This window comes from Monodon monoceros, unplaced genomic scaffold (genome assembly GCF_005190385.1).
Source record: "Monodon monoceros isolate NGI ecotype Baffin Bay Population unplaced genomic scaffold, NGI_Narwhal_1 Super_Scaffold_10, whole genome shotgun sequence".
NCBI lineage: Eukaryota > Metazoa > Chordata > Mammalia > Artiodactyla > Monodontidae > Monodon > Monodon monoceros.
In genome coordinates, this window is record NW_021703766.1 from 4519662 (window position 1) to 4576870 (window position 57209).

At 51.3% G+C, this 57209-nt stretch overlaps 2 protein-coding genes across 2 annotated transcripts; one reads left to right on the forward strand and one right to left on the reverse strand.

The window, feature by feature from the left end:
* Nucleotides 1-29078: 29078 nt before the first annotated feature.
* Nucleotides 29079-41441, forward strand: KCNG4 (potassium voltage-gated channel modifier subfamily G member 4). The gene is made up of 2 exons (XM_029213479.1): nucleotides 29079-29918; nucleotides 40671-41441. The coding sequence occupies exons 1-2, from the start codon at nucleotides 29079-29081 to the stop codon at nucleotides 41439-41441; spliced, it is 1611 nt and encodes a 536-aa protein (XP_029069312.1).
* A 9497-nt stretch (nucleotides 41442-50938) lies between these two features.
* ADAD2 (adenosine deaminase domain containing 2) lies at nucleotides 50939-56924 on the reverse strand. Its single transcript, XM_029205062.1, has 10 exons — nucleotides 56465-56924; nucleotides 53285-53425; nucleotides 52904-52951; nucleotides 52691-52816; nucleotides 52458-52608; nucleotides 52213-52380; nucleotides 51939-52165; nucleotides 51567-51810; nucleotides 51196-51316; nucleotides 50939-51111 (listed from the first exon to the last, which is right to left on the reverse strand). Exons 1-10 carry the CDS (start codon nucleotides 56922-56924, stop codon nucleotides 51007-51009), a joined length of 1791 nt encoding a protein of 596 aa, XP_029060895.1. The 3' UTR covers nucleotides 50939-51006.
* Between the last annotated feature and the right edge of the window lie 285 nt (nucleotides 56925-57209).

The window sequence follows — 57209 nt, forward strand, 5'->3', positions numbered from 1 at the left end:
TGGAAAGAAAGATGGAAGCATGGGTAGATGGTTGGATGGAAGGATGGGTGGGTGGAAAACTGGTAAAGGAAAGGAAAACTTGAAAGGTTGATGAATGGAAGGATAGACGGTTGGAAGGATGGGTGGAGGGATGGATAGATGAGTGGGTAGAAGAAAGAATGGGCTGATGGGAGGATAGGTGAATGGAAGGATATAGATAGAAGGAAAGATAGGAGGAGGAATGGACAGAATGATGGATGGGTGAGTAGAAGATGGATGGAAGGAAGGAGAGATGTAACAGCTCCACGACGTGGCTGCCAGACTAGGCTGGCTGGATACCGCTGAGGCTAAATACTTCCCATCTGTGTCTGAAGGGGGCCCGGCTGCTCTACACCTTGCTGGTGAGGACTTTTGTTGCCAAGTGACAGAAGTCAACAGGCTGTCTGCACCTCTGATCCTTGGAACCAGACTCCATAATCATCTTAACTCCTCGGCAAATATCTATATTTAATGAATTCCCCACCCACGCCCAGCTATTGACTTAGCAGCTTTATCACAGGGCTTGATAATCCCAGTTCAAAGCATTAGCGTTAACTTCTCCTGCCACCAGTGGGGTCCCTCTGCGCTCTGGCCTCCTTCCAAACAAAACAAGGTTTGCTCACATCGCTTCCCTGCCTAAAAACCTCAGGAAGCAATGTGTGACGCACAGGACAGGTGCAAATTCCAGGGCACTCAAAGTCCTCACGCCGTGGTCCTGGCATAGCCCTCCAGTCTCGCTTCTCGTCACCCTCTTGCTCCTGTCACTTGAACCCCCCTGTGCTGCCATCATACGAAATTCCTCTCTGGTCTGAGGACAGACCCTTCTCCCTCAGGCCTCCAAGCCCCATACGTGCTATTGACCCGGCACATAGGCTTCCCTTCTCTCCACCTGTGGCTTGTCCTTCCTTCTAGAAGCTCACTTGTCAGGGAATGGAAGCGCTGGTCCCTCAAACACAGCGTCTTCACAACTGAAGCCATCACCATCTCCTGCCAAAGCTGGTCTTTCTGTATTGTTCAGGTTCAAGGATCCGCCCCGTACCCCAGACCACAGACTCACGAGGCACCCGGACACCGCTCTCTGCTCCATCCTTCTCATCCCATCGAACGCCAAGGGTCAGCAACTCCTTCTCCTGCAGCCTTCAAGCTCTCCTGGCCTATCACCCTCTCTGCAGCCGCCAGCTCCCAGCCCCCTTCCCTCTGCCATGGATGAGGCAGAGGCCCCCGCACTCACTGCCCCACCCGCATCCCTGCTCCCTCCACCCACTCCCACTGCAGCCAGCAGGACCGCAATGGAGTGTTAAACTGGCCCCAGCAGGCCCCCGGATCCTATGGGCCTCTGCTACCCTTGGAATAAAATCCTCAATCCTCTCCTCACCTCACAAAGGCTTTCTGGTTTACCCCCGCCTACCTCTCCAGCCTGTGACTACCATCCCCCCAAACTCTGCCCATCTGCTACATAGGCTTCCTTTCAATGCTTTCTGGGCATCAGGTTCTCTCAGCTCCTGGCTGGGGCAGAGGCTGTTCCCTCTGCTTAGGACCCTCTTCCCTATCCCCCTGGGTCTCGATGATCCGCCACACTGTCAGTATCACACCATCATCATGATGTTAACCACAATAATAGCAACAGCAGCTAAATTTGAGAACTTACTAGGTGCTGGACACAGTGCTAAGTGTTTTACAGGGACATCCTGTTGGGTTATGAAGCAAGGATGACTGTTATGCCCATTTCATAGATGAGGAGATTGAGGCAGAGAGCTCAAGTGTCTGGTCCAAGCTCTTGGCAATTGAAATCAGGATTTGAACCCAGGCAGTCTGACTCCAGAGTCCTCCTCTTAACCATTTCTCTAAGGAGCCACGCAAGAGGAGGTCCCATGTCCTCAAGAAAGCCCTCTGTCTATCCCCAGTCCAGGTTTATTGCCTGCTATCTGAGCTCCCACCCAGCTGGCACTCCGAGCATAGCCCCTAACATCTCTTGGAGCCCGGCTGCCATGCTCTGAAGGGGTCCAGGCTGGACTACCTCCCAAGGAGGGGCTCTATGGAGAGATGCCCCAGCAAATGAGGCCACCTTGGACATTCCAGCCCCAGCCGAGCTCCCTGCCAAGCTGCCGGCTGCAGGACTGGGCTCAAGGGAGACCAGCCAGAACCATCAGCAGAGCCCCAGCCAATGCATGGAACTGTGGGAAAATCACAAATCATTGCTGTTTTAAGTCCCTGGCCTGGTTCATCTCTCAGCCTCAGTTTCCCCATCTGAAAAATGGGGAGAGCAATTTTTACCTTCCATGTTTGTTGTGAGAAAGTAAGGAAGATGGTCAGTGATTGGTTGCCAGTTTTTAATTTTGGACCAGCCAAGGGAACAACTCTTCCTTTCGACTTTTCTCCCCCATCCACTGTGACCCAAGGCCAGGCCACTCTCATATCCTCAAGTTTCCCAGACATACAACTCTCTGCTCCCTCCCCTACCTTGTCCTTCTGAGACCAGCCTGGTGCTGGGCTCCAGTTGTACTGGCCAGGCACATCGGGCAGGGCCATCTCCCACTCACCCAGAGCAGCAGGTCCCGGAGGCAGTGAAGGAGTCAGACAAATGACTCCCTCCAGATGGGTATCCGGTCTCCAGGGAGAGCTGTGACGTGGGTACAGAAGGAACCTGACCCACTTCAACATCTGGCTGTCAAATACATCTCCACTGTGTTGTCTCAATTAAGGGATGATTTGACCCAGACCTGCTCCCAGGCGAAAGAAACCAGAAACAAGAGATACTCCAGTTGGAAAACACTCTCAAGACTATTTATTCCCAAAGTCACAGATTTGAACACCTGGGGAACCCAGGCAAGTGATATAAATGTACAGGACAAGCAAGTGTAAGACCACAGGAATTAGGAGCTCAGGGCAATTCCTACCAGGCACACTGGCTCTTCAGTAACTTTTTCATTTAAATATAACTACATACACACTTAAGAGTGTATAACTCTCTACAAATAATAAATGCTGGAGAGGGTGTGGAGAAAAGGGAACCCTCCTACACTGTTGGTGGGATTCTAAATTGATGCAGCCACTACGGAGAACAGTATGGAGGTTCTTTAAAAAACTAAAAACAGAGCTACCATATGATCCAGCAACCCAACTCTTGGGCATATATCCAGAAAAGACAAAAACTCTAATTTGAAAAGATACATGTACCCGAATGTTCATAGCAGCACTATTCACAATAGCCAAGACATGGAAACCACCTAAATGTCCAGAGACAGATGAATGCATAAAGAAGATGTGATACATACATACAATGGAATACTCCTCAGCCATAAAAACAATGAAATAATGCCATTTCAGCAACATGGGTGAACCTAGAGATTATCATACTAAGTGAAATGAGTCAGAAAGACAAAGACAAATACCATATGACATCACTTCTATGTGGAATCTAAAATATGATACAGATGAACTTATTTACAAAACAGAAACAGACTCACAGACACAGAAAACAAACTTATGGTTACCAAAGGGGAAAGGGGGGGGATAAATCAGAAGTTTGGGATTAATAGATACACACTGGGGCTTCCCTGGTGGCGCAGTGGTTGAGAATCTGCCTGCCAATGCAGGGGACACGGATTCGAGCCCTGGTCTGGGAGGATCCCACATGCCGTGGAGCAACTAGGCCCGTGAGCCACAACTACTGAGCCTGCGCGTCTGGAGCCTGTGCTCCGCAACAAGAGAGGCTGCCATAGTGAGAGGCCCACGCACCGCGATGAAGAGTGGCCCCCGCTTGCCACAACTAGAGAAAGCCCTCACACAGAAACGAAGACCCAACACAGCCAAAAATAAATAAATTAATTAATAAACTCCTACCCCCAACATCTTCTTTAAAAAAAAAAAAATAGATACACACTACCATGTATAAAATAGATAACCAACAAGGACCTAGTGTATAACACGGGGAACTATATTCAATCTCTTATAATAACCTATAAAGGAAAAGAATCTGAAAAAGTATATATATTATATACACACCTATATAACTGAATCATTTTTCTGTACACCTGAAACTAACACAACATTATAAATCAACTATACTTCAATTAAAAAAAAAATAAGAGCGGTGGTGGGATGAAGTGGAAGATTGGGATTGACATATATACACTAATATGTATAAAATAGATAAGTAATGAGAAGCTGCTGTATAAAAAAAATAAAAAGATTGAAAGACAAGTTAAAAAATAATAGCCAAAAAAAAAAAAAAGAGTATATAACTCATACGGTAGATTAGTGGTTGCCCTGGGCCAAGAGAATGGGGGTACAGAGGGAATGACTCTAGCGGGTACCAGTTTTCTCTTTGAGAAGATGAAAATGTTCCAAAATTAGATGTGGTGATTGTTGCGCAACTCCGTGAGTATACTAAAAACCACTGAATTTTACACGCTACGTGGGTGGGTTTTAGATATGTGAGTTATATCTCAAATAAAGCTGTTCCAAAAAATGATAGGCATATAAAAAAAAATAAAGAGTATCGAGCTTGATGAATTTCCACAAAGCAAATAGACTCACGTAACCACCACTCAGAGGAGTTGGGGAACCCTGCCAGCATCCCAGACCCCTTCCCACGCCCTATCTCATTAACTACACAACTGCATTCTCCTCTCATTCTTAAAAGGTAACCACGATTCCGACTTCTACTAGACTAGACTAGTTTTGCCTTTCTAGTCCTTTCTATGAACGGAATTATTCAGTGTGCATTCGTTCATGCCTGGCTTCTTTCACTCAACGGTACTTGTGAGATTCATGTTGACACACAGCGGTGGGTCGGTCACCTTCTTTGGCGTAGAGTTTTCCATTGTACGACAACAGAGTAATCGATTTATCCACGTTGATGGGCATTTGAGTGGTTCTACGTTTGGGCTACTCCAAATGGAGCTGCCGTGGACACTCTTCTGGTCTGTGTCTTTCGGTTGGCAAGAGTATTTACAGTCTTCAGGAAAGAGCTAGGAGTGGAATTACTGGGTTCTAGGGTGGGCATGAGTTCAGTTTACTAGAAACTGCCAGTTTCCCAACGTGTTTGTTCCAAATTCACATCGTTTTAATAACACTGTGAGGGCCGACCCAAAACACTCCTACAGGCTATACCCTGGCTGCGAGCTGCCAAGGTCAAAATCTGACCTACATTTTTAGAGCCATATAAGAACTCCACTCACGAATGGTCCAGGGTCCCAGAGCAACGTAATAGCAGCATACATATTCGTGGGTGAGTTGTCCGCCCCTCAAACCTCAATGTCCTCATCTGTAAAGTGGGGCAGTAATAACATCTCTTACACTGAGTTGTGGGGAGGATCGAGTAAAATAATGCCTGGAAAGCAGTTAGCACAGTGCCTGGTTTATGGGTGCTGCACAGATGTGAGCTGTAATTGCTGAGGCCACTGTCAGGTTTTCTCAACCTGGGTCTATCACCTTTCATCAAAACCCATTCACGCTGGTACATACTGACTGCTAAAGATGAACACTTGATTAGCACTGACGTTTCTTATTCCAGAACCCATACAGCTAAGTTGTATCAACCCTCAGAAGGTCAAGCCCTATGACATCCCTCTGAACCCTAAGAAACTGCGTTCGGATGCCTGGGTTCTGTGACACCACACCGATTATAAAATAGCTGTATTAAAAATGTTTTCTCTCTTGAAACTGTTCTTGAATTATGTGTTAGTATCAATATGTTGTTTCAACTTGTGGGTTTTCCAAGTTTGTGAAAGACAAGTTGATATTAAAGGCTTAAGATTTATAATTTATGTTAAAACAAAAAAGTTTAAATAAAAGTCTTCAATTTTGTTGAAAGAAAGAAAGGGAGGAAAGAAGGAAGGGAGAGAGGAAGGAAGGAAGAAAGGAAGGAAGGAAGGGAGGGAGGGAGGGAGGGAGGGAGGAAAAGAGCAAAGCAAAGCATTCTGGGAGCTTCTGGAACTCAAAAGTTCCAAGTCTAGTCAGTGGTGTCCTTCCACTGAAGGTTAACTTAAGGTTGGAAACATGTCATTCTAGTTACACTGTGAAATGGTCTCATGTGCCATTAACCACTTTGTGCAGGTGTGAATTTTCCCAGGGCCCCATTTTTGCCCAGGGAACTGATGGCCTGAGACGGGAAACTGGAGGCTGGGGGAGGCAATGTCCCATAAAACCCAGGTTTCATGACCCTTGAGAAGATTAAGCTTCTGTATGCCTTATTGTTCATTTCAAGTGGTCTCAAGGGATGCCTTTTACTCTCCAAGTGAAAGCTGGTGATTCAGAGGGTGATAACAAGCAATTGTGTTCCAAATGGTCTAGAAAGGCAACTCAGCCTGTCCCAGCGTCTTGTCTTCTTGCCTTTTTTTTTCCCTCTCATTTGAGGCATCTAATGAGGAGTTACTATAATTAACGTGGTGGCAGGGGCGGAAGATAAAACAGCTTTTTGAGAGAGGAAATTTTTCCAACTGAGCTAAGAGGTCAGTTAAATCCCAGGCTGAGATATCAAATCATTTGTGCCTCCTTAATCCAGAGGTGGCTCAAACCTGCCAGGGAGTGTGGAGGAGGGGTATGAAGATCCTGGGCTGCTGCTGACAGGGCACCAGTCAGGGAGTGCAAATGGGGTAGGCGGGTCCTAGGGGGTCAAGGTGAGGCAGGTGGCAGGAAACGGAAATGGAATCAGCAGTCGTCAGTTTCTGACCTGGTGAACTTAGGTGCTGAGCCCAACTGAGCAAACTCAGCAAGCCAAATGCACTTTGAGGCCAGTCCTTTCCCTATTTCTTTCTGAGTGTTAAAAGTAGCCCATCTGCACAAATCAGAGATGGCCACAGGCCCCCAAATCCCACCCCCTGCCTTCTAACTGGGTCGATGTGTAAATAAACTCCTGAGTTTGCTTACCAGCTACAAAATCCTGGAAGTGGTACTAACTCTCTCTGGGCCGCAGTTTCCTCATCTGTAAAATGGGAGCAAATAATAAACACACCGCTTCCCAGGACAGCTGTGGGAATGAAATGAATTAAACGATAGCAAAGCTCCTGGTCTTAGGCAGAGCTCATCGGGCAGTCCCCTCTCACCCCTAACCTTTCATTTGAATGGTGGGTGTGTTTTAATTTCTTTAAACCCAAGATGGGTGGGATAATTTGGAGGTTAAAGGAGACCAGCTCTTCAGATTCATTCTTCCAAACGAGGCCAGGTTCCCTCCCGACCTGAATGATTTCTACATCTCCTACTCATGCTGACATGTGGCGGATGGTACAAGAATTAACCGTACAGGTTGTTGAAGTGTTGAAATCTTTCCATACCAATTAGCAAACAGCACGTGCTCAAGTACCTCCCCCCCCGCCCCGACTCCAGCCTCCAAGATCCACCCCACTCCTCGGCTTCCCCGCCATGGTCTGGCAACTAAAGGGCTGGCTCTGCACAGTTGGGGCCTCTGGGATCTACGCTCAAGTCCATTCTGATTGGTCAGGGGCCGCTATAGAGGTGCTGCATTGGGCTTAAGTCCATTCTGATTGGTCAGAGAGCTGCTGTACAGGTGTTGCATTGGGCTCACCAATACACGCAACAGGCACTTGGGCTTTACCATCCCCCACCCCTACCGTAGAGGAAACTGGGGCACCCAGAGGGGAGGTGACCAGCTCAAGGTCACTCTTTCAGTGAGTGGCAAAGCCAGGAGCTGCCAGACTCCTGGAGACAAGGTGGGACTGTGCAGGGTGTTTGGGGGGGGCGTGTTCGGTGCATCCCACACCTCGCCCCACGGTACATACCAACCCTCACCTCTGCACTGAAACTGCCTGGGTTTGAGTCCCGACTCTGCCACTTACAAGCTCTGTCACCATAGGCAAGTAATTTATGCCCTTTGGCTTCAGTTTTCTTATATGTAACAAAACAAAACATAAAGCAGAGCATTACAACCTCAGTACTATTGACATCTGGAACCGGATCATTCCCGTGGGGTGGACTGTTCTCTGTGCTGTAGGATGGTAAGCGGCATTCCTGGCCTTGACCCAGGAGATATCAGTAGCACTCCACACCCACACACAGTCAGGACCATCAAAAATGTCTCCAGGCATTGCCTAAGGTCCCCTCCGGGACAAAATCATCCCCAGTTGAGAATCCCTACTTTACTAAGGCTGTTCTGAGGGTTAAGGGTTTATAGAGAGGGCCTGACCTATAGTCAGCCACTGTTATCACCTAGCTCATCAGTTAAAATTGGGTTTGCCTGCAAGTAGCATTGACCAAAAATAACAGTGACTTAACCCAGACAGCAGCTTGGTTCATGTTCACATAAAAGGCCAAACGTTAGCAGTTCAGGGCTGCATGGTGGCTCTGCTCCTCTCCTCCATCCCTAACATTCAATCTTGTCCTCAGGAACCACAGTGACAGCTGCAGACAGCAGAATGGAAAAAGGGATAAGAGGGAAAGGGAGGGGCAGAGGGCACATGCCAGCCAGCCATCTCTTAAAATAGATCCCCAGGGGCTTCCCTGGTGGCTCAGTGGTTGAGAATCTGCCTGCTAATGCAGGGGACACGGGTTCGAGCCCTGGTCCGGGAGCATCCCACATGCCACGGAGCAACTAGGCCCGTGAGCCACAACTACTGAGCCTGCGCGTCTGGAGCCTGCGCTCCGCAACAAGAGAGGCCGTGATAGCGAGAGGCCCGCGCACCGCGATGAAGAGTGGCCCCCACTTGCCGCAACTACAGAAAGCCCTCGCACAGAAACGAAGACCCAACACAGCAAAAATTAATTAATTAATTAATAAACTCCTACCCCCAACATCTTCTTTAAAAAAAAAAAGATCCCTAGATGCTGGCAGGTTGACCCTCTACTGACATCCCATTGGCAGAACTTGGTCACATGACCATACCTAGCTGCAAGAGAAGCTGGGAAATGTAGTCTTTGCTCTGCGTGGCCATGTGCTCAGCTGACATGATATTAGTGTGGAAAAGAGAGAATTGGCTACACAAGGTCATGGAATCTCCTGAGCCTGCTGCAGTCAGGAAGCTGATTAAGGGCTGTCAGAGCCACCAGGCCATGAGTGTGATATAATCCTTGGAGCATCTGGTACATTACTTTTAATAAACCACTAGGCAGGAAATATTAGCACAGCCTGCTCATCCTTAAAAACAAATCCTGGGAAATGCTGTGGGACCAGCATCCTTTATAACCAACTCCCTCCCCCTTGCCCACCACCCCGCCCCCACCTGCCCTCCATGCTCTGCGTGAACTTAGGGTAAGAGGAAGGGAACATGGGACACTGGATCAGGAATCTGAGGGACTCCCCTTTTGATTCTGCCACCCAGAGGCTGCATGACATAGATCAAGTCACCAGCAGAGCCAGTACTGGAGTCCCAAACATCAAAATGAGACATATTTGTGAACATGCATTTTGTGAACTTTGTAGCAGCTCTAGCCAATAAAACCTTCTGTGATGATGGAGTGCTCTAGATCTGCACTGTCCAACATGGCAGCCACCAGCTGCTACATGTGTTTCCGAGCACTTGAAACGTGCACCTACAATGGAGAAACTGGACTTTTGGTAGCATTTATTGGAGAGCACAACTCTGGAACACTTGCTGCATGTGATGGAGCCGTTTATAATGTTTCCTCTCAAGGACTTTCTATCTCCCAGGTCCCTCGTGCTATCATCCTCTTCCCCTTATCTTGAGCCCTTGAAAAAGCCACCCATCGCACCCATTAGCACGGCTATTATTTTTTAAAAGACAAAAGACAGAAAATAATAAGTGTTGGCGAGGACGTGGAGAAACTGGAACCCTTGTGCACTGCTGGGAATCATGTAAAATGTTGCAACTGCGTTGGAAAAACAGTATAAAGGTTTCTCAAAAAATTAAACACAGAATTACTACATGGGGCTTCCCTGGTGGCGCAGTGGTCGAGAGTCCGCCTGCCGATGCAGGGGACACGGGTTCGTGCCCCGGTCCGGGAGGATCCCACGTGCCGCAGAGCGGCTGGGCCCGTGAGCCATGGCCGCTGAGTCTGCGCGTCCGGAGCCTGTGCTCCGCAACGGGAGAGGCCACAACAGTGAGAGGCCCGCATACCGCAAAAAAAAAAAAGAATTACTACATGATCCAGCAATGCCACTTCTGGGTATGTATCCAAAAGTACCGAACATGAACTGATATTTACACACCCCTGTGCACAGCAACGTTATTCACAACACCCAGAAGAACAACCCAAGAGTCCACCAACGGATGAATGAATAAGCAAAATGTGGCCTATATGTACATACAATGGAATGTTATACAGCCTTTAAAAAGAAGGAAGTTCTGACACAGGCTGCAGCATGGGTGAACCTTGAAGGCATCAGGCTAAGCGAAATAAGCCAGACACAGAAGACAAACGCTACTTGATTCCACTCATATGAGGTACTTGAAGTAGTCAAATTCATAGAGACGTATCACTTCATAGTGACGAGAGTTTCAGTTTTGCGAGTGAAAAAAAAGTCTGCAGGTGGTTGGTGGCGATGGTTGCACGACAGCGTGAATGCACCTGATGCTACAGAACTGGACACTTAAAGATGATGAAAATGGTCAATTTTAGGATATGCATACTTTTAGCTATATAATTTATATTTTTATTTATGTAAATTAAAAAAAAAACACCCCAAAGAACTCAAACTCATCTGTACTACGAAAAAATGTCTGGTAACAGACTGGGAGACTCTGTGTGGGTCCGAGGAGGTCAGAGTCTCCAGCGTTAATGGTGGAAGTCGAGGTGGCTGAGGAAGATTTAGGGTGCTCCCCTGAAGCCCTTTGCCAGAAGAGCAGTCCCGCAGGATGATGTAATCAACCACGTTGAGCCCAGAGGGCTAAAAACAGATGAACCATTTCCAGAACAGGGACCTTTTCTGTCTCCTTCTTGGTGCTAACGAGACTACAATATGGGTCTTAATGTTAAAAGAAAATGTTAGAATAAAAGATCACCCAGTCCCCAGGGTGATCTTGCCTGGGAATTATGCTGGCCTGGAGGTATGGCTGGTTCAGAGGCCACAAACGTGGGCCAAGTTTGAAGCTGACATTCAGACAGTTTTGTCTGGGACGTCGGGTATTTGCATTTTCTTTTAAATTAGCTGTCAGCATTTAAGAATTGCGAAGTTCTATATTAAAATCTCTGCTCCGGCTTGTCTTGAACAAACAGGGAAATCTGCCTGTGAGGAGCCCACTCTCCCATGTGGCAGCAGGCAGCTTTTCCCAAGTTGCAGTGACCCCTTCGAATGGGACTCACCCTCCCCAGTTCACCACAATCCCCACCACTCCCTATTGTCTCCCCTCCCAGCCTATCTGTGTTTGTGACCAGCTCCTTCCCCACCGGTGAGGTTTTGCCATCTGCATGAACTGGAACAGGAATTACAGACTCTAAGAATGTCTTATATACACAGGAAATTTACAGATAATCTAGGTTAAGTTTGTTTCATAGAAGGGGAAGCCCAAAGAAGATAACTTGCCCAGGATTTTAGAATCATCAATGAGCTGCACGGAAATGAGAACTCAGGTCCCCAAGACCCCATTCCTAATCTCTAGCCATTCTCATGGCCTTAAAAGACATGCATGTGCACCCACGCATGCACACATGTACACGGCCACTACCTTTGGCAACAAAAATAATAACAGCGGTGAATGTTTACTGATGGCTTGCTACGAACCCAGGAGCCACCGGGCAGGCCTCCCTGCACAGTGCTGCTATGCTGTAGACACTACCCTTATCCCGTTGAGATGACAAGGGGATAGAGCCTTAGTTGGCGAAGTGAAGCATTCTCCCTGAGCAATGCTGCTTGGAGGAGGGTGAGCTGGGGTTTCTGCATGGGTCTGTCCAGTTACCCGAGGCTTAACCAGAATTGCAAATCCTACCCCATTAAATGCAACAGTTACCATCTCACCCTCTAAACATTACATCAACCCCAGGTGTTTAATAACTTTGACCTGGGGAGACAATGGGACTTGATATTGAGCTCAAATGGAACATCTGGCTTCTCCACATACACAAGGGTCAGAATGAGGCTGTGGGAACCCATTCAATGGCCTCATTATAGTGTTGTCACCATCAATTGATTCCATAACTAAGAGTCCATGTTCTACCCAAAGCAACAGTGAGCCTTCCGTGTAATTTCTGATTGCCTAAGTGTCCCCAGCGACACCATGGGACTTATTTTTATTCCTAAATACGTTTGCAAATGGTTGTTTCTCAGCCTCAAATCAATGTATCATGAATAGGAAAAGCCAGAGTCACACAAGCCTCAATGAATGCTTTCTGCAGCAATGCATATATCTTGGTATTGAAGGAGCCGCAGAGGAACAGTGGATGTAAAAGTCATAGAAACTTTGAATGTGGGTTCCAATTCCTGCTCTGGTCTTTTGAAGCTGTGTGACCCTGGGCCAGGTACTCGACCTCTCTGGCCCTTGGCATCCTTATCCATGAGAGTGGAGTGATACACCCGTATCAGAGACCTCCCAGATCACCTAAGACTGAACTACATAGTGCAAGTTAGTAAATTATAAGGCTTCATGCAGGTGTCGGCTACTGTTCATGTTTGTCGAGCGTGAAAAATCTGCTGGCAGTATTTGACAGTTTGGACCTCCTGCTTTTTAATCTAGGTTTACCCTGTCTCAAGTTCAAATGCTTTTCCTTAAATAATTAATTTCTCTGCATACTTTAATCTTCAAACCTGTCGACACCTGCAGTCGGTGTAAGACGGTACAACCGAAAGCAACTAAATTCCTACCATAGCGAAATGAAATTCTACCCTCGCCGCCTGGAGAACAGAACCTGATGGTATCAAAGTGATTGCTGACCCTCTGGAAAGAGTTCCAAGTGACAGAGAGGACAGGCTGGCCACCGGGGTTCAAGACTTAAGGCAGTGCCTCTCCTCTGCCCTTTAGCCTCCTCGGCACCCCTGGGCTGTTGGAGCCTGGACTCTGAACGCACTTGAGCCAGGTCTGGGAGAGAAATGATCAGGTCCTCTGCACTTATCAGCCAGCTGCCATCCTCACCTTTGCCCATTAAAAAAATGAATTTACCTTTTAAATCACAAAAAAATACACTTGCAAATTAATTTGTTATATTATGTTTGCAAGGAGGGCGCAGTACAGGAGGATGTTTAAGGGCATGGACTCAGATGTCAGGTCCTCCACCCCCTCATTGCTGTGTGACCTCAGACAAGTTGCTTAACCTCTCTGAGCTACTGTTTTCATATCTGTAAAAAGACAATATGAAAAGCCTTCATCTGAAAGTTGCTGTTGGGGTGGTGGCTAACTGAGGCCACGAAGAAGAGCGTGCAGCAAGCCCTCAAGCATATAATACAAAATGCGTCGAAAAGCGTCCGGAAATAGGCACAAGATAAAAACTGTGATTCTTTGTTAAGAGGAGAATGTGCATCTGCCTTCTTTGTACACAGTCATAAATTTTGTATGAATATATGAAAACAACACATGTTCATTCTAGAAAATGTGGAAAATTATTTGGAATAAAATAAATCTTGTTTTCTGCAACCCCAGCACCACATCCCTAAGGGACAGATGGTCGGTCTTTAATAAATATTCTTATCGTTAGCCAGGTAAACCTCACATGGAATGCAGAAAAATGACCAAAATGTGTCCTTTCCTTTGGATTCTGGTCATAGCTCCCAAGCAGAGCTTGGGAGTCCCCAGACGCTCAGGGGTCAGCAAAGTGTCTCCAACTCCACTTAATTCCTCTATTTATCCACCCATCCAATGCTACTCATCTGTAAAATGGGGCTATCAATAGGCCAATAGCACCAACCTCAAAGGTAGGATGGTTGTAGGATTAAATAAGACAATGCATGTAAAGCACTTACTATAGTATCCAGGATTAAGTAAGCAGTCTAGGTTCGGGATTATTCTTAGTGATATTATTACTAATAACTATGTCCATTCCATGCCAGTCCTTATGCCAGGAGCAAAATTGACAGACTTCCAGCTCTGGCCCAACTTTACCCTCTGCAACAGTGTAAGATGTGATCCCATCTCATCAGACCCAGGCCGGCCCTGCTCCTGAGACACAGTGCTGCCAGGGGATCCGTCTTCCACCATGGCTGGATGAGGGGACCATCACGCCACCTCCCCACCACTGTCTGCTCCTCCAGACTTGCTCTAAATGCACAACTGATAATCTGTCTGTCCTTCCTATTTATTTAGTTAGAAAGGGTATTGGGTGCAAAAGCCAAAATTTCTGCTGACAGCAAAAGCAGTCAAAGAAACACTTCTTTTTAGGATAACAAATGTTTTTGTGTTCCAGCAGAGAAAGAACAAAGCTTCTGCATTTTTTTAAAAAATTAAGGTCAATTATTTCATTGCTTTTAGCTTCTCAACCTTGCGCGATTGAGGGCTTGCTCTAGAATATTGAGGATCCAAGGGATAGCACACTTTTCTGTGACCTTCTCGCTCCCTTCTAAGGAAAATAACTGCCCTAGATTTTCAAAGTCTTCAGGAAGGTGGAATACATCTGAAGCAATCAGCTCTTAAAAGGTGTGAGAGCAAATTATGAGATATTTTTCCAGCAATAAAACTGGCTTTAGGCTCCTGATAAAACACACATACACACACACACACACACACACACACACACACACACAAACACTAACATGAGATGCTGTTGTCAGGACATTAGAAACAGTTAAGACGTAGTTATTTTTTTTAAGGGTTCTCTGTAATTCTATAATTTGCCTTTTTTTTGTATAATTGTACAACCTTTGCTTGGTTATCTTTTATAAAAAGTTGTTAGTAATAATACCACTAAGAATAATCCCGAATCTAGACTGCTTACTTTATGCTGACTACTATGGTAATTGCTTTACATGCATTGTCTTATTTAATCCTACAACCATCCTACCTCTGAGGTAGGTGCTATTGTCCTATTGATAGCCCCATTTTACGGATGAGGAAACTTGAGTTTCAGAGAATCAAAGTAATTTGCCCAAGCTAGAAATTGAAAGAACTGAGATTTGAAACCAGATGATCTGACTCCAGAGCCTGCAAGCTTGATCTCCACATGATACTTGAAATTTGTACAGAAAGAAAAATACCTATTCGTGACAACAAAATAGAAATCACGTCTAAACCTTCCATTCGGAGATAACCACTTAGCACCTTGGTAGATAGTCTTCCATTTTATTTTTCCTTTGCCTCTTTCACTTACCAAGTGTAGAATGAATATTCTCTTATGTCAATAGGCATATTTTCCACCCTCATGATCAGAAAACCAAGAGAAAGAAGATACCATGACTGGATAAAAACCCCAAGGACAGGGCTTCCCTGGTGGCGCAGTGGTTGAGAGTCTGCCTGCCATTGCAGGCGACACGGGTTCGTGCCCCAGTCTGGGAAGATCCCACGTGCCGCGGAGCGGCTGGGCCGGAGCCTGTGCTCCGCAACGGGAGAGGCCACAACAGTGAGAGGCCCGTGCACCGCAAAAAAAAAAAAAAAAAAACAACCCAAGGACAAAAGTCAGAACTGGGAACAAAGATTAAACCTGGAGGTCTGCTCTTCCCTTGGCTCTGACAAAGCCTCATGGTTTATTATGATACATGGGAGGTTACAAGTCATCAAATGACCAAAAAGGAAAGAAATTTAAAGAAGCAGTAGCAGCTTTAACAAGACCACAGAGTCTTTGACGCCCCTCCCATTGAGGGGCAGGGCTGTGACCCCTCCTTTGAGTATAGGCAGGCTTGTGACGGCTTTGACCAATAGAGTACAGCAGAAGTGACACCATGTGACTTTTGAGGTTGAGTCATAAAAGACCATGTAGCTCCCCTTTGGCCCACAGGAGCACTGAGCTGCCATGATAGAGGTCCAACCACCTGCTGAGGCCACCGTGCTGGAGAGGCCACCAGGAGATGCTCTGGCCAACGGTCCCAACTGAGCCCAGCTTCCGGCCATCCCTACCAAGATGCCAGCCCCAGACGCTGAAGCCACACCGGCCGCTGAGTCTCCCGGCCGACATCACAGAGGAGACACTAGCCTTTTTTTACTGCATCCAAATTCCTGACCCACAGAATCCACGATTCTTTTTTATGCATAATAAAGTGCTCGATATTTAACGACACTAAGTTCACGATGGTTTGTTTTACAGCAATAGATTCCTGGAACAAAATCTGGTACCTGGAAACACAGACTGACTTAAACAAACGGAGCCGAACTCTGTGCTACTCCACGTGCTTCTAGGCACCACGAGACCAAAAATCCTCTAAAAGGTCCCGACAGCCCCCTGGGCCTGCCCTGCCTGGGCCTCTAGCAGGCATGTTTGGCTAGGAAAGGGCATCAAAATATAACTTTCAAAAAGTTTTTTAAAAAATGCCTCTTGTAGGATGAACACGTGCGGAAAATCTATTTTGCTCATGAGCGAGGGGGCCGACGGCGTGGCAAAGCTGGTCCAAGAAGCACGTGATGTTTATACGCACCTGACAGTGTCGGGATGAGATTGCTGAGCGAGATTCAAAACCAGTGAGCCTTCTGCAGGGCAATGCAACCATATCCTTGGGGGTTTCTTTGCTAACAGAGAGAAATCATATTCATCTCTACCAGACACAAATTTGCCACTTAGCATGTTCACTTCAGAATCTGGACCCTAATGAATAGTAATAAGTGAGTTGAACAAAGGCACAGTTCCTTGGAGAATTAAATATAAATTGCTCCCGGGCTGGCCTGTTAGTTGAGGCTGTACTGTGACATTGAAAGGACGGAGAGGCATCCATCTGCCTTACTCTCAAGTTTTTCGTCACCCTCCTGCTTAGTCCTGGTGGCACCTTGCCACGTTGACCTCACACCACCAGCTGCCCTTGGGACTTTGGGACCCCTCCTTTACAACTCTCCTGTCCTCCTGAACTTGGACATGAGTCTTTGCCTCTGCTTGGCCACTGTCCTCCTGGAGACCCAGCCCTTCTCCTAAGCCCCTGGTCCCTCCCCGGCACCCCTTCCCCCTCCTCCCTTGCCCCCATTAGGGCCCCTCTGGCCAAGGCCCCTGGACCCTCAAGCTTCTCAGAGGCTGACTAAAAGATGCACGATTCTGAAAACAAAGCTTCCAAATCATGAGAAAAAATACAAGTGCTATTAATGTAGATTTTGATGGTTAACCTATGTATCTGTTCACTGGCCAATGACATCCAAAATATTTCATTACATCAGAACCAATCTGTCGCTTTCTTGTCTCATTTTGAAAAGGCTTATCTGAAACAGGAACAGAGCACGCTGAGGAGTTGGACCGATCCTGAATTCAGCCAGCTCCTTGCAGCCAAAAGACTGCAAAAGCACAATACTAAAGAAACATGTCCCCACATCTTTGATGAGGGGTCGGGGCACATTTCAGAAACTGGATGTTCCGTGAGGAGAGACCTCCAAAGGTAAGAACACCTGGCTGTGGGCCTGCTTCTCTCCCTCCCTGTGCCCACCTGTAGGCTCCCAACTGCCAACAGGGGTGTCCTGGGCTCCAGAGTTCACATCTCCTGCCATTGGGCATTTTCGCCCCCTGCCAGCTCTGCCCCTGCAGAGACTCCGCCCCTGAAGACTCCGCCCCTGCAGGGACTCCGCCCCTGCAGAATGACACTGGGGAGAACCGTCCACCACCACGGGCCCTGCTGAAACTCCAGCCTATCCCCCGCGGCGGTGCTGCCTCGCTGTCCTGCCAGGGATCCTACCAAGCCCAGTGGGTACCAGGCTGAGCTACCCAACAACGGAGGGTGGAGAGCCGGCCTGTCGAAAAGGGGGACCCTGGGGAGCAAGAAGTCGGGGGGATCACAGGCGACAGCCAGCCAGCCCCTGGTCTAGGAGAGGCACTTCTCACATCGGATTGGTCAGGTTACTGGTCAGCAGATCCCCGGGGGGAAAACGCTTGGCCCCAAACTCACCTGGAACAGCATCCTTCTCCTTGAGGGCCTTGGAGCACGCGTCTTCAGGGGCAGCCATGCAAGTTCAAATGCTTCCTGGGGGTGGGGGAGGGGAGTTAGAGAGGTAGCGGGTACAGGGGAGGGCCTCTAAGACCCTCTTTCACCCCTTTACAGGAACTAACCTGCAGCCTGACGAGGTGTGGTGACCCCCGTGGCGGCTTAGTTGGCCGGGCCAAATGGGCTCAGCCAGGCTGTCGTTCAGAATACCTGGGAAACTCTGAAAGGGCCTCTGTCCCACCTGAGGCCCTCAGGGGGCTCCTCAAGGCTCTCTGGGGGGTTCTCTTGGCACGAGGAGAATCCTGCCAGGCCCCCCATGACCAGGCAGGGGGTTCGCGGTTCCGGGACACACCCGAATCAGCCCGTTTCCGCTCCCTTCAAGCCCAGATCCCCACTCACTTCCTGCTTCTCATCTGGGACCTGGCTTGGGGGGAAATCCTTTCCTTCAAGTGGTCTCCAGGCCTCCCAGGACCTGGAGCTGCTCCGGCCTCCCTCTGGCCTCCTGGGACGCAGAGGAAATTCCACACAGCATCCCTTCCGGGTCACCCATCATTTGCCTCCCTCCTCCCCGCCCCGCCCCCTCAGCCGCACCTCCCCGAGGGTGATTCCGCTTCCGGAAGGGGGTCTGAGGAGACTCACGCCTGAGCTCGCAGCCCGGAGGTCTTCTCTGGGCTCTAAACGCAATTGCTCAAACACTTGCACCTGGGCGCCCTTAACCTAACGAGCTTCACCAGGCTGACATCTTTTCCCCCTAAACCTCTTCTCCTCCGTTGCTTCCTAGGTGGGTTACTGGCCCCCCCATCCACTCTGCCACACAGACTGGAGATCTCGGGATCACGTAGCCTCTTCCACCCTCTATCCGCCAGTCCCCACGAGCATCCTGCCGACACTCCTCCTGAATCTCGTCTGCATCCCTCCTGCTGCCTCTGCCTCTTCTGCTCCCTGCTGTCTGCCTCACACCCTCTTTTCATGGTGTCCTAACTGGGGGTCCCTGTCTTGTCTTTTCATCTGGTCTTTGCATCCCCCCCAGACATATCTTCCCTAAGGTAGGTCAGATCTGGTCATATTCTTCCTGAGTTCTTTTGACGACTCTGTAATGCCTTTCAAATTAAGATCCAAGGGCTTTCCTAGCAGTGGTTGAGAGTCCGCCTGCCGATGCAGGGGACACAGGTTCGTGCCCTGGTCCGGGAGGATCCCACATGCGGAGCGGCTGGGCCCGTGAGCTATGGCCCCCGAGCCTGCGCATCCGGAGCCTGTGCTCCGCAACGGGAGAGGCCACAACAGCGAGAGGCCCGCGTACCGCAAAAAAAAAAAAATCCAAGTGTTCAATCCAACATTCAAAGCCATGTTCTCTCTGACTCCTATTTCCTTTCTGACCTAATCTCTGACTGTCCTCCCGAGCTGGCCACAAATCTCACTTCCCAGACATGCCTCACTCTGCACACTTTCTCTCACTCCTGTACTCCCCTTAGCCCCAAAGGTCTTTGTCAGTGTCACTGCTCAGACTCCTACTCATACCTCCACACCCAGCTCAAATGGCCCTTCCTGTAAAAATCTTCCTTGGATTCTCCCAGTTAGAACCAATCTCAGATTTCCCTGTCCTCCCGAAACTCAGTGTTTTGTCCCATTAACGTTTCTCTAAATCTTGGCTGCAGGCAGTTGTGAGTCCGTCTCCCCAACATGCAGCCCTAAAGTCCAGGGCTGGGTCTTACTCACCCCTGATCACCCCTCAGGCTCCGCCCTTAAGCTCTGTCTGTGGCAGAACCCGGCAGGGAGTGTAACTCCAGCGGAAACCAAGCACTTTCAACATGATCTGCGTGGACCCCTTTGTAACAGGCCCCATAAACTAGCCAACTGTCTTGAACATTAAAAAATAAAATTAATAGAATAATAACTTTATGATCGTTACCAATATCTGTTGTATTAAGTCATTATGATCATACGTAGGTTTCAAAATGATACATGAATGTTCAAAATAGGTTAAATGGAAAGTAAAATTCAGGATCTTCGTAACCTTAAGGTTACCAATGGCAGCTTAATCTGTACCTGGTCTCATCTCGCATTTCTTACTCAACCTTCAACCCTTCTCCCAGCCTCTGTTACCTCCTGAGGCAGGCACACAGCCCCAGAAATTTGGTCTTGGAGTTGGAAGGGTTGGTGCAATGTAATAGAGAGTTAGCAGTAGACAGACCCGGTTTTGAATCCTGGATGCCTGCGGACAAATTCTTTAACTTCTCCAAGCCTCGGTGTCTCCATCTCTAAACTGAGAGAATAACTGACGCTACCACCAATCATCAGGCTGTCGTAAGGGTTAAAATGTTTATTTCGTTCAGCGTGTGGCACACAGAACGAGCTCAGCGACACATAGTAGTGATCAAAGTGAACAAAGACCCAACGCAGGCAAAAAAAAAAAAAAGAGTAAAGAAATAGAATCCACCAATCTAACTGAGAGAATCTAATCTAATTGGGAGAATCATATGTGACCGTTAACTGGATGTTGGTCTGAAAAACAACTACACAGGACATTTTGGAGACACGGAAATTTGATTATAGACTATTAGATGATGTTAGGGAATTTTTATTAATTATTGTTCATCGAGTTTGGTGTGATAATGGTTTTTTGGTTATGTAGAAATTATTTTTCCAGATGTCCATGCTGAAGCATTCAGTGCCTGTACAGTGCCTGTAGTTTACCTTGAAATATTTCAGAAAAAAATATATACATATATTCATATATAAAGTCAATATGACAAAATGCTAGCAGTTATGAGCCTAGGCAGGGAATGCTCATTGTACTAGTCTTGCAATTTTTCTGCTTGCTTGAAAAATGTCATAATAAAAAGCTACAGGCACCTGGAGGGTTGCGGGAGCTGAGCCCCTAGCATGTGTTCCACTCTGTAATCCCCCAACCAGAATATAAAACATCTGATCTCCTTGGAGGGCGATTCCTCCTCCAATAGAAAGGACTCAGCTGCCTGGCATTCAGAAGCAATGGCACATGCCTCCTTTGAAGCAGAGACTTGTCCCTGACAATCCACAACTTCTGCAAACTGCCTGAGGACAGCCTCGCTTTGGGGAAGAGCTTGCATCTTTCACTGGGGATAATTACATCTTGAGCAATATATATATATATATATATATTTTTTTTTTTTTTTTTTTTTTTGCGGTACGCGGGCCTCTCACTGTTGCGGCCTCTCCCGTTGCGGAGCACAGGCTCCGGACGCGCAGGCTCAGCGGCCATGGCTCACGGGCCCAGCCTCTCCGCGGCATGGGGGATCTTCCCGGACCAGGGCACGAACCCATATCCCCTGCATCGGCAGGCAGACTCTCAAGCACTGCGCCACCAGGGAAGCCCGTTGAGCAATATTTTTAAACAGAAAGCTGAAGCAGCTGTCATTGGTCCAGCCATCTCTCTCCTTCCTTCCAGAAAAGGAAGGTAGAAGGGAGGTAGGAGGTGAGAGGGCAAACCTCCACTGCTGAGTTTTCTCTAGGACATCGGAATTCCAGGAGGATGCAAGGGAGGGAAGGCAGGCATGGTCCATGTAGAGACAGAGCTGGGCGTAACTGCAGGATTCACAGGTGACTGACAAAAAATAGAGGTTCCGGGGCTGGAGTAGCTTTGAAAGCCTAGCCACTTCAAAGACATTCACTGTGACAATCTAGTTCTAACTGGGGAGCCCAAGACTGAATCCAGCCCACTGACATGGCTTATTTGGCCCTCCACGTCAGTGGTAGTTTAAAAAAACCAACCCACTTTCAAAGATTAAACACAACATACATACTAAGGTACACACATCACTTGCACGGACTTAAAACACTGTGTAGTCAGCCTCCAGAACCTTCTATGCCCCCACAAAGGCAATCGCTTTCCAGGCTTTCATCACCATGGATTAGCGTTGCCTGTTTTTGAATGTTCTATCGATGGAGTCACACTGTATCTGCTCTTTTATGTGCGGCTCCATGCACTTACCATAACGGCTATGAGATGCTTCTGTGTTGTCGCACACGGTTGTAGTGTGTGCACCCTCGTTGCCGTATGGTATTCCACTGTGAGAACACACGTGATTTATTTACCCACTCTCCTGTTAGTGGGTGTTCCAGTTTTCCACTGTTACGACAGCGCGGTGACAAGCCTCCTAACCCGTGCCTCTGGTGAGCATCTGTGCGCGTTTCTCGTGGGTATACACCTAGGAGAGGAATTGCTAGGTCAGCAGATGTGCACATGTTCAGCTCCACGGCGCTTTATAAATTTCTTATTAGTTGGCAACATTTAGGATTTGAGAGATGTAGCATACAAATCAGGCTTACAGCTCTCCTTTCAAACTGTAAAGGTCCCACAATATGGCACCCACATTCCGTCTCTGTGAGCTGGGGTTTGGGTTCCCCCACCACCCCTGCCCAGCCTGCCTGAGGCCATCCTCCTGGCTCCTGGAGGCACCTTGACTTTGGGACTCTCAGCGGGAAATGATCCGAGTGTGCTTTTACTGCGAGTCCATAATGAAGATTACTGGGCTGCCTCAGTTTCACCCGTGAGGTCATGCTGAATGACCCCAGTGGCCCAAGGACCTTGATCACATCACTGCAGTGAGGTGCTGATAAATGATCTCCTTGTTCCCGGCTGGCGCCTCCTCCCACCCTGGCACCAAGATGCCTTTTAAGTTTACTTTAAAAAGAAGTTTTTCAATCAGTACATGTCTATGGTTTTAAAAAATAAAATAGTACACAATGATAGAGAGAAAAGGAAATTTCCCTCTCCCTCCCACCTCTTCCCCAAACTCCTGGGTTTCCCTCCCCAGAGGCAACCCCAATTTCTAGATTTTACCCATTTTCAGAAATAACTGTTCTCTGCGCGCGCGCACACACACACACACACACACACACAGACACACACACACCTCTTGTCTATTTTCAAACAAACTAGTGCCTTCAGGGTGATCTGTTCTGCACCCTGAACTTTAAGTGTCGTGCTGGTCCTTCCACGTCAGTACATACAGATTCTCCTGTTTCTTTTTCACAGCAGAGTTAAAGCAAGTGTTTTCTCTTGCCTTTATGACTACGAGTTATTTAGTCATAAATAAATGACCAGCCCCCTACTGAGGGATATTTCAGTCATTTCCAATCCACCGTTATCCCAGACTATGCTGCAATGAATATCTTTATACAATTGTCTTTGCATACGTATACAAGCGCACCTGCTGAATAAATTGTTAGACATGTGATTGTAGGTCAGAGGGCACCCACATTTCTTGTTTTGGTCAATAGTGCCAAATTGCCCTTTAAAAGGGTGGTACCAGGGGAGCGGTCCAGTGGTCAGGACTCTGAGCTTCCTCTGCAGGGGGCACGGGTTTGATCCCCGGTCGGGGAGCTAAGATCCCGCGAGCCATGCAGCCAAAAAAAAACGAAACAAAAAACCAAAAAGGATCGTGCCAATTTACACTGCTTCCAGCAGTATCTGAGTGAGTTACAGTGGGCTCTGAAAAACGCATATAATTTATCAGATTTCACTGATCTGGATGTGGCCCAGTCTCTGGGGCTTTTTATAAGCTCCCCAGGGTGATGCTAGAATGTTCCAGGGTGGAGAACCGCAGCTTTCATCACCAAAGGCTCCCCCAGGCCAGCGTAAAGTCTGTAGCCCTCGGCAAGGTAGAGAAGCACATCATTTTTGATTCCCACCTGCCTCTCTGCTCTCTTGCATCACGTACTCGCTGCCTGCCCATCGAGGCTTAACGGGGGGGGGGGGTCCTGCTTGGGGAGTGTTACTCTGGTCGCCTGGTGAGCTGCATGTGCTGTGATACACGGAGCCGAGGGGCACGGGCTTGCAGGAGCCGAGATGTTTTGTTGTCAGCAAGAAGTCTCGTGATAGGAGTATTTATACCACAGTAATTGGCAAATGCTACAAATCAGCATTCTCCCCCCCCCGAAAGCCATTTATTATCATTTAACAGCGCACCACCGTTTATTTGCCTCGTCTGCTCACTCATAACACGCTGGCATCTGCTCTTCTCATGCTCTGTTATCAGGAGGCTTGAGCTCCTGTAATAATACACGACAGTGACGATGGAAATAATAATTTCTTATGGAGCATTTACTATGTGCCAGGCTCTGAAGTCATGCTTCCCGTGCATTTACTCATTCATGCCTTATACTCACCCTGTGAGGTAAGGACTATCATTACCCCATCTCTGCCGAGGCACAGAGAGGAAAGGTGACTTGCCCAAAGTCACACAGCCAGGGAGCGACAGCTGCAGCAGAGTAGATCTCAGTAAGTGTTTGTTGCATGGATCGATGGATCTTAACTTCTGGAAGCAGGTGCTGGCAGGCCTGGCTGTGCAGACAAGGCAGGATCTTCTCCTCGACAAATTGCAAGTCTCTCTGATGACCGGTTTGGGTCCTGCCTGCCCCTCCCCCAGTCAGGGTTTCTATTAGTTCGCTCTCGCTACTGTGGTAAACGCCACAAGCTTAACAGCTTGGAACGGCACGCATTTATTATTTCACAGTTCTGGAGGTCAAAAGTCCAACATGGGTCTCACCGGGCTTAAAGATATCTACATCTTAATCCCCAGGACCTGCAAATATGCTACTGATGGGGCAAAAGGAACTCTGCAGATGTGATTAAGGATCTTAAAATTCAAAGAGTATCCTGGATTACCCAGCAGGCTCAATGTAATCACAAGGGTCCTTATAAGAGGGAGGCAGGAGAGTCAGGGAAGGAGATGTGAGGACGGAAGCAGAGGTCAGAGTAATGCAGCGACCAGCCAAGGAGTGTGGGCAGCCCCTAGGGACTGGAAACAGATTCTCTCTCCAAGAGTCTCCAGCAGGAGTGCAGCCCTGACAATGCATTGCTTTTAGCCCCTAAGATCCACTTGGCACTTCTGGCCTCCAGAACTACAAGATAATCCTAAACGTGTTCTTTTAAGCCACTACATTTGTGTGTTTTGTTACAGCAGCCCTAGGAGACTCATTCATGGTCACAGGTCATCACTTCATCAGAAAAATATGGCAGGTGGCACTCTTTCAGAAGAGAACGAGGATGGGCTGGCTTAGGCTGTCCTGTATCCCAGACTTAGAAGAGGCTAGAAAGGGATGGGGGCCTGGCTATATTCTCTGATTAGCTGAGGTCAACTGTACACAACGGGGGAAATATTGTGGGCAGGAAGGCAGTGGCATTAAGTTAAAAGGGAATTAGGACTTTACTAAGCCCTGTGGAAGGACTCATTTGAATACCCTGGGCCAGGATGCCTGGACAGAGTGACAGCACCGATAGAAGGCACTGAGGCTGTGGAAAGCACACTGGCCTGCCATTGGCTCGCCCTGCAAGCTCAGACTCTTTCCTCCCTTTTCTGGGTCTCCTGTGGGTGACTTCTTAAGATAATAATCATGATAACAGCAAGCACTTAAATGGGACTTGCTTGCCTTATAAATGTAAATTGATATGTTCAATACCCGTAACAAACCAATAGGTAGGTTCTATCATCTTTTTTTCACAGATGAGGGAATTGAGGCCCAGAGAGGTTAAGAAGCTTGCTGAAGGTCACCCAGCAGGGACGTGGTAAATTCTTGATTGGAACCCATGCACTCCAGATCCAAAGAGAGCTGAGAGGTAGGGGAAGAGGTTGGGGGGAGATTTGGCCAGAGATGTTAAATCGAGATAAGTAATAAAGAGCTGGGGGAGGTGGGGAGACAGAGAGAGAGAGGAGGGGAAAAAGCCAGCAGGAGCTGGAAAGGTGATTTCGGTATCTCGTCTATGAGAGGTGCTGGAGCAGCTGTGAGGTCTGAGAGAGCTGGGGAGTCAGGTGAAGGGGGCAGAGGGTCTCCATCACTAGCAGGCGCCCTGGGGTCTCTTGAAGTGGGCGGAGTGTGGTGACTGGGCCTTGCGGGGCCACAGCAATTATTTGGGTTACACTTATAGACGCACTATGGGAAACTGATCTGATTGAAGCTGCCATGGTGAGGCAGAATCTCATCCCTCCCTGCCGTCTTCTTTGTCTCCCGCCCCCCAATTCCAGCTCCCTTGATCATTCATGCAGAGCCCTCAGGTTTCAGGCAATACCCTTTGCAAAGTGCTACCCTAGACCGGCTCCATTCCATCAGCCCCTCTGCTCCTGCCTGGATTCCTCCCACTGCCCGGGCTGCAGAAAGCCCACGGAGGTCCCCCCACTCCTGCCACCCGCCTCCAGGCAGCTTCGGAAGACTCAAGCTCGGACTTCCTCACAGATCCTTGCACCAGAACCCGGAGTCTCTGTTAAGTGCACATTCCAACCAGCAAGGTGACTTGAGCAAGCCTCTTCCCTAGACCTCCAGGCCTCATCTGCAAAATGGAGCTGATAATAATAACTCCATTTTGGAAGCCAAGAGATTGAGCCTCAGAACCTCTTAAGAAAATTAGGAAGAGCCAGTGTACACTGAGCGCCTACCTGAGAAGACGCTTTTGCGATTTTCGCCGTCACCGCTTCCACTGTACTCATTTGACCAGGGAGAAAACTGAGGCCCAGAGAGGTGAAGTGACTGCCCAAGGACACACAGCAAGGCAGTGCAGAGCTGAAGCCAGGACGCAGGCCCTAGAACTGGGCCTCTTCCTCTTTATCCCGATCATGCTGTCAAACCCACAGAAGGAGGCTGCCCTGTGCCTTCCGGCGTGACTCTCCCCCAACCCCCTCTCCTTCTCATATATTTTACAAACAAGGAAACTGAGGCTCAGAGGCACAAAGTCACCTGTCCAAGGCCACCCATCCACTTACATGGGAACCAGAGATCCAGGTGTGTACGACTCCAAGCTCACACCACTTCCGGGTCCGTCACAGAGCCTCCGGGACTCCCACCCAGCGCTCGGATGCTGGGTTTCTCTGCACCTGTCCCAGGCCCGCGCTAGTTAAAAGCAGTTCCTCCTGCAGCCTCAACCTGAGCACACCCCACCCCCCATCGTCAGCACATCCCGAGGAGCTTCCGGGATGCCTGGGACAGGTAGCTGCAGATGCCCCAGCCCTAAGTTGCCCTCCGCTCCTTCCGAGTTTTGCTCCTCCTTGGAAGGGAGGGCGGACAGCTGTCCTTGCCTTCCAGGCGGTTGGCAGAGCGGCGGCTGCTCCTGCCTGCTGTCTGGCTGATGGAGAGATTATTTCTAAGCCCTTCCCATCCTCCCACCCGCTTCTCTTGCAGGACCACACTGGCTTTCCCGGTGGGACTCAGAGCGCAGAGCCCACCGCTGAAGCAGGACAGCTGGCCCGGCTCCCTCCCAGCACGAACCCCTCAGACCCTCACCTCTCATGGGGAAAAGGGATTCTGGGAAAGGGGATTTGAAAAAAGAAACCACCCCACTCCTCCTGGGCTTTTCTGCAGCTGCTGGAGAGAGAGCTGCAGAATGAACGGACTTCTGGTTTCTGAAGGAGGCGAGGAAAGGAAGGTTGAAAACTAACTCGGCCAGAAACTGCTGTGTTCGGGCTTTTTCTTTTCTCCTCCTTCATCCTCACCACAAACCTGTCTCTTCCCTGGGCATCGAGACATGGGCTTCCCTTGCCCGGCAGAGAAACAGCTGGCCAAGAGGCTCCCTGAGACATGAGGGTGAGTTAAACTTCGGGGGAAGAAGTTAGTGTTTGCTGCAGTGGCGGGGGGTGCGGATTGCACGGTGCCCTTAAACATCCTTTGTCAAAGCCCCGTGTTGAATGAACACCTTTCCCACGCTCTGGAAGGACATTTGTGTGCTGGCTACTTCTGGGGGGCAGTGGGTTACAAAGTTGTGTTTGTGCAGTGAATTCAGAAAGAGCAGTTTCGGGGGTGCTAGAAAGAGCCTCCGGCTGGGAGACAGAGTCCCTGGTTGCACTGGGACTCGCTGTGTGACCTTGGATGAGTCACTTCAGCTCTCTGGCTCTGTGTCTTTTCACTCGGAAAACAAGAACGCTTGGGAAGCGGCTCCCCTGATTTCAAAATACGCTTCTTTCTGCAGGTTGCTCATCGTTCTCTGGCCGTACATTGTAAACGAAGTAATGCACGCAGAATAACAGACTATTGTGTGGAGAGCACGTGTGAAATGCATCGGCTGTAATTCAACTCTTCGCTGTCTGCTGGAACCCAACTGGCTCTGAAATTGAGAGGAACTTTTATTTCCATTCAGCTGATGAGTTTTTCTCGTGACTGGAGTGCATCTTGGAATGTAAGGTTATGGATGCTTTGGAAACAGCTCTGGCTAAAATGAATAGCACAGGAAACAGTTGCAGGAGGCTGAGGATGAGAAATATTGTGGCGATGATTTTTTTTAATGCACGGGCTAAATCTAAAACCCTTCCCTGTAAGTCAAGCATCCCAAATAGGTCTGAAATGAAGAGAGCATTAGAGGCCCCTTCATTTCACAGATAACAAGACCGAGGCCCAGAGAGGGGGAGTAACTGACTGAAGGTCACACAGCAAGGTGGCTGAGGAAAGCACCCAATGAACACGGAGGAGTGCTCTCATTGATAGCAAAGTCCTCTAAGTGGGAAAGCAAATAAGAGGGCTCAGGTGATCGTTGTGGAGCTTCTCCTGGGAGTCGGACACTGTGCCACATACAGTTCCTCGTTACTTAACTTTTCTGGGCCTCAATTTCCTCATCTGTAGAATGGGTATACTAATGTCTACCTCATGGGGTTGTTGAGATGAGTTAACATAGGAGAGGCATGTGGGTCAGTGCCTGCCATGTCAGAAGCATCTAGAAGTGTTCTTAATATACACTTCACATGTGTTACTGCACGTAACCCTCACTGTGTCCAGTGAGGTGGGCACTCAAACTACCCTAGCTGTGCAGATGAAGCAAAGGGTTCAGAGAGGCTGAGAAACCTACCTGGGGTGGCAGTCCGTAAGGGATTGCAGTTCACCTGGCAGTGAACTTGACAAAGTTTTACACCCTAAGCTCTATTTTCAACAACCATACTTTGCAAAGTTGGGACGAGTCTTGTCATTGCCATAATGATGCTGAGATCAGAGAGGTTAAGCTACATACCCAAGACCACACAGCCTGAAAGTGACACAGCTGTTCCAGGGAGATTCTTCTGAGATATAAATAAATGCTCCGTCAGGGAAGGGATGTCATCATCGTCTCTTTTCGTTCACTGATAGATCCCAAGCGCATAGTGGTGGGTGCTCAGTAAATCTGTGTTGGATGGAAGATTAAGAGAATAAATGATGCAGGTGCAGTTGCAGGAAAGCAGACATGAGGAGATGCTGTCTAGGACTCTGCCCTGAGACTGATGTCTCCCCCGTTCTCTTGCTCTTGTCCCTTTCGGGCGCCAGGACGTCTTCGGTGATACCCATGCCTTCCAGAGACAGGGGCCTGCATCCCAGACACCATCACCTCAGCTCCTGCGGCCCTTTGAGTCAGTTCTTGCCACGCCCCATGGAGCCCCCGTCCATCAAGGGCATTTACTACCGCAGGGCCCGGAAGCTGGGAGCGCAGGACGCCTCCTGGACGGGGGACCTGAAGAAGGAGATGCTGGTCAACGTGGGGGGCAAGCGGTACCTCCTTCCGTGGAGCACGCTGGACGAGTTTCCACTGAGCCGCCTGAGCAAACTCCGCTTCTGCCGGAGCCACGAAGAGATCGCTCAGCTCTGCGACGATTACGACGAGGATAACCAAGAGTTCTTCTTTGACCGGAGCCCCAGCGCTTTCGGGGTGATTGCGAGCTTCCTGGCGGCAGGCAAGCTGGTCCTCCTCCAGGAGATGTGCGTCCTGTCCTTCCAGGAGGAGCTGACCTACTGGGGGATCGAAGAAGCCAATCTGGAGACATGCTGCCTGCAGACACTGCTGAGGAAGCTGGACGAAGTGGCCGAGTTGCGCACGGAGGAGACGCTGCAGTGTCGGGCAGCCGGCTGCCCCACCGTGCACACGTCCCGCTGGGCGCTCTTCATGAACTGGCTGCAGGAGATGGTGGAGAACCCACAGTCGGGGCTCCCCGGAAAGGTCTTTGCTTGTCTGTCCATCCTCTTCGTGGCCACCATGGCCGTCAGCCTGTGCGTTAGCACCATGCCGGACCTGAGGGCAGAGGAGGACAAGGTGAGTGTTCCGTCTCTCTATCGGGCGTAGTGCCCGGGACCCGCGGCACTGAGGGCCCACGAAAACGTTTAATATCGTTGCAAACAAGAAGGAAAGAGGGACTTCCCTGGCGGTCCAGTGGTTAAGACTCTGCCCTTCCAATGCAGGGGGCTGGGCGTGGGTTCGATCTCTGGTCAGGGAACTAGGATCCCACACGCCACACAGCCAAAAAAAAAAAAAAAAGAAAGAAAGAAATGAATATGATCCAGTGTGAATTGTACTCATTTTCACACCGATGCAGTAGTAAAAGATAATTTTATACATTTTTTTTGAAGAAGGAAGCACACAAAGAGCACCCATGAAAGTCATGAGGGGCCCTGCCTCTGATAGAGAGCCCCAGGCATTGACAAAGCCACCGTGGTCTTAGTGGGCTGAGCTGGCCCAGCCCGGCCTCTCCTGGCTCTGCGACCACTGGCGAATTGCTCCACCTGTCTGAGCCTCAGTTTCCTCCTCTGTAATACGGCTCACATCACTATGAAGGTGCACACAGTCCATGCACCCATCGCGTGTTAACTGAGCAGCTACTCTGTGCCAGGCACTAGACCAGAACCAGATTCCCTACCTCCTTAAGCCAACCTTCTCGTGGGCATCTCAGCTCCATCGTCAGATGAATAAACTGAGGCTCAGGCCACTTAGCTTCCTTGGAGTAACCAAGTGAAGATGCCAATGACGACAGAGACTCTCGGCCCTTCCTGAGCCTCCCAACCAGTCCCACCGGATGGGGGACTCACAGATGAGTTGATTTGGAAGTGACCCTGCCCCAGGAGGCCAGGGCAGAAACGTTTGCTTGCCCACTCCTGCCCTCTCTTTCTCGGAAGCTGTGGGAGGCTGCCCACACCCCCCAGGGGGCCAGATGGTCTGAGAAATGAGATAAGAATCTAACATTTTGTTGGGAAGGTTATTGGAGAGCTTCAAACTGAGAACTGGATTGTTTCCTAAGTTAAAATGTTGCTCTATAATCCTCCATGGCTCCACAGCACCTAACTTATGGAGCTTACATTATAGCAGAGAGAGAGCCGATAAATAAAACATATATATACGGCAGTGCAGGCTGTATATGGTTTATAACTGGTGTCAGTTGACCTAAGTTCCCTTCTCTTAAACATATATCCCAGGGCTTCCCTGGTGGCGCAGTGGTTGAGAGTCCACCTGCCGATGCAGGGGACACGGGTTCGTGCCCCAGTCGGGGAAGGTCCCACATGCCGCGGAGCGGCTGGGCCTGTGAGCCATGGCCGCTGAGCCTGCGCATCCGGAGCCTGTGCTCCGCAACGGGAGAGGCCACAGCAGTGAGAGGCCCGTGTACCGCAAAAAAAAACACAAAAAAACAAAAAACAAAAAAACACCATATATCCCAGGGAGGATCAGAGAACTTTCCAGATAGAGAGGACTTAGATGGAGAACTAGCCAGTGCTTCACACCCGGAGTAGGATGTCAATAAATTTTTGCTGAATAAAATGTATCTTGTTCAACCTATTAATATTTTGTCCTAAAGGAAACCAACCAAAACGTTTCGAGTTTCAAACAGCTTTTTTCCCCATAGAGAGGACTGTAGCTCTGATTGTAGGCATTTTTTTCATTCTTTAGCACGAAATCATGTAATTTAATAGCCTGCTTGTTCACAGAAATATTTACATATGGACGCTGCAGTAAAAAGATTAGGACAAAGTAAGGGGCCTCCGTCCCCTATCCCCTAACGGTGCCTTTGATCCCCGTTGCTGAGGAAGGACCCCTGGATTTTTCACAAGCCTGTTCCTCTTAGGGATGGATTTTCAGGGAGCCGGGATTTAGATTGTGCAGAGGGACAAGCTCTTTTCAAAGCCAAATGCTTTGAAAATTACCCAGGGTACGAACACAGGTTGGTGTAACAGGGACTTGGAAAATTAAATTAGAGGTGGGTAAGAGGCCCGCAGAACCGGGGAATCAGGCAGGCATTTCTACTCGTGGGACAAGGGAGGTGATGCCCCCGGTCCAGTTGCAACCTCTGTGCAACTGTGAAGCCACCCCTGGGTGTTCTGCCCAGAGAGGGGCTGGGAGATGTAGCCCTCCAAAAAAATGTGTGTCTATTTCGATGGTGATTCAGAGAGCCTGGAGGCTGAGAACCAGGCGGGCTTCGTTCTTTCAAACTGCGCCCTTACATTCACATGAAAAGATGATGTCCTTTCCCGGCCACACGTGCCTGGTATTTCGTATTTGTCCTCTGGGACATCAGTCTGAAAGCAGCGATTCAGCACCGACTGCAAAGCTGGACAGCTACTTCTGGGGACAGGAAGTGCCCAAGAGGTGTGAGGGTTCAAGTCATCCTGAGGGGATGTGACTTGCAGAACACCTCCATCAGACATGGAAGAGGTGTCACGCAGGGTTGGAGAATTAGCACACCTGTGAAGAAAGCATTTTCCTTGCCCTTAATTCTTCTATCTTCTTACAGCAACATCCCTTGAGTAAACTTGGCAGTTGGGGTGCAAGGTCTGTGCCCGAGATTGCAAAGTAAGATGGAGGAGGCAGGAGGCATTGTGGACGGGAAAGACCAAGCCAAGTGCCTAAGCACATCCAGAAGCATTCAGAATCTGCTGGGTTCCCTGGGGGAGCTCGGCCCAGAAGGGCTGAGAGAAGTGATGCTTATTAAGTGCCCTTCAGGAGGCTGGCATTTCACAGGATGGACTTAATCCTTGTAACAGCTTTGGGAAGTGAATACCACTTCTACCCCCATTTTACAGATGACGACACTGAGGCTCAGGGAAGCTTTTTATCACTTTCCTAAGCTCAAAGTTAGTAAGTGGCAGAGCCAAGATTTGAGCTCACCTCTGCCTGGCTCTAAAACCTGACCCCTTACACCCCTTCTTCCAATGCTCGGCCCTCTACCTGTAGGCTAGACCCTCAGCCTCAATGGCACTTAGCATTTCTAAGGCATCTGGACTTTGTGAAGTGCTTCTCTGTCCAGGGTAATGGTTCTGAGTGCCGACGCCCTGGGTTTGAATCTTGGCCTCATCCCTCATGAACTCAATGATCTCAGAAAAGTCACTTAACTTCTTTGAGCCTCAGTTTCCTTATCTGTAAAATGGGGATGCTATTAGCCCTTTCCTCAGGGGGTTATGGTAAGGATTAAAAGAGTAATTTGTGTAAAGTGATTGGAACAAAGCCGACACACAGGAAGTGCTCAAAAAATGTTAGTCGTCATCATTATTCACTTATCAGGTACTAGTTAACAAGAAGTCACCACATTTGTCCTTTAATTCATTCATCAACAGTCACGGAGTACCTACTAAGTCTATTCTTCTAGATGCTGCAGATAAGACAAATTTCTCACTTTCCTGGAGCTTACATCCTGAGCATCCCAGCTCCAGTTTCTAAATTGAGGTGAAATTCACATAACATAAAATTAACCATCTTAAAGTGAACAATTCCGTGGCATTTAGCACATTCTTAAGGTTGTGCCAACACCTCTATCAAGTTCCAATACATTTCCAAAAGAAATCCCTGGACCAATCAGGCAGCCGCTCCCCACCCCCACCCTCAGCCCCTGGCAACCAGCAGTCTGCTTTCCGTCTCTGTGTCCCTATTCCAGACACTTCATATAATGGAATCATACAATATGTGGCCTTTTGTTTCTGGCTTCATTCACTCCACATAACGTGTTCAAGGTTCATCTGTGTTGTAGCCTATGTCGGTACTTCATTCCTTTTCAGGGCTGAGTCATATTCCACTGTCTGTAGATGCCACAATGTGTTTATCCATCCATCCAGTGATGGATTCCTCAGGTTCTTTGCTTCCCTCCGCCCGAGTCCTCTACCGGGACTGTCACCCCTGCCATTTAGCCCTAGCGCCCTTTCCTTGTAGCCCTTGCCTGGCCTCTCTGCGGGTCAGAGCACCTTGTCCACCCTCTGGGGGAGTCAGAAGGTCACCAGGCTGCTACAGCTGAACACATGGTCCTTTTCTCTTGACCTTTTTCTTCCTCCTTACTGCTGCTACCTGGCTCTGCCCTCGGACGAGTCACTCTGTTTCTCTATGCCCCCATTTCCTCGCCTATAAATGAGGACAATGCCAGTACCTGCTCAGAGGGAGGCAGCAGGACTGATGGTCTATTCACGATGTGGCGGCACAGAGCCAGCGCTGGCTATGTTTACCCACCTTTGGGATTCGCTCATGCCCCTCCCGCCTGCGCATAGGCTTTGTCCCTCAAACTCTCTCCCAGCTCCGTGGGACCCCTGGGGACAAGCACAGGCACATGCTCTCACATCCCCTCCTGTTCTAGCTTCTACTTCTGCCCAGAGGTTTGCTTGGGACTTCGGGGATGTTGCGAAGGGACACACTCTGGATTGCATCTGTGCAAAGTGCACTGGATGGGAGCAGAGCCTCGGTGCGGTTGGGGGTGGGATGGCGGGGCTCTGCTTCCCCCGCCCCCTTGTGCCCTGTGCTGTGCTTTCCGCGTCTCGCTGCGATGGGGAAGGAAGGAAGGCACAGAGAGATTTTTTTTTTTTTTTTGCGGAACGCGGGCCTCTCGCTGTTGTGGCCTCTCCCGTTGCGGAACACAGGCTCCGGACGCGCAGCCTCAGCGGCCATGGCTCACGGGCCCAGCCGCTCCGTGGCATGTGGGATCCTCCCGGACCGGGGCACGAACCCGTCTCCCCTGCATCGGCAGGCAGACTCTCAACCATTGCGCCACCAGGGAAGCCCGAGAGATTTTTGTTTTTTACAGAGAGATTTTTAAAGACCAGGTGGAACCACTGGGGGCCCTTGATGGAACAATTCCCTCCTGGCGCGGATGCAGCTCACCTTTGGGGCTGCAATTTCCTCCCACTCCTCCCCGCCTTTGATAAAAAGTCTCGTGCTGGAGCCAGTGTCTCCTCCTACCTGGCCCCTTCTTGGATCATGGATCAGCTCCATAGAGAGAACTGGCCGCTCTGTAGCTTCTCTGTGTTCAGTGACATTTGGTAATGGCTTTACGGAATTCTTCTTAATCTGTTTTGGGAGTTTGTGTGTGGGGGGGGGGGAGGGGGGGCGGTTCCCTGCCCCCTGCTGAGTCTCCCTATATCCCAGCCAACAAGCACTATTCCCCATTTCCTGTATGGGCCCCCCTTTCCTGAGTATACATACTTCATGCTGTCCCTCCTGCCTCACCACGCTCCCCTGGTCTCTGTGCATCCAATTCCTAGCCCCTCCCACTCAGAGCCCCCATGTGCGAGGGTTGGGGAGTCCGGAAGGCTAGGACAAGGGAGCCAAGGGTAGGGGCAGGGCTGAGGAGGAGGGACGGCGGCTCAAGGCGAGGGCGACAAGAGAGAGGATCGTGGAAGGGGCCTGCATGAGGGGAGGAAGGCAGAGAGACCTGGCTCTCGGGGAGCGGCATGAGTCAGCACCACCAGGTACCGGAAGGGGGAGGACCGAGGCCAGTGCCAGAGGCACAAATGATGGATTTCACAGCCAGGAGGAAGGAAAGGGAGGGAAGTGGGTGGAACTGCTGAATGGAGCCGTGGCACCAGCACTGAGCTAAGCCGGTGAGACGTGGCCGATTCTGGCCTCATTCCCAAAGAGGGAGATGGCAGGCATTGCTGTGAGAGAGACAGAGGGTGCAGAGGAGGCTCCAAGGTCAAGACTTTGGCCCCGAGTCCCTCCCAGATGGAACTTCTAGAACTGGCCCTAGCTGCACCTGCAGCCATCTGCTGGTCAGCCTGTCCAGATGGTCCCTCACGGACAATGGCTTTGTCCTCAGAAAGCCCTGGCCTCCCTCTGACCCCAGAGCCCTTCAGAGTAGCTCTGCTATGGAGCTTCAGGAAAGGATGGGGCAAGGCTGTGGACCTCACTCCCTGCCTCACCCAGACTGACTTGACCACTCAGACTCAAACTCGAGGTTCTTTTTTATTAAGATATAATTCATACCCTCAAATATTCAAGTGCGCAAATCAGTGGTTTTTAGTGTACAGTAACGCAACCATCCCCACTAATTCCATAACATTTTCATCACCCTGAAAAGCAACACTGCACACACTCCCAATTATTCCCCACCCCTCCCCGCCCCCATTCCACCAGCCCCAGGCAACTGCGAACATACTTTCTATCTTCATGAATTTGCCTTTTCTGGGAATTTTATAGATATGGAAACATACAACATATGGTCTTTCACTGAGCATAAGGTTTTCAAAGCTCATCTGCTTTGTAGCACGTGTCGGGACTTCCTTTTTTTTTTTTTTTGCGGTACGCGGGCCTCTCACTGCTGTGGCCTCTCCCGTTGCGGAGCACAGGCTCCGGACGCGCAGGCTCAACGGCCACGGCTCACGGGCCCAGCCACTCCGCGGCACGTGGGATCTTCCCGGACCGGGGCACGAACCCGCGTCCCCTGCATCGGCAGGCGGACTCTCAACCACTGCGCCACCAGGGAAGCCCAGGACTTCCTTTTTATGGGTGAATAATATTCCAACATATAGAGAGATCATATTTTGTTTTATTCATTCATCCGTTGGCGGGCATTTAGCTTGTTTCCACTTGTTGGCTGTTATCAATCACAATCACACTGCTGCGGACCTTCATGGACAAGTTTTTGTGTGGATGTGTGCTTTCAGTTCCTTCGGGTATATACCTAGGAGCGGAATTGCTTGGTCATATAGCAAATGTATGTTTAAGTTTTCTGAAGGACCACCCACCTATTTTCCACAGCAGCTGTGCCACTTTACATCCCCACCAGCAATGACTGGGAGGTTCCAATTTCTCAACATCCTCACCAACACTTGTTTTTCTTATTGTTGGTTTACTATATCATATTAGTTTCGGGTATACAACAGAGTGATTCGATATTTTTGTATCTTATACTCTATTTAAAGATATTATAAAATACTGGCTGTATTCCCTGTGCTGTACATTACATCCTTGTATCTTATTTATTCTATACCTAGTAGTCTATACCACTTAATCCCCTTTTCCTAAAACTTGTTATTTTTTGTCCTTATAATCACAGCCATCTTAGTGAGTGTGGAGTGGTATCTCATTGTGCTGTTGATTTCCAACTCTGATTTAAAAAAAAAAAAACAAAAACTTTTCTGGATGGAAAATTTGGAGTATTTACAAAATAAATAGAATAATCTAATGAACCCCCAGTAAGTACCCATGTCTCAGCTTTCACGATTGTCCACAGTCTGCCATTCTGGTTCTCTCTCTCTCTCCACCCCCTCCCACCCACAATCATTTAGCACCATGATCATTCATTTTATTTTTATTTTACAGTTTTATGGGTGACATTTACATACACTGAAATGCACAAGTCTTAGCTGTCCAATGTAACAAATGGGGCACACCCACAGCCCTGTTTAATATGGAATATTCCCATCACCCCAGAATGTTCTTTCAGGTCCGTTTGTGGTCTTCTCTACCCCATCCAGAGGCAGCCACTCTTTTGGTGATTCTGTCCACCTCAGGTGAGTTTTGCCCACTCTTGGACTTCACCTGGATGGAAACATAGCCCCACATCCATCTGTGACATTCGTCCATGCTCTCACACCGTTCACCCCTCCGGCCTACCTGGGGCTGGTCATGTTTCTCTTCATTGCAGGAAGGAATCAGAGCACGCCTCATTCGTGGTGACAAGCCCCTCAGGGGGGTGACCAAGCATCCCCGTTTGTCCAGGACTGAGGGGAAGTTCTGGTGACCTGGGACTGTCTGTTGCTCAACCTGGAAAGTTCTGGGCAAACCAGGATGAGTTGTTCATCCTACCTACAGAATACAACCAGAAACTTCCTCAGAGAGAGGGTGACTTTTTTCTTTCCTTCCATTCTAGTTTTCTTCAAATATTGCCTGGCCTGGGAATTATTTTCTCAGCTCGAACCCCATAAACCCCTGCCATTCCAATGCCGGCCGCTAACAGGGCATTTGTCTGAGGACCAGTGCTGGGAGGTTGGTTAGGCTGCAGAGCGGAGCAGCAATGCAGGGGGTGACTCGGCAGAGCACTTGTTGCAGGGCAGGGAGGTGGCCGGTGGGAGGTGGGTGGTGCATGCTTGGAACATCCAAAAGCCAGCACCAGAGGCAAAGGGAGGAAGGACCCACAGGGCCTCCTCTGCCTCCCAGGAGTCACCTTCCTGAGCTATTGGGTCGCTGGTCTGGGAAGACTATTCCCAGGCCACATAAGGCTCTTACGCAAAAGAAAAAAAACTCCCAGAATGTCAGTGATGAAAGAGGCCTTATCGAGAGGATCTGGCCCAGAGGCTGAAAAACTTCCAGGTGCCTCTGAGTCAACAGGAGGCCTCGCCAAAATGCAGATTCCTGGGCCTCACTCCAGGGCTTTGATTTTGTGATGGGGGCCCCAGAATCCACATTGGTAACAAGCACTCTAGGGCACTCTGATGCAGGGCTTATGAATCAGCTTTGAGAAATCCTGATTCTGTTCCACCCTCTCCATCAGAAACTAAAGCACAGAGAGCGGCAGTGACCCCAGAAAAGTCACACAGGAAGTTTGTAGCAGGACGGGGGAATCAGGACCCAAAACTCCTGAGCCTTCCAGAGTCCTGAAGCAAACCCCAGGCAGTCATGGCAAAGACCTCTAGTGTGTTGGAGAATTTCCTCAGCCTCCTGTAAAATCCAGGATAGGAGAAGGATAGTTCTCCTTAAACAGACCAGGCAGGCTATGTCTGCCACCAGTGAATCATCTCATCCGGGTAGCTACAATGTTTCACGTACCTGCGGAGGCAGCAGCCTGCTAACTTCTTTACCTGCGTCATTTCCGCTTGTCTCAACCCTCCCGAGGCAGTGAGCCAGGAGAGAGAGCTACCCAGCACTGGACCAGCGAATAGAGATCAGGACGGTCCAGCCACTTTCTTTCTTCAAAGGCCAGACAAAAAGATTATTTCAGTTTAGTATTCCTGTGAGCCCAGGCCCTGGAAATAATTTCTTTTTCCACGTCAGAGGTTTTTAATCCAGAGAAAACTGTGCTTGTCAACATCTTGCTTTTCACTCAATCAGCTGGCTTTGGTCATTGGTTCACTCATCTGTCATAAGACAGACACAGATGGAGACAATATAGAGATAGATGCAGATAGAGATGAAGATGTAGATGTAATATTTAGAGTCAGGTTCTCAACTCTAGCTCCACATGAGAATCATTGATGGGGCTTCTGGAAAATTCTACTGCTCAGGCTAAAACCTAGATCAAGTAAATTAGAATCTCTGGCATCCCGACCTGGACATCAGGATTTTTTCAAAGCCCCCCGCCCCCAGGTGATTCTAACACGTGCAGTCAAGGCTGAGAACCACTGCACTAGACCAGAGCTTCTCCAACCTTATTGAGCACACAAATCATTGTTAAAATGCAGATTCTGGCTCCGCAGGGATGCCGTGGAGCCCAAGATTCCATGTTTCTAACAAGCTCCCAGGGGAGGCTGATGCTTTAGGTTCCAGGGCACACTTGGAGTAGCAGAGGGGCTAGCGGAAGTCTCTGTTGGGGGCAGGGGTAGGGGTGTGAATGACACAGTGAGGAACCCACTGGAGCCCCACCTGGCTGGGATCTCAGGAGGGACATAGTTGCAATCCGCCTCACAGGGTTGCCGGTGTCCTCTCTGCCTGCCCCAGGCTCCAAGCCCCCAGAAACCATGTCTGCTTCTCTAGTCCTTTACCTCCGGAGTCTAGCATGGGACCTGGCACAAGGTGAGTCCTCCATGCAATTTTGTTGGATGAATGAATGAGGGATGGCGGGCAAAGTAGTTACAAAACAGCACATAATCTCTGGGAGGCCATCTACTATGAATGTGAGCTCAGACAATTCATCTCAGCGCTCGGGACCATTTCCTGGGCCATAACTGAAGCCGGCTGCCTGCTCACGGCATCACTGTGGGGCTTAAGTGACAGCACCAGAGCAGTGCCTGGTACACAAGAGGTGCTTATGTCATAAAGGAGAAACTTGGCTGCTCTAACCAAGAGGCTTCACGATAGAACACCTTTCAACACGGTAGAAGTTGGTTTCTCTCATAAACAGGGACCGAGGTGAGTGGGCAGCTCTCATTCTGACACCTGGATTTTTCCCACCATGATGCTCATCCTTCCCAGGGCGTTGGTCCAATCTGCTGGTTCTAAGCTGGGGTGCAGGGCCATCTGGGTTGTCCTGGCTCACAGGAAGGGGAGAAAGAGTGTGCAGGAACTCACGCCAACACTAAACTCCTGGAACTGGAGGTGGCATGCATCCCCTCTGTTTATATTCTGTGGGTGGGGGCTTAGTTATGTGGCCATGCTTAGCTGCAAGGGAGGCTGGAAAAGTGGTCTCTGATCTAGCTGACTGGCCATGCGCACAGCCACAACTTGAGAACTATGTAAAAAGGGGGTTTTGGTAGATGACTAAGAGTCTACAGCAGGGCTCCATCGATGTACAGCTAAATGATAGATAGATAGATAGTATCTAGAATATAGAGACCATATACTATACAAAGAATATATATAGAATATATATTGAATGTTTAATATATGCTATACTTAATATATCAGTATATTGTGATATGTATTATATAATATATATTACGGTAATATATTATGTGTATTATAAATATTATTATAGAATATATTAGTACGTGTTAATATATTATTAATATATATTCAATATATAAAATATAGAGAGAATATACATTTAGTATAGAGACTCTGCATATGGAATCGATATCGGTATCATTACAGATGTATGGAATTGCTTTTCAGTGTGGTTAGTTCGCCATTTCCGTCCCCTCTCTACCCTGCATTTTGTCGCCTCTCCAGGGCGAGTGCTCGCAGAAGTGCTACTACGTTTTCATCGTGGAGACTGTCTGCGTGGCCTGGTTTTCCCTGGAGTTCTGCTTGAGGTTTGTCCAGGCTCAGAATAAGTGCCAGTTCTTCCAAGGGCCCCTCAACATCATCGACATCCTGGCCATCTCCCCCTACTACGTGTCCCTCGCGGTGTCCGACGAGCCCCAGGGGGACGGCCAGAGGCCGAGCCGGAGCTCGTACGTGGAGAAGGTGGGGCTGGCGCTGCGCGTGCTGCGGGCACTGCGTATCCTCTACGTGATGCGCCTCGCCCGCCACTCGCTAGGGCTGCAGACGCTGGGCCTTACGGTGCGCCGCTGCACGCGCGAGTTCGCCCTGCTCCTCCTCTTTCTCTGCGTAGCCATCACCCTCTTCTCTCCTCTGGTCTACGTGGCCGAGAACGAGTCTGGGCGAGTTCTGGAGTTCACCAGCATCCCGGCCTCCTATTGGTGGGCCGTCATCTCCATGACGACCGTGGGCTACGGAGACATGGTCCCGAGCAGCGTGCCGGGCCAGATGGTGGCCCTCAGCGGCATCCTGAGCGGGATCCTCATCGTGGCCTTCCCGGCCACGTCCATCTTTCACATTTTCTCGCACTCGTACCTGGAGCTCAAGAAACAGCAGGAGCAGCTGGAGGCTCGCTTCCGCCGCCTGCAGAGCGCGGCCCCGGCCAGTGAACGCGAACTCTTAGACGACGTCAAAGACCTGATCCTGGAGGGCCCTGCCTTGCCCATGGCATACATTTAACTCAAAATCCCCCCTGAATATTCCAGATCTTCAGCCCATCGCCCTCGGCTTACATGAACTGGAGAGCACCAGCACCTACATCATCCAGTGGTGTGTTTCTAGAGCTTGGGGGTCACTCCCAGGGCTAGGAGGGGCTCGAGGCCAGAGGTGTTTGGTTGGATGATTCTTGACCCTCCTGGCCACGACGTCCACGTCACTTGCGGTTTCCTCTCTCCCTGCCCCTCGCTGAGCACAAGCAGGTTCGCTTTCTGGGTTAGGTCTGTCTCCCTTTAATCTCGTTTCCTTTCCTGCAGAGTCTTCAACAACCCAGGCTAGCTTCCAGACACCTAGAGAACCAAGCCTACAGAATTCCATTCCTCCCCGAAGACCCTCTTTACTGGGCCAACCCACCGCCAGGAACTGGAGGGCTCAGTCACTGCAAACCCTTCTGATCAGATCTCTCCACCCAGCTCTACTGGGGGCTCTAGCCGGGGTCAGTTTTGCTATTGTTCACACCACCAATGGCATTTTTCTAATGCAGCTGCCTCCCCCCAGCTCCGGAAGCTCTTAGCCGAGAAGGCAGAACTGGCCTCCACGTTAAGTCCCGCAGTGGGGGATGGTGGCCTGCCACCCCTCCTGACGCACTTGGGACCTGGACAGGAGCGGCACTTGTCAGCACAGCGGGTCCTCCTTGGCCACCTGGGCTCTTGGTGAGACATCGTCCAATTATCCGGTCCTTGGCCTTGACAGAGGCTAACTCTCACAGGGCACTGCATTATCGCTTGAGAGAACCATTCCTGCTGCTGGTTCCCCCAGCACTGCGGGGACCTCGGCTTTCCACTCTCAGCTAAGACACCACAGATGCAGCGTAGAAACGAGGGCAGACTTAGGATCTGCCCCTTGCCTGCTCCCCCGCTCCCCTGACCCCTTGATGCCAGAGAATAGACGTCCTTGGCTGATATTTAAATGAATTCCTTTGCTCATCCATTCATTCATTAAGAGACCCGGCCCTTTGCATCCAGAGTAGGAGGCAGAGGTAGGACCAAGTCCTTAGAGATAAAAGCAGTGCACCCTGAGCCGAGGGGAAAGAGCAGTGCATTCTGGGCACTCGGCTCACGGAGGGCTTCACAGAGACACAGGAAGGGGCTGAATGCGGAGGGCTGTTTGGGCTGTTTGGGGAGATGAAGCTGGAAAGGTGGGCTGGGATGAGATGCTGTGTAGCGGACTTGGACATTTGGGTGGATGGAGAGGAGGTACTGGAGATGCTGGAGAAAGGGGTGATGGGAACGGACTGCAGGTGTGAATGATGCTGATGATGGGATGGGTTGCAGGAGGACCAGCTGGGAACAGGGAACCGTCGAGCAGGTCAGGCAAGCTATGAGGGCCTGCCTCCTCCACGTCATTCATCACAAGGTGGTGGCACCCCTGGAGTCTCATCTTTTGTTCCCCAGCTGAGCACACCTGGGAGGGGCCTCGATGGCACCTCCCACCAGTGATTCGGCCGTGCACAGCTGCGCACCGTCGGCTGTAAATCCGCTAAGAGCACGGGTTTGCAAATGGATGATGGAGAGAAGATCGTGGACCTGTGGATCTGATGTAGTTCGTGTGTAAGCGTGTTAGCATTTCATCAGTGGGGACAACTTAACGTGCTGTTTATTCATTCCACTAGTATTTCGTGCAGGCCTACTATGTGCTGGGCACACGCCTTCCCCTGACCTCAACGCCAGGGTCAGTGTGGCCTCGGCCTCTGGCACAGGGGGCACCCGCAACAGCATCTAGCTTCAAGCTGGCCTTGATCTCGCGGGGAGCCCTTGTTCCCTTTGACTTCTCCGGGTGCACTCCCAGCTGACAGACACACATGTCCCCGTCCCTCTAACTCCCCCAAAGTCAGCAGGGCACCCCCCAGTCCTTCCCATGCTATTCCACCAAACAGGCGCTTTGCATAGTGGCAAGGTGGCCAGTCTCCCAAGGAAAAGCCCTGCCCCCTAGAAAAGCCGCCTGTGACTTCAGCCACTTTCTGTCCGTTTCAGGCATTGGGCTAGGTCCGTGGTTTTCCAGCTGGGGTCTCACGAAGACCCTCAGGGCTGCTGTGTGGGTGGAGAGCTCTGAATCCCAAGGTGCAGCACTTGCAAATAATGATTTTTAAAAGAATGTGCAAATTTCTAGATACCCTCCCCCCATTTCAGTCATGGCCCCCACTGGGGACGAGCTCACCCCAGATCAGGGAAGGCCTGGGACCCACATCAGGCCCCATATCGGTCCTTCTTCTTCTCATTGGAGACTTTTCTGTGCTGCGTGCCTGAGACAATAGCTCCCCACTCTGGCTCAGCCCATCCTGTGACTGGCTCCCACCCAAGCCTCTCCGCTTTCCTCTGTTTCCCATACCAGTCATCTGAACAAAATGTGCCAGGACTAAAAGAAAAATAGGTGAGCCCATCACCAACATTATGAGGCCCTATAACGTCTCGGTACATGCCCGGTGGAAATTCCTTACCAAATTACAAGTGGAAAATTGGAATTGATCGCTTACATGTGGGGCTTAATTAAAGGCTCTATTTTTCCCCCCCCCTCCCTGCAATGTCCCCGGGGGATTGGTCTCCTCGTGTTTAGTCTAGCCTGGCAGAGCAGCCTTTCCTTCATGCTGATTGGGTGGGATGGGGATGACCAGCGAGTTGCTAGGCGGTCTCTTCATCCCCATTGGCTGAAAGGAGTCTTGCGATTCCCAGAAGGGCTTGTTTTTCTCGGAGGCCAATGGGCATGACTGCAGCCAAAAGTCAAAAATTTCCAGCTGAAGGCAAAAGAGCAAAGGCCCCTTTACGTCAAGCTTATTTTCATGCGGCTCCCAGAGGCAACTTTAAAATGTTGGTTCAACACCTCTCTAGCCAGAGTTGAGCCCAAGTGAATTGAGGATGGATGGGTTAATTCTTCAACGCAATGCAAGTGGGGCTCGACCCACTGACTCTATTTTCATAGCTTTTAGGACTGGAGAAATTGACACCTGGAAGGCCCATCAGAAGACAACCTAAGCAGGTGGTTTCCATGAGGTGTCCCTGAACGTCTGGTGATTAAGTGTGTCTCAAAATGCACAGCTTTGAGAAAGGGTTCAATGATTTTATCAACCCTCAGGGAATCCATGACCCCTGAAAAAGGACAAGAAGTTAAGTAAATCAACTTCTGCATTTTAAGATGGAGAGACCAAGGCTCAGAGAGGGAAAGCCACCTACCCAAGGCCACACAGCATGTTCGTTTAGTTAGATCCGAGCAGCCTGATTCCCAGCAGGACACTCTTTCTAGTATATCAGCTCTTAGGTTCATCTGAAACACTGCCCAAGACCTCAAAGAAAATATTCAAGACAAGATTCTAACACTTTGCCATGCCACCCTGAACAGAGTAAGGAGGGTGGTCTTGGGGTCCCTGGGTACCAACACTTAACCCTTTGTATAACATGGGCATGGAAATTGATTTCACTGGGCCTTCCTTTTCTCATTGATCCCGTGGAGAAGGTGGATGAGGTAGTTGTTAAATTCCCTCCCAGCGTGGACAGTCTGGGACTCTGGAAGTTCATTGCTACAACTTATACGATGGAGAGAGAGGGGCAGGTAAGAAACAGGAAGAGAGGTGAGAAAGAAAAGCTGACCACAGTCCCTGACTCTCCGCAGAATTGCTCCCATAGCAACAATCAGCAAGTAGTTCAAGCTTGAGTAGGAGTTCATGAAGATCTCCGTCCACCAGCTGCCCGCCACACGCCTACACACCCACCTGGGTGCCTCGCCCCGGAGCCTGGCTGCACGGCTCTACATGCCCCCCGCCCACCTCCCTCCAGCGGCGTTAAACTCCCTCCCTCCTCTCGTTCTTGTCGAAATGCTCATAACGGGCATCACTCGTTGAATGATTACTAGGCACCCCGCAATTGATTTTTTAACATTTTATTTGGGAAACACGTCAAACTGACCAAAAGTTGCAAAGAGCAAAAACAGTACATAGACAACTCCAATACACCTTTTAAGAAACATTTGGCCCCATTTGTTTTATCGTTTGCTCTATTTTTTTATTCCCTATATAGTATGCTTTTCTGAACCATTTGAGAATAGATGACTATACCATGGCACTTTGCTTTCAGAACTTTAGAAGGTAGTAACTGGAAAGCGTATCAGAAGACCATGGGTCCAAGGATTCCCAGCCAAGAGCTTCCACAAGGGGTTTGGGAATCTCTGGAGATGACGTGAAACAAAGCACGTGTACGTTATGTGCATTTCAGAGTGCAGCGTTCAACGATTTCATCAGGTTCTCAAAGGAACCTATGACTCCTCCCCCAAGTGAAAGGATAGGAGCTCTAAGGTAAACCAACTCCTTCATTTTAAGATGGAGAGCCCAAGGAGACCCGAAACACATTGGTACGTAGATCCTAAGCATGAGGATATTCTCGTACAAAGCCATAATGCAGTTACCGACGTCAGCACATTTAACTTGGATGCAGTATTTTAATGTAATCTACTGCCTGGTCCACTTCCGTCAGCTGACCTAATAATATCCTTTATAGGCTTTTCCGTCTGGGACAGGGTCCAGCGTAGGCTTGGGTGTTGCATTTCCTTGTCCTACCTCTTTAGCCTCCTGTGATCTGGACCTTTCCACAGCCTTTCTTCGACATAGATGACACGGAAATTTGGGGTGAGTATGGACCTCTCCTTATTTAGTAAAACACGCCTCATTTTGTGCCCATCCCATCTCCTTGTGCTGAGATTGAGGCTGTGCCTTCCTGGCCACACACTATATCCGTGAGGTTGTGTCCCTCTCAGGGTATCACATCTGGGGGCGCCATCACCGGTGACATAAAAGCCCTTTATTTGGGAGGTGACCCCAGGAAATGCTGGCAAGGGAGTGGAGAGTGAGAAAGAGAAATAGAGCAGGGGAGTGGTGGCCGGGCCCAAGGCATTCAAATAAGAAACAAAATTAACCCCTGCTCCCATGCAGGCCGGATAGAACGTGCCAGGTGGCCAGCAGTGCGTGGACCATTGGCGCCTCGGTGAGGAGGAGAGAGGGTCCGCCTGGCAGGTGACCCCATCCTCGAGGCTCAGAGCAGGTCCTCACTCTCCAGCTGCCACGAGAAGGGGACTGTCCCTTGCCCTCCTGACCCCGCCAGCCCGCCCGGGAACCAACCGCCTGCCTCACAGATTCTCAGAGCTAAACGGTCCCTTACGGTCACTGGGCCCAACCTGGCCCTTTTATGGGTGTGGACCCGGAGGCCCAGGTAGGGGACGTGATGGGGCAGGTCACACGGTCAGAGGCGGCAAAGCCAGGACTAGCAGGCAGCGCCCGCAGCTCTGAGCCTCCTGACCCTCGCCCAGCGCTGGGCTCATCCATCATTTGACATCTAACCAAGGGGCACCTCCGGGAACACAATGTCAGTTAAAAATAAAACAAAGGGACGCCGCTGTCCCCACCGGTCCTGTGGCTCTGGGGCCATCCAGAGCAGCCCGGCTGAAGCCGCACGAGCCCAGCCTCCCTGGCCGCCAGCTCCAGGTGACGCGCAGAGAAGGCACATGACTTTCATAAATCACCTTTCCTGCAAGGAGGACAAAGGGGAAAAAGCATGAAATTGGGCGCCCTGAGCTAAAATGAGCCAATCTTGCTGTTCCAAAGGCTTCCATTGTACTCAGTCAATGACTGGCTTGAAATATGATCCCCTTGGAAACTCAGCAATTTCACCTGGCACCTTCCTAACTAAGCTTTCCGGGGCTCCCCCCACCCCACCCCTGCTTGCAACTCCTAGAGAGACATTAAACTGTACTGAGAAGAGAGAGATAAGTGGCTGCTCTGGTGCATCGGGGCAGGTCTAGCCTCGGGGACTGCTGGGGCTGACCTAGGGATGTCGGAGGAGGTGGGAGGGTCCCCCAGGTGATGGGTGGCAGGGGTCAGGGCTCACCAACCCCTGGGCTGTGGCCAAGTCAGAAGTTGGAAGGGCAATGGTTAGTTTCTGGGGCAGTGTTTCTTAAATGTCTGCCACGTGCCAGGCGTTGTTCTGTCAGCAAGACAGATGCTCCTGTAGACCTGGGTAGAGGGGAAGAGTGGGGTAGAGAGGGAGACCCAGGATAAGTCAAGAAGGAAATAAACAGGACAAGCAGAGCCTGTGATAAGCCCTAGAAGGGAAGAGGGCAGAGCGGTGACGGGACTACCGTTACATACGTGGCACCGGCCCTGAGGAGGTCTGCCCTGGTTCTCCCAGATGTTCGGGTCCCCCCGGAAGCAGACCCCGCGGCCAGGATTTACATGCAGGCAGTTTGGGAGATGAACTGAACCAACACCTTACATCTTTAGGACACACCCACAAATATCAGTGAGAAATATTTTGTTTCCAAGGACAGGAAACTCTAATCAGACTTCATTTAACAAGCAGACAAACAAAAGGAGACTTATTGGTTCTTATAACTGACAAGACACAAGGAGTTCAGGTGTGGTATAATCACATTCTTTAGGTCTTTCTGAATGCTTCTACAGCTCAGCAAAAAAGAGCTCACAATAAAATGGAAATTTTCAAAATGTCTTCTAGAGCCGTATTTTAGAACAGGGATTTTGTTCCTTCCCTCTAACCCACTCCTGTAAAGAGAAGATACTATCATTCATTCATTTTACATTCAACGCTTGTTTGCTGGGCATGTTCTATGTGGGAGACCTCAAGGAAGGGATGGAGAGAAACAGACAACAGGCTGACCTCCGGGAGCTGGGAGCAGCCAGGCCCTATGACAGCCACCAACGATGACTGCTAACATCGGGAACAGTGCTCGGCACACTTCTCAGTTCATCCCACCATGACCCTGCAGGCCACGCGTTTGTGACCGATTTCCCAGGTGGGGAAACTGAGGCTTGGAAAGGTGGAGTAGCCCCTCGGCCGCTGGGTCCACACCTGTGCTCAGCGGTGAAGACCACACACGGGGAGGGGCAGCGCAGTGCCGGGGTCCAGGGCAGACCCCCGGAGCTTGGAGCTTCAGGGAAGGGAAGGTGGGCATGATGGCAAAGGCGTTGTGGAGGAAGCGGCGTTTGAGCTGTGCCCGGCTGGGTTACGTCACCTCCCTGCTCAAATATGCTGTTGTTGGCAAAACCTCACTCAGAGGGGATCGGGCCAAGAAGACATTAACAGGCTCTCCGTTTCAGATGCAGCCTTCATCGTCACCCTGCAACCATAAGCTGAGTCAAAGGAACTGAGCGAATATTGTGTAATGAGGACCGTCTTGGGAGGGGAGGATGGCCAGGCAGGTTTATGCAACATGGGCACAAATATTACTTACTGGGCAGAACGCAGCAGAGTTAATGTCATTCTGAACAACTTGTTTACCCACTGATTATGTGATTAATGAATATCGAAAGGCTCGTTGCATAGAACTGCCATTTGGAATGGCTGGTATATTTCTGGATCTGGTTGTAGTCACCATCGCAGAACAAAAAGGAAATCAATTTAAATGCTCTCCAGGGGGAAAAAAATGTGTAGTAAATGTGCTAATTAATAGGTTTGGCTGTTTTAAAACTCCTCTCCATCCCTGAAAAAAATAACCATGAGAAATCATTATTTCAAAGCTGGCCTAAGTTTGTTTTCTTTTAAATAACAACACGGGTAAATAACCTCGCTGTTTTCTCAGTTGAAGAAGAAGAAAAAAAAATCAGTGCTTACCTGGCTTTGGAGACCCTCCATCCGGGTCCAAACTTCCCTCTGCCTTTCTTTTGCACATGCGCATTCCTGGACACCTGTCCTGCCTTTGGCGGCTACTCCCACCTCCCCCAGCCCCTTTCCCGCCCTCTCCCAAGCCCGCCAGCCCGCAGCTCTCTCTCTCAATGGCAAAGGCTGCATCTCCCACCCTCGTGGCCGTTAGGAGAGCCGAGGAGCGATGGTCGGAGCCAGGAGGGAGCTCCTGGAGCCATACGGTCCAGTCACGTTATAAAAGAGGTCAGGAGTTCTGTCCAAGGTCACAGAAGCAACCCCAGTGGCAGCCCAGGCGGTGAGTGGGATTGAGGGGCTTGGAAGTCAGGTTCCTGGACGGGAACCGCAGCTCCATCCTGACCCCGCGTGCTCTTGTGGAGGTTACCGAACTTCACCTTGGGAGTTTTCTCACCAGTAAATGGGGCAGCGATAGCATCTACCTCTTCCATATGACAGCATCTGTAAAGCCTCGGGTGCAGGGCCTCCAGAGCCTCTAGCCTCTCAGCTATTTCCTCTGCCCCCACGTCCCTCCCACTCCCCTCGTTGACAGCAGCACTGGTTGAAAGGGAGGGAGCATGGGCCCAGCGGACAGGCAGAGGGAAAGCCCAGCCTGAGGCCGGATGGGCTGGAGGAGAACAGGCCACCTGGGCTGGCCTTCCAGTTATTTCTCCAGATGAGTCGACCCAAGTGCACTGAGGTTAAGCGGCAGCCGCGGCCACACACACCCGGGGCCGGGAGGTGGCTTGGAGGGAGGGGACGCGATTCCAGGGCTCCATCACCTGCTCCGGCCTGGCCCAGCTTCCCAGCCCACCAGGGAGAGCAGTCTGTACTTCTAAACCCTGGAACTGCTGAGGGAGCAGGGAGCGTCCAGCCACAGGGTGTGGAGCTGCGGGCTGGTGTGGTCCTCAAGCCCCCCTGGCCCCAGGTCCCCAGACCTCAAAGCTGCCTGTACTCCCGCTCAACAGGCCCTGCCCAGGCTGGGGTGGTGCCCAGGCCTGCAGACCTGTGCGTGGGTGTGTGTGCACGTGTGCGTGTGTGCACATGTGAAGTGTACAGCATTTCCCTCCACACCCAAGGTCCTTGGAGAGCCCAGTAGTCCCCACAGACTCACTGCAGCCCCCCGAGGAGAAGGAAGGAGACCCGCCCACCTGGCCTGAGAGGCAGGCTAGGCAGCCCCCATCCAGTGGGCACAGGGGCTAGGGCCGGTCACAGCCTCAGCCGGTGTGACAGCTGGGGCGGCCGGAGAAAGCCTGGGCTCAGCTCTGCGTGAGCCTCCTGCTGGCGCCCAGCGCTGCCCCACCCACTCGCGAGAACCCAGAGGACGCAGAGGGCAGGAACTGGGGCCGCCGCCCGCCCGGGGCCGCCTCTTCTCCCAAAGCCACCCTTCCCGGCAGCAGCTGGCCAGACCCAGCTGGCTCTACGGGCCTCGTGGCTGCCTCCTCCGGCCAGGTGCCACCCTTCTCCCCCCACCCTGCCGGGCGAGTCCTGGGAAAGGAAGGAGACCAGGGAGGACAGGCTCCCACACCCGCCGCCCGAGACACCACACTGCCGCCCCCAGGCACGAAGGCTGGGCAACAACGCAGTGATTCTGTGAGGAGGCTCCAGGCGAGCCCCGGCCACCACGGGGGCTTCTCCCTTCACAAACCGAGGGGCTACGACTCCCCTCTTCCCCGCCAGAAAGCCAACAACACACAGAACCACCAGAAACAGCTTCTTTATGCAAGCCCCGAATATGCAGCCGCCCCACCTCTCCAGCACGCCAGGCCCTCCCTCCACCCCCAGCTTCACCCTATGCCCCCATGCGCCACCCTCCCCCGCCCCATGCTCCCGCCCAGAAACGGCCCTCCTCCAGCAAGCTCCGCCTGGGCTCAGGGACCTCGGGCCGGACGTCTGTTTCAGTTTCTGAACTTGCCCACCAGTGGTTTCGAGGGCCAGGCCCCCAGGCCCTGCTGGTCCAGGAGGAGAGACAGCTGCTGGCGAGCCTCCTGGTAGGGCCCAGCCTAGGGCAGGAGATGAGATGGTGGAGAGAGGGTGCCTGCTGGGGGTGCAGGAGAAAGGGGGCTGCGGGCAGGGAAGCAGCTGACCTTGGCTGCCTCATAGGTCTTCAAGGCCAGGAGGTGGGACTTCCCGAGAGCACGGGCAGCCTGGCGGAAGGCCCAGAGAAAGGCAGCCTTGCAGAGGCGGGATGGAGGCCCCAGGGCAGCGCTGGGGATGGAGAGAAAGGGACCGAACGTCGGGGGAGGGCAAGGGAGGACAAAACTAACAGGCCCACTCCACGCCCCGCACACCACCTCCACACCGTGACAATCCGGGGGGTGGGTCACAGGGTGGGTCACATTACCGGTAAGAGGCTGGCGGCTAGATGTGATCTCTTTCCCCACGGGCAGGGGGCCGGGGACCCCCACCACCAGGCGCCCGTCCCGCCGCCCCCCCCCCACCCCCGGGCCCCGCTCACTCGGCCTTCACACGCCCGGTGGCCACATCCACCACCTCGACGTCAGGGTCCCCCAGGCTCCAGTTGAGGCTCAGGCCCTGGCAGGTGTTGGAGGGGGGTTCGGAGGGGGCCACCGAGGGCCCCGCAAACAGGTGCAGCATGGTCCGGGTGTAGGGGGGCGGCAGGCATGGCCCCAAGGCGCTGTCGAGGTCGGGCCGGGCGTGGATGGCCCTGCCCAGGGCCGAGGTGTTCTGGCAGGGGTCGGCTGGGGGGGCAGAAGGCCCAGGATGAGACCTGAGTCTCCGCCACGCTCCCCCGCACCCGCAACCCCCACCCCACCCCACCCCGCAGCCCGCCCCAGCCCGCCTCAGCCCTCCTGCCCTCGGGCCTCACCCAGGACCAGGCTGCTGGCATAGATGGGGGGCAGGAAGTGGGCCAGCAGTGCACCGCCCAGCCCCAGCACGGTCCAGCGTGCCAACTTGTCGCTGGCCGAGAGGCAGCCCACGTGGGTGTCGCGGAGCGCAGGGGCCACGTAGCACACGGGCTTCAGCCGCCCCTGGATGTGGGCCTGCAGGCGGAGCTGGCAGCTGTGCGGGAGGAGGACGCGGGGCTCAGGGCCGCTCTCCCCACCCCCACCCACACGGCCCTCCCCGGGCGTGCCACATACTAGATGTCGTGGGCAGCTCCCTTGGGGGTGTTGCTGACGTACAGGTGCAGGAAGATCCGGGGCTTGAGGGCGAAGGGGGGCCCGGACCCCGGCTGGGGGACCACCACAGACCGCTCCTTGCCCTTGGGGCCCCCCTGCGTGGCCAGCAGGAGCTGCCGGAACAGGAACCTGGGGGCGGAGGGAGCAGCAGCTGGGGCGGCCCGGCCCAGCCAGAGCGGCCGCAGAGGGTCCCCCCGACCCCTCACCTCAGCAAGGCCCGGCGGGCCACCACCAGCCCGTGGCAGTCGTGGAGCTGTCGGCCCGAGAAGTCCAGCCACCTGGCACAGCTGCCACCGCCGGTGCCCAGCGCCACCAGCTGGTAGATCTCCTTGGCGTGGCCCTGGGCGCCCGGGACCTCTGCGGGGAAGGGGGCAGAGATGACTAGACTGAGGCGAGAGGCCCAGGGGCCTTCCGAGGTGAGGGGCAGGGCCAGCCCTACCTCTCTCCAGGATGACTGCGGCCACAGTCCCCTTGCAGGCCCAGTACTGCGAGCTCGCGTCCACCAGGCGGTCAAAGCCGGCGCTGACCACGGCCGCACAGCGCTGCTCGTGGGTCAGGATGTTCTCTGCGGGTGAGGGAGAGGGCGGCGGTGGGGGGCCCACAGGCCACGCCCCTCCCGGGCCAGGGGTCAGGTCAATGGGGGCCCACCTACCGATGCTCAGGGGGGCGAGTGGAGGCCAGCTGGGGGTCTTTGGGGTCTCTGGAAGACAGACGAGGGGCAGGCTGCCGTAGGTGCTGGGGTCTGCCCTCCTGTCCTGTGCCCTTCAGGAATCCCAGAAGTCCCACTGGCAAGCAGTGTGTGTGTGTGTGTGGGGGGGTGCTCATCCTCCAGAAGCCCAAAGTTCCTGGGCTGTCCCCAGCAGTCCCTGTCCTCAGGGACTGCTAACATCCTTCAAAGGACGTTAGGGCCAGGTCAGCTCCCTGCGGGCCGGGTCCTGATGCCCAGATGGCCTCCGCAGCGACTTACCCCTCCCCACACACGTGCATCTTCCCCCCGCCGGGGCTCAGGGCCCTGGGTCGCCTCCCCCTGTACCTGGGCCCTCCAGCCGATGCTGGACGTAGTGGAGGGCAGCCAGAGCTGCCTGCTGCTTGGCCTCTGCCTTACTGCAGGCAGTGCCCGCAGGGCAGACCACCCCATCCAGCTCCACGGACACGGAGAAGGGCAAGCAGGGGTCTGGGGAAGGAGGGGCTGAGAAGTAGCACCATGCACCTTATCCACATCATGGGCCCTTTCTAGGAGGGCCATGACACCTGCCAGTGAGGAGGACAAGAATGACAAGATGACATGCCTGCTGACCTCCACCCAGGCCATGCCCACTCAGAATCCTCACTAGGCCCTCTGAAACAGCTCCCTATGACCCCACTTTACAGAGGGGGCACACAAAGGGCAGGCAGTGTGCCCAGGTGGTGCCAGGACCCACATCCAGGACTACACTGTTCCCAGGATGAAGGTCCCCTGTCTTCCCCCAAACACACATCTCTATTTCTTTTCTACATTTGAAAGGGTCATCTTCCAAACACTACCACTTCAGGTGTTACTTATGACACAACAGAGACAGATGAAAAATCCTAGAACTGGGATCACTTGGTCAAAGGGCATAAATTTACTTCCGTTCGTGGTATTTGCTGCTATCTGCTGCTAAACTGGTTGCCCAAAGGTCTCCCTGTTAGAAGAGAACCCACATTTCAGTACCCCTCCCTAGCACAGAGATTCACCTACTTTAAAAGGGCATCAAAAATGCCAACTAGGGGCTTCCCTGGTGGCGCAGTGGTTGAGAGTCCGCCTGCCAATGCGGAGGACATGGGTTCGTGCCCCGGTCCGGGAGGATCCCACATGCCGCGGAGCGGCTGGGCCTGTGGGCCATGGCCGCTGGGCCTGCGCGCCTGGAGCCTGTGCTCCGCAGCAGGAGAGGCCGCAGCAGTCAGAGGCCCGCGTACCTCAAAAAAAAAAAAAAAAAAAAAAACGCCAACTAGTAGATGCAGAAGGAAGGCTAGCATCAGGAATCCACGGCAGCCAGCGGGGTGACAATTAAATCTGGCAACAATCATCAAAGGGCTAGAGCCACGAGGTGATGGTGTTCTGGGGAACAGGATAGTCACGCCATCTGGAGGTGCCCCCCTCGGATGACTGATGACACACCCAGGGGGAAGTGAAGACACCTGGCAGACACCACCCTAGTCAGGCCCTCCCAGCTGACATCCCAGGGGTAGGACAAACAGGTCTCAGGTCTGCTGGTGGGATGCACAGCCAGGGCCACGAGGTTCCTACAGGCGCTCCTGCCGGGTATGCATCACCTGAACCCAATCCTGAGGAAACAGACCCAAGTGAACGGAATTTCTACAGAACAACTGGCCCTTACTTTGCAAAAACATCAATGTCCTGAAGCCAGAGACACTCCGAGGAATTGTTTCAGATGAAAGGAGATTAAAGAGGTGTTAAGAGCTAATGTGATAGGTCATGCTGGGTTGGGAAAAAAATGGCCATTATTGTGACCAGTGGCAAAAATTGAATGTGAATGGTAATTAGCTAATAGGATCATATCAATGTTCAACTTCCAGAATTCGATCATTGTACTGCCATTATATAAGACGATGTCCTTGTTCTTAGGAAATACATACTGAAGTGTTTAAGGAGCAGTAAATCAGTGTTCAGATTGAGCACGACAAATTAATGTGGATATTCATATATAAATATATAGAAGGGAGAGAGAGAGAGAGAGAGACATACACAAAGTAAGTGTGGCAAATGTGAACTGCAGAAACTGGATGAAGAGTTTATGGGAGCTCTTTTATACTATTCTTTGAAATTTTACCAAAATAAAAATGACTGAAAATATGCCTATGCATGTGAACAGTGGAAAGGGGGACCTTAGGCAGAAGGGAGGGGCTGATATTACCCAGTGGTTCAGCACAGGCTCTGAATGCAGAGTGCCCCCTCTGGGCTACGGCCCCTCTGGCCTCAGTCTCTCCATGTGTAAAGTGGTGGTAACGGTATTGTGCTCCCTCGAGGAATAGTTGTGAGGACTCCAGGAGTTACTGTCTGAAGGCCTTCAAACAACACCTGGCCCATCTCCAGAACTCACGAACGTTAGCTAGCATCACTGCTGTTGAATCGATTCCCTTACTTCTGTATTCCCGATGCTCTGGCATTTGGCAATTTGATCCTGGAGAGACCGACCCTCCTGGGTAGCTAATTCCTAGACATAGCAGATAAGTCCCCTGCAAGCACGCCCTTTCATATAGAAACCAACCAATCCAGAGCTCGCGCCCCAACCATCAAACTCTCACACAAGCCAACACTCCCCATACCCTAAATCAGGGGTACCCTGAATCAGCCCCCAGGCCAGGTACTAGACAACTAGGAACCAACCCCTAACCCCTAAACTTACTGTCTTGCCTTCCTCAATCCTAAACTTACTCTGCACCCTACCCTGCCTCAACCGTTCTGTCCCAAGAAAACCCCAATAAAGGCTATGGGTTGTGCTCTGCCCTCTCCTCTACCTCCGGACCACCCCCATCCTTTCCCACATGGTCCGGCATGGCAAGCTGTGCCTCCTGTTTCTAGGGATCTGTATTTACTTTTTCCTTCATGGCAATCATTCTCACGTCTGCTGTCTTACCATACCTGATTAAAACAAATCCCGGGTAGATTTTTAACACATTATCTCTTTTTGAGCTGTTCCGTTGGGGTTCTCCTAGGAGGTTTTACAAATGCTCCCAAAAGCTTAAGCGATGATTCTCTTGCTGCCTCATGAGAAGCAGGGAATGTACTGCCTTAAAGTTGGGAACCTGAATTTAGGACCTGGTGTATTGCTCTTGGGGAGGGCAGGGGGAGGACTGTAATGATTACATCTCTTTGTGGCGTTGCCATGATCACGCTGTGTTTGATAATGCCTTTGACTTTGGGGCTGGCCCTCGCTCAGGTTATCTCCTCTCCAGTGCTGGCATGGCAACTCTAACTGTATGTAACTGGCCCTCAGAAAAGCCTGCTGAAAGGCTGGGATAGCTTGAGGCAGGTCCTTTAAGCAACCCAAGCTTCAGATGTGGCCATGACCTGCCAGTTAGAAATCTGATGTACCTGGTGCTCCTGGCACCACGCTGCTCACAGCAGGGCCTACCCTCGGGCCCCAGGCTCAGGCCCAACTCACAGTCCTCCTCCCTTCATCTGGGGTCGGCCCAGGGCACACGGCCGTCCCAGCCCCCTGGGCCTCACCTGCTGTTTGGTCCTCTCGGAAGGTCAGGGAGACTCCCAGAGTGGCCGCGCACTGAGTAAGCAAGGCCACGGCCTGGCCCGGTGGCGGGTCTTTGATCTGTAGGCCCAGCTGTCTGGCCGCCGTCGGGAATTCCCCGGCGGGCCCGGCGGACGGAAAGGACACCCTCTGGGACCTCCCCATCCTTCCCCTCGAGTCTTCCTGTGTCCGGGCTGCTCCCAGTTCCCAGACACGGGCCCCCACCCCGGGCCCACCATTCCCCGTCGCCGAGGCCTGGAGCTGCCCGCCCTGCTCGGCGTCGTCCGAGTTGGGAGCGGGCACGATATCCCAGGAGTCTTGGCCCAGGCTGGCCGAAGGCCTCCTGGGGCTGGGCCTGGGGCTGATCTGCAATGACGCCGCCAGGCGGGTCTTCCTGCGGGCACCGGCGTTCGCCCCCAGGGCTGCGCTGGCCTGTGAAGCCATGGCCGGACGCGAGGACCCGAGAGGACAGTGGGCACGTTCTCACGCCACCCGGGCCCTTTTACACGCGAAAGCGAGCTCGCGCGTGGGGGGCACGTGACACGACAGACAGCGCATGGAGAGCTCCGCCTCCTACCTCTCTCCTAGCCAATGAGAGCCCATAAAGCTGTGGCCGACAGTGTGCCCAGCCAATGGAAAGGCCAGTCTCCCAAACCGTTGGATGTGGACTGAGTGGCCACCTGACCAACATCCTACCTCCGGGGCCGGGGCTTCAGGTGTGAGGTGGGG

Bases quoted from the DNA above. Each gene is read 5' to 3' on its own strand.
- KCNG4 (XM_029213479.1), top strand. From the start codon at position 29,079: ATGAGGAGATGCTGTCTAGGACTCTGCCCTGAGACTGATGTCTCCCCC. The intron at 29,919-40,670 runs GTGAGTGTTCCG...TCGCCTCTCCAG, and splicing joins TGAGGGCAGAGGAGGACAAG to GGCGAGTGCTCGCAGAAGTG.
- ADAD2 (XM_029205062.1), bottom strand. From the start codon at position 56,924: ATGGCTTCACAGGCCAGCGCAGCCCTGGGGGCGAACGCCGGTGCCCGC. The intron at 51,317-51,566 runs GTGAGCGGGGCC...CTCCATCCCCAG, and splicing joins ACCGGGCGTGTGAAGGCCGA to CGCTGCCCTGGGGCCTCCAT. The intron at 51,112-51,195 runs GTCAGCTGCTTC...CTCCTGCCCTAG, and splicing joins AGACCTATGAGGCAGCCAAG to GCTGGGCCCTACCAGGAGGC.